This window comes from Micropterus salmoides, unplaced genomic scaffold (assembly GCF_014851395.1).
Source record: "Micropterus salmoides isolate LMB-PRFRI ecotype aquatic unplaced genomic scaffold, ASM1485139v1 Ms_hic_scaffold_14, whole genome shotgun sequence".
NCBI classification, from domain to species: Eukaryota; Metazoa; Chordata; class Actinopteri; order Centrarchiformes; family Centrarchidae; genus Micropterus; species Micropterus salmoides.
Genome location: NW_024040485.1, coordinates 34,078,999 through 34,151,087, shown reverse-complemented (window position 1 = coordinate 34,151,087; position 72,089 = coordinate 34,078,999). Strand labels below are relative to the sequence as shown.

The 72,089-nt window shown below is 39.2% G+C and overlaps 3 protein-coding genes and 3 gene segments (V, D, J or C); all 6 read right to left on the bottom strand.

Moving 5' to 3' along the window:
• Positions 1-17,106: 17,106 nt before the first annotated feature.
• Positions 17,107-22,520, bottom strand: LOC119901633. Its single transcript, XM_038717207.1, has 3 exons — positions 22,361-22,520; positions 21,990-22,243; positions 17,107-17,661 (listed from the first exon to the last, which is right to left on the bottom strand). The coding sequence occupies exons 1-3, from the start codon at positions 22,476-22,478 to the stop codon at positions 17,371-17,373; spliced, it is 663 nt and encodes a 220-aa protein (XP_038573135.1). The 5' UTR covers positions 22,479-22,520; the 3' UTR covers positions 17,107-17,370.
• Positions 22,521-24,587: 2,067 nt separating this feature from the next.
• Positions 24,588-25,268, bottom strand: LOC119902811 (the record flags this gene model as incomplete). The annotated part of the segment is given in 2 exon segments: positions 24,588-24,892; positions 24,983-25,268. Coding segments are annotated over 2 exon segments (423 nt in total), but the record flags the coding sequence as incomplete, so codon positions are not given.
• Positions 25,269-29,785: 4,517 nt separating this feature from the next.
• On the bottom strand, positions 29,786-30,535 carry LOC119902810. The segment is given in 2 exon segments: positions 29,786-30,398; positions 30,487-30,535. Coding segments are annotated over 2 exon segments (432 nt in total).
• Positions 30,536-49,434: 18,899 nt separating this feature from the next.
• Positions 49,435-50,331, bottom strand: LOC119902809 (the record flags this gene model as incomplete). Its single annotated transcript, XM_038719185.1, has 1 exon — positions 49,435-50,331. A coding segment is annotated over one exon (897 nt), but the record flags the coding sequence as incomplete, so codon positions are not given.
• Positions 50,332-54,986: 4,655 nt separating this feature from the next.
• On the bottom strand, positions 54,987-62,234 carry LOC119901632. The segment is given in 3 exon segments: positions 54,987-54,999; positions 61,670-61,955; positions 62,179-62,234. Coding segments are annotated over 3 exon segments (339 nt in total).
• Positions 62,235-65,906: 3,672 nt separating this feature from the next.
• LOC119901631 lies at positions 65,907-71,649 on the bottom strand. Its single transcript, XM_038717206.1, has 4 exons — positions 71,283-71,649; positions 70,879-71,192; positions 66,318-66,467; positions 65,907-66,173 (listed from the first exon to the last, which is right to left on the bottom strand). Exons 1-4 carry the CDS (start codon positions 71,398-71,400, stop codon positions 65,907-65,909), a joined length of 849 nt encoding a protein of 282 aa, XP_038573134.1. The 5' UTR covers positions 71,401-71,649.
• Positions 71,650-72,089: the final 440 nt, after the last annotated feature.

Sequence of the window (72,089 nt, the reverse complement as noted above, 5' to 3'; positions counted from 1 at the left end):
TGGTCAGTGTGGCAGCGACCACACCGACCGGTGTGGCAGCAGTGTGGAGCCTCATCTCATGCCCACACGCACCAACACACACACAGCAGTCCACTACTTGCCCCTGATGTCTGTGATATTGCATCAAAGTTTGAGTTTCAATAGCGTGAAAAATGCCACCAAAGACTAATGCTCAATTTCGCCCTTTATGATAGGTATAATATTTAAGTGTTATTATTTTACGCACTGATGGCCGCCGGCACACAGTAGCAAGCATATTATCATATGTAGCGCTGTACTAATTGGAGGATGCATCAAAAAGCCAATAATGCTAAACAAATAAGCAGCAGTCAATACAGAGTCTGATTCTAGTTTCATGTTCACTGGTCTCAGCCTTAACCTGTTTGTTCAAAACTGTGAGCACGGTACTGGTTGATGGTGGAGAAGTGCAGCCATCCTGTCAGTCACGCGGTGCACAGGGTAAGGTAGTTTATTAGGAAAGTATGCTCATTTAAGTCTGTTTATCTTTTTAATGTAAATAACAAACAGATTTGTTCAAGTTAATTCTTAAGCCTGAGACAGTAGAAAATTGCTTTGATCCATTCCTCTATTAGACAAAAAAAAAATTTGTATCATCTGCCAGTTGAGATAATTTAAATGATCTAAGGTCACTTTAGGTCTACTTTGGAACCATAGCCTGTATAAAAACTTGAAACTGACCTTTTTTAATACAGCCACAGTTTGTGTGACAAGGAACAGAAAGGAGCCTTCCCTTAGAGACTGTGGCAGCAACCAGTGGTCTGTGTGGCAGCGACCAGTATCTTTAGCGCCCCTAGTGGTAGCGACCAGTGGTCTGTGTGGCAGCGACCAGTATCTTTAGCGCCCCTAGTGGTAGCGACCAGTGGTCGGTGTGGCAGCCTGGCAGCAAGGCAGCAACTAGTGGTTCGTGGGGCAGCGACCAGTATCTTTAGCGCCCCTAGTGGTAGCGACCAGTGGTCGGTGTGGCAGCCTGGCAGCAAGGCAGCAACCAGTGGTCTGTGTGGCAGCCTGGCAGCAAGGCAGCAACCAGTGGTCTGTGTGGCAGCGACCAGTATCTTTAGCGCCCCTAGTGGTAGCAACCAGTGGTCTGTGTGGCAGCGACCAGTATCTTTAGCGCCCCTAGTGGTAGCGACCAGTGGTCGGTGTGGCAGCCTGGCAGCAAGGCAGCAACTAGTGGTTCGTGGGGCAGCGACCAGTATCTTTAGCGCCCCTAGTGGTAGCAACCAGTGGGTCGTGTGGCGGCGACCAGTATCTTTAGCGCCCCTAGTGGTAGCGACCAGTGGTCGGTGTGGCAGCCTGGCAGCAAGGCAGCAACCAGTGGTCTGTGTGGCAGCGACCAGTATCTTTAGTGCCCCTAGTGGTAGCGACCAGTGGTCTGTGTGGCAGCGACCAGTATCTTTAGCGCCCCTAGTGGTAGCGACCAGTGGTCGGTGTGGCAGCCTGGCAGCAAGGCAGCAACCAGTGGGTCATGTGGCAGCGACCAGTATCTTTAGCGCCCCTAGTGGTAGCAACCAGTGGGTCGTGTGGCAGCGACCAGTATCTTTAGCGCCCCTAGTGGTAGCGACCAGTGGTCTGTAAGGCAGCGACCAGTATCTTTAGCGCCCCTAGTGGTAGCGACCAGTGGTCTGTGTGGCAGCGACCAGTATCTTTAGCGCCCCTAGTGGTAGCAACCAGTGGTCTGTGTGGCAGCGACCAGTATCTTTAGCGCCCCTAGTGGTAGCGACCAGTGGTCTGTGAGGCAGCGACCAGACCACAGAATTGACTACAACCCCCTCTCCATAAAGGGATGGACATGGTCAGCAACAATACTCAGGGAGGCTGTCGTGTAAAAACGATGCTCAGTTGAAACTAAGGACCCCAAAGTGTGCCAAGAAAATATCCCCCACGCCATTACACCACCAGCAGCATCCTGAACCGGAACAAGGCAGGATGGATCCATGCTTTGATTTTGTTTACAACAAATTCTGACCCTTCTATCTGAAAGTCACAGCTGACGTCGTGACTCCTTCGGTCGGGGAACGTTTTTCCAATCATAATTATTCTAATTTTTGTGAGCCTGTGCTAATTGTAGCCTCAGCTTCCTGTTCTTAGCTGACAGAAGAGGCACCCGGTGTGGTCTTGGTTGGACGTGTTGTGCGTTCAGAGATGGTGTTCTGCACACCTTGGTTGTAACGAGTGGTTATTTGAGTTACTGTTGCCTTTCTGTCATCTGGAACCAGTCTGCCCATTGTCCTCTGACCTCTGACATCGACAAGGCATTTTGGTCCACACAAGTGCTGCTCACTTGATATTTTCTCTCTTGGTTTGAACTTCAGCAGGTTGTCTTGACCACGTCTACATGCCTAAATGCATTAAAGTTGCTGCCATGTGATTAGCTGATTAGCCATTTGTGTTAACAAGCAATTGAACAGGTGTACCTAATAAAGTGGCCGGTGAGTATATGTAAAGGATAGCATTTGATTGAAAGCTGATTCTTTTTCTCTTCTTGTTTCTGAAACACGACTCTTCTTCTTCAGTTGTCTTTTATTATGCAGTATAGTATTTTCTCAATGTAGGGGTTAGACAACTAAGATGGTATTTTTTAGCTTTCTCTTATACTTTGGGAATGATAAATGTTCTCTTAAGCATGATACTCCTAGCATTTAATAATAGTAAAGTAATTTCAGACAAGTAAAAAAGGGTTAAAATGTGGTGAGATTTCAAACTGTGCAGATTTCAGCACAAATCACAGATTATTATTACATGTTTAAATGTGGCATGAACAGTTAATTAGTGACTACCATAATCACAACTACAGTTTAATGTGGACAGTTGTTAGCTCAATTATTGAAAACATTTTCAAAAGCTAGAGAGAGACAGGGACCAAGAAAGGAAGGGGGCCCACAGAGACTGCTTATGTACAGGGTACAGAATTTTGTGCAACACCCGTGTTTATCTGACAATGCTGAGTCAGAAACTTGACATCATGTGTTTTTACAGAATGGATATTTGAATCATTTACTCCGGAAGGATCAAACAGCAGTGAAGAGATAGCTGGTAGACTGCTGATAGTCTCTCTTTATATAAACACCTAATTTTATCCAGCTACCATCACACAATATTTAATTATCATCCTATGTCTGAATTGAGTTAAAATAACATTTTAGAACTTGTAACATCTTCCACAAGCTGCTGCATTGTTTTGTTTTGTTTAATCACCAGTACAACAAATCCAGACTTCATCATCACACTGAAGTTTAACAGTGTGTGACTCCCTCTAGTGGACGTTGTGGAGTATTCTGTTGTCTTTGCTCCAAAGGTTTTTGTACAGAGTTTTGGTGTTTCCTGTCACTGTGGGCTGCAGAGCACAGTAGTACACAGCAGAGTCTGTCACTGCAGCAGAGGAGATCTGCAGATCCATTTGGGTTTTATCATCACTCACTTTAGCAGACCATCTAGAGTTTGTTGCATTTTGTGTTCCAAAGTGAAAGATGAGGAACTCTGGTGGTTTTCCTGGATATTGTAGATACCAGAAGAAATAATCAGTGCCATCAGCTTTTTTAGAGTATGTGTAGGACAGAGTAACAGAGCTGCCTTCTAAAGTGAACTCTTCATTCCTGACTGCAGTGAGTTCTTCACAGCTGACACCTGAAGGAAGAGATAACTCTGTTATTTCATGTTGTAAAAGACTCAACAAATGAATCCCATCCAGAAAAGTTAGTAATGAAACTTTCTCAGCAGGATCTCACATACCTGTTAGAATGGATAGTAACAGTAGAGAAAGTACATAATAGTCCAATGACAGCATGTTGAATAAAGGGAATGTTTCTGCTTTGTGTATTGAACTCTGCTGAATATGGAAGTTCCTCTCTCTTCTATAGTTCACTAACAGCTTAGCTCCTCCCTCAATCTCTCCGTCTCCTCGCAGCTCTGTAGGTTATAGTGGCTTCTAGTGGTAAGGGATGTGAATTGCAACCTGATATTAACCAATGGCACACTGGCTGCTCACCCCTTGCTTTGTAAATCCATAGGAGAAGCTACGGTGTCCGACACGTTCTGTTGGTTCTTGTGCTACATAATACTTGTTGTCCTCCATTTGTCCAAATTCTCCTTCTCTTCTTACTTCTGACAAGCCAGACAACGACTACTTCTTCTTCTTCTTCTTCCTACGTGTTCAACGTAGTGACGAAATGCACTCTGTAGAGCAGTTTGTCAATTTTTGCTATTGTCCGTAATCGTGGCAAGTGGCTGGTGGGCTGGCCAGGGTTGGTTCTGGGCAGATTATGTTTGTCATTGTCATGAACAAGATCTCAAGGCGCAGCGGGGAAGAAGAGTGTTGCTTCTCTGCTGGAAAACGGTGGATTGCTCTCTCCGTTGGGAGTGAGTTGTTGCTGCAAGTGACAGATCAAGTATCTCTGGGTCTTGTTCACCAGTGAGGGTAAAATTGACGTGAGATCAACAGGCAGATTGTTGTGGCATCAGCAGTCATGCAGGCGTTGCACCAGACCTCCATGGTGAAGAGGGAGCTGAGCCTGAAGGCAAACCTTGTGGATGGAATTGTTTCATATTATAGGGTCTGTGGTCGTAACAGCGTTGGCATGCTGTTCAGAGTGCAAACTTAAGGATAATATGGAGAATTCAACTGAAATTTATTTCATTTGGAGATGTTTTTGTTGTTGTTGGAGCAGCTTATAACAGCTCAGAATTGAAAGTGTGACAGTTGCTTTAGTGAATTCTTCACCATCTCTCTGATGTGGATTTGCTGCTCCTGTGAATCCTCCCCCAGTGTTTCATTAGCAGCTGTAACCACAGTGACTCTGATAAAACAGGAATTAGCAGAATCCATCTGATATGAAGCTGTGGTTTGAATACCACTTCCCTCCTCTTTGAAGAGTAGTCAGATATCTGGGTTCAGGTTTTTGTACAGCCTCTTCTACACTTTGTATCACTGTGTTTCTAGAGCACAGTAGTAGAGAGCTGTGTCTGCCAGGGTTAGATCTCTGATGGTCAGTGTAGTTGATGTTGCTGATGTTTCAGATCCATATCTTCTATCAGGAATATGTTCGTCACCACTGCGTGATTTTGCTCCTTTCCAGAGTATAAACTGAGGTGCCTGAAGGTCAGAATGATGTTTGTACCAGTGAAGGTCAATATAGGTGTCACTTGTCTGATAGTTGCATGTGAGTGTGACAGATTGTCCTTCTCTTCCACTGACTTCCTCTCGTACAGGAGAGATTGTGTCTCCAGCTGTTAGTCCTGGAAAAAGTAGAGCAAATGAAGCCATTAGACTAACATTGTTCATGAGGCTGAGAGGAGAAGACAGTGGAAAATGGCAGCTGTACAGTGTTACTCTGTGGACACAAACACTTCAACACTCACCTATGAAGTGAGAGCAAAGTAAAAAGAGGTAAAGCAACATGTCTTTGGAGTTGTTAAAGCCAGACAGACAGCAGATGAGCAATGTTCTTCCACTGCAGTAGAATGAAGAAACTAAACAGCCTCTCTGCTGCACAGCCCTTCTCCTCAACATCAAGCTGATTGTGCTTTTAGTTCCTCAAACATTTCTGCTCTGGAGACGCAAAGAATCTCATTGGTTGAGTTGGACTTCAGTGGGCGGGGCCAGAGAATCCCCTTTTTAGAGATTGGCTGTCTACCAAAGTTCAGTTCAGCCAGTGAGATTATTTGTGCATCCAGAGCAGCTCTGCCTCAGAGAAATGTTTCCTGAATGTCCACTTTCAGTTCTTCACACCATTGTGAGACCGAGGCAGGTCCCACTAGAAGGAAGCCTACCTGAAGACCTGCTCTCTATTCTGGGAACATGGAGGACATTTCATTAGGGACGTCCTGATCAGGTTCTTTTGTCCCCTACAGGTGCTTTGCTCAGTCTTTTAATATGACGTATCTGTCCACACAGAGTCCTGATCTGATACCTGTATGCTTGACAGTTGAATAATAGCTGTCATCTCATCTGATAAAACACATCATAGGTGGTCACAGGCCTTGTTGTAAAGCTCTAGTAGGACAGTGTCTGAAATATCCAGAGGGTAGGGCGCACCGTGACTCCAAAAGACTGTATAAACCTGTAATTCTCTACCACAGCTTTGAATTTAATCTTGGTAATCCTTTTGGCCTTGTCCCTGTCTGAAGGAAATGTCTCTCTCCTTTATAGTATCGTCAGTCTTTGTTGCTTTGGTGCAGCCTTTGCTGAGTTACCTGAGTTCACTCACTGTATTCTGTTAGCTGCCGTATCAAAGTGGTATTTTTTATTTAATTTAACAGGGACAGTTCACATTAATCAACACCGTAGTTAGACTTCAATGTAAATGTACATCAGAACAATGTTTCAACAAGTACTGCAAGAAAAATACATTAAAAGTATCATGCATAACTACATTACAAAAGTGATTAAAGTGCGTGTCATGGGGCTACCCATGCCTTCATTTAAGCCAGCGGTAGCATTGGTCTTAGCATGCTGAGCTAACCTTAGCTGAACATTAGCATAGGACTTTTAGCATTAGCATTACCTTTAGCATATGGGCTAGCATCAATGGACACATGGCTTGTCATTTCATGTCATTTCAGTCAGTTCATTTAAGTACTAGTCAGAAGAGTTGAAATCATGATTGGATAAATACAACACATACACAGTTCATTTCAAGTCATTTATTTTAGCTTACTGGATTTACCCAAGGTCATCCAAATGTTTGTATGTTTCATTCACCTGTTCTCATCCTCAAGCAGGGATCTGGGTTCAAGTTTTTTGCATTTCTCTTTAATGACTGTTTTAGCTTCAGATTTACTTGCAGAACTTGTATATCAACTGACTTTGATTTAAGTGCTTGTTTTGCCAGAATATCAGCGTCTTCATTTCCTTCTACCCCTACATGGGCAGGAACCCAAACAAAGCAGACAGTCCAGCCCTTATGATATAATCTACATAGAGAGCTATGAATACTAAATACCAGATCCAGCCTACAGGACTTAACAGATTTAATACAGGTGAGCGCTGCCCAGCTATCTGATGCAATGACCACCTTGCTTTCCTTATTTTCTTCTATCCACTGTAATGCCATCAAAATGGCCATAAGCTCAACTGTATATGCTGACAGATGATCTCTTTTTAATGCCTAGTTTGTATGCTGGGATGTATATGGCAGCTCCTGTCCGTCCGGTCTCTGGATCTTTAGAGCCATCAGTAAAGACCATGTGGTTATCTCTATAGTGCTGCTCTATGTAACTTTCTGCTATTCTTCCCGTGTGTGTTTGCTTGGGTTTCTTTTTGATTATTTGCTGTATATGCAGGTCAATGGATGGATTTACAAAAAACCACGGAGGAGGATCTGGATATGGGACTACTGGGATATATTTTATACTGCACAGGCCAAGACTTTCTGCTTTCGCATTTCCCACCCATCCAAAACTGAAACAGCTACTTTTATTGTGTTCCCAACATTCTTCTAGGCTGGCTTTAGCGCGGGGTGAGAGCTACAGTGTCCCTGAAGATTAGCCCAGTATGTTAGCATAATTCTTGTTCTTCTTATTCTTAGTGGCTGTTCCCCCATTCCACTTGCATGGCAGCCACTGGAGAGGTCTTAAATGCTCCACTGCATGTCCTTAACGCTTGTGCCTGTTCCACATCTAGTTTTTTAAGATGCCATTCTGCTGCTGATATATGCTGTACATCCATAATCTAGTGTAGATCTCATCAAGGTCTGATATATTTTAAGCAATGATGTTGTAGTGGCCCCCCAGTCCCTTCCTGACAGACATCTTATAAAAGGTTATTGATTTTTTTGCATTTGTCTTTGACCTTATCGGTGTGCTGTTTCCAGGTCAACTTTTCATCAAACAACACTCCAAACAGTCTGATAACTTTTACTTGTTCGAGGGTTTGATCATATAATTTTAAGGACACTTCTTTATGTCTCCTGGAAAAACATATCACTTGTGTCTTTGCACCCGACACCTTAAAACCCCAGTTATTTGCCCACTGTCCACCTCCACAATTGCTGCCTGTAATTTTTTCTGAATAAATTTCAAATTCCGTCCTCTTATCATAGGGTGCCATCGTCTGCATACAAGGACTTCCCAATACTTCTTTCCACTTTTTCAAAAATATCATTGATCATGATGTTAAATAGTACTGGACTACACACTCCCTTGTGGAGCACCATTTTCAACTTTATAGAGTCTTGAACATTCTATGCCCACCCTGACCTCTATTGCCCTGCCAAATAAAAAGTCCGACACCCAGTTGTATAGTCTACCACCTACACCTAATTTATTTAATTTGATAAGTAACCCTTCCTTCCATAACCTATCGTATGCTTTTTCAATATCAAAAAAGACAGCTACCACAACCTCCCCATTTGTCTGAGCTTTTTTGATTTCAGATTCCAAACATAAAATAGAGTCCATTGTATTTCTCCCTTTGCGAAACCCACTTTGATCTGGTGAGTACAGATCTCTGCTTTCTATAGAGAATGTTAATCTGTCTGTTATCATATGTTCCATGGTTTTCCCCAACTGTGACGTGAGTGCTATTGGTCTATAACTTGAGGGGTCTGATGGATCTTTCCCAGCTTTTACTATTGTACTATGATTGATTGTTTCCATGCTATTGGTATTTTGCCTGTTTCCCAAATCTGGTTAAATAATCTTAAAACTACAGGAAGTGCACTATCTTCCAAGTGAGCTAACATGCTATAACAGATGTTGTCCTTCCCTGGAGATGATTGTCTTGTCTTTGAGATAGCCCTCCTTAACTCAAATAAGCTAAATGGTACATCTAAATCATCAGTTGTTGTGCTCTTCTGTATATTGACACCTGGGTTCATCTCTGCACTTTCTGGCTTCGACTAATAAATTATCTGAAATGCCTGCTACTCCCTGATATACTAATGTTAAGTCAATTGCACTTTCTGTATTTTGAACACTGTTGTATCTGATGCCACTTCCATCATTCATGCAAACTAATCCCTTATCCACAATTAATTCCTCTATGATTAATCCATTAGTATCTGTCTTTTTACTTCCCCACAGTGTACTATGTGCATTAAAATCACCGCACCAGACCACTTTATCCCGTGTTTGCCCACCCACAGTATTCAATGTGTCTATATTTAATCTATTGCAAGGGTTATAATAATTAATTATTGTTAGTTCAGCTTTTGACTACTATTGCTTCATGCTCTTTCCTACACTCATCAAACTAAACCTTGTCCCATTTAGCACAAACGTTGCTACCCCACCACCTTTTCCATTCACCCTATCATTCCTAATTGCTGTGTAACCCTGAATTACAAAGTCCCATTGTGGTTTTAGCCATGTTTCCTGTATGCATGTAATATTGGGTTTATCTTGGAGGTTTGAGATAAAATGCTTAAATTCCTGTCCATTAGCAATTAGACTTCTTGCATTCCATTGCAGTATAGTTAGGATCATGAAGATCCACCACCCCATGACAGTGCTTGTGAGTCTGGTGTTCCTCCACTTAATTGTTCCTCAACCTCCTCCCACACTAACCCCTTGATTCCCAAGTACTTTTCTGCTGCTTCAACTATTATTTAGATTTTTTCTGTTTTCTTCTGTTTGCACAGAGCAATTTACCACTTCGACCATAAACAAAACAAACTCATTTTTTCCCCACCAACATAGTGTCTTCCTTGATTTTGTCACATCCCTCACATGTTCTTGACTTTTTACATTCTGCACTAGCTTGTTTATTGTTTGGTCCGTCTGGTTGCCAACCTACTCTGTTGGATGCTTCAGCGTATGTTGTCCCTTCTGATGTTTTAATTCTCTGTATTTCTACAGCTCTCTTACTAGCCTCGCATCCCCTGTAGGCCGAGCTGTGTTCTCCTCCACAGTTACAGCATTTTAGCTTAGCTCCATTTACGCATTTCCCGTACTCATGTTCACCACCGCATCTTCCACACCTTGGTTTGCCCTTACATACAGCTGCTACATGTCCATATTTTTGACACTTAAAGCACCTCAGAGGTGGGGGAACATAATGTTTGACATGTAGCACATATAACCTATATATACTTTAGATGGTAGACTTTCCTCATCAAAAACAATCATAACAGACAAGCTGTCACATCTTTCACCATTACGTGTTGTTTTCAAGCGTTTTGCCTCGGCTACCCGTGCTCCTTCCACATTTTCCTTCACTTGTTCTACTGACTCGTATTCCGAAATGACTCCTCAACCTTCATATATCGCACTCGCTCTTCAATTTTGTTAAGCAGAACAGCCTTCCTTTGCTGATCAGTGTCCCTGCAAAAAACCATCAGTGCTCCATTTCTCATTACTCGTGCACTTTTCACATTGCCAACCAACTTGTTTATAGCTTTTGTTAAATGAACCGGGTTCCACTCGTCGAATGAGGCTCCCTCCTGAATCATTTTAATCATTACTTTTTTTTAATTTATTACAAGAATTATATAGTTACAGTTCACGTTTTTATAAGGAAGAAAAAACAAAGACAGTGAAAAAAACATAAATAACAAAAAACAAACAACAAAATAAATAAATTATAAAACAAAAATAAAGTATACAGCCAGAGTGTCAAACAATAAATATCAGTTAAATTAATTATAAAGTTAATTAGATAAATGTTGTAAACATTTTGATGCTGATTTACTCTTCAGTCCAGAAATACAGACTATATCATTTTTTAAGTCAAATTTAAAAACATTGAAAAGAGGTTTGTTCTTCATAAATTTTGATTTATGAATAAAGAATTTTCCAAGCAAGATTAATAGATTGACTATGTATTGTACAGAGGAGTTTGAATCAGAGAAATAAAATAAAATGTCAAAATTGGATATTTTTACGTTTGAGCCAAAGTGTCCATTAATGAAGCCTTGTATATCATTCCACAGAGAAGAGCTGTATGAACAGCTATAGAATAAATGGTCCAACGTTTCTGTTTCCAGAGAGCAGAAGGAGCATTTTTCGTCTACAGTAGGGATAAATTTCGAGATAATCTCGTTACAGGGGTAACAATGGTGAAGAATTTTAAATGATATTTCTTTAACTTTGTTTGTAATTAAAAATTTTGTGGGTTACTCCATGCTCTATTCCAATTAATATTTTCATACCGGGGGGTCCATTTGTGCCTGCATGCAGGGATAGATTTTGCACATAAAAGGTTCTTAATTACTTTGTTGTTGACTTTTTTGTCTAGAAAAGATAGACCATTTATTAAAACACTGCTGGACAAAAATACATTCATTTGATCCAGATCTTTCTCACCTCTAAGTAAGGTTAATGATCCCATTGGGAATAGCTCTGGTTACAACGTCAAATTATTTTCTTGGAGGATGAAAGTTAAATTTATGAGTGAAGTCTTCATATGTTAAAATTTGATTTGAGTTATTTAACAGTTGGGCTACCAGTACAATGTCATGTTTAAACCAGTTTTGTATAAAGAGAGTCTTGTTTCTATATATGATGTTCCTGTTGTTCCAGATAAAACATTTGTGAGGGGAGAAATTGTGTTTGTATAAAAGTGACCAACAAGTTAGAGCCTGTTTATGGAAGTTTGACAGTTTGACTGGCAGTCTGTTGATGGAGTATGGGCACTGAAGCAAGAATGTGATTTTACCAAGTTTTTCAAAAATAAAGTTTGGAACAATGTTCCACAAACTGTTTGGATTTTTCAAAAATCTTTTAAACCAGTTCATTTTTAATAATTCATTGAAAAGCGAGAAGTCAATTACCGATAAACCCCCTTCCTCAATTTTATTGGTCAAGATGTTTTTCCTGATTTTATGGGGCTTCTTCCTCCATATAAAATTATATAGTAGTTTGTCTAGATTGGCACATTGTAATTTAGTTATTTCTATAGATGTAAATAAATATGCTGCTCGTGAGAGACCTTCTGCCATATGTAGATATATCTCTTGTAAGCCAAGAATCAAACTTTTTATTAATAGAGTCGTACAGTGAAGACAGATTACTCTCTGTCATTAACTTATGATTATGACTGATTTTTACTCCAAGATAGGTTACTAAATTCTTTATATTTATCCCACAAATTTGACCCGAGTGCTTATTTTTAAGAGAAAACAGCTCACATTTTGATAGATTTAGATTCAGTCCTGAGCTTTCAGAGAATTTATTCACAACCTTTGGTGCAATTCCTATTTGGGATTCATTTTTTAGAAACAGGGTTGTGTCGTCAGCCAGCTGTGATATTTTTATTTCTCTTTCGTTTAATGTAATTCCTTTGATTGAACTCTTGTGAATTAGGACACAAAGGATTTGGGCTACAATCAAAAATAAAAGAGGCGATGTGGGGCAGCCTTGGCGGATCCCTTTCTTTATGTAAAATCTAAGTGAGGTTCCATTCGCCAATTTAACACAACTGTTTCCTCCCATGTACAGAGTTTTCACAGCATTAATAAAATTCTGATCAAAATTAAAACATTTTAAAGTGTCAATAATAAATTTGTGGCTTACCGTGTCAAAAGCTTTTTGAAAGTCTAAGAATAGGATAAGGTGTTCATCATCTAGAAAGTCTTTGTATTCCATCAGATCCAGAACTAAGCGAATGTTATTGGCTATGTGACGGTCTTTCATGAAACCAGATTGGCATTCATCAATTAAAGTGTGTAATTTAGATTGAGACGTTTTGCAAAGATAGATGCTAGAATCTTATAGTCATTATTTAGCAATGTAATGGGTCGCCAATTTTCAATTAGTAGAGAGTCTTTGTGAGGTTTTGGAATAAGTGTTATGACGCCTTGCCTCAGAGAGGGAGGGAGTTCCCCTCTGTCCAGAGATTCTTTGAAGACAGCTAGGAGAAATTTACCTAATGACTCAGAGAAACATTTATACATCTCAGAAGTGAGGCCATCACAGCCTGGTGATTTATTGTTCTTTAACTGAGTTATTCCCCAATTAATCTCCTCAATAGTTATGTCCTGACAACAGATTTTATTATATTCTTCATCCACACAGTTAGGTGAGTCAATAAGGTTAAAGATTTCATTTGGATCTTTGAGATTATTATCTTTTGAGTAAAGTTGTTCGTAGAAAGCACATATATAGTTTGATATTTATTTACTGTCCTCACTAATTTTTCCCCAATATTAAGTTTTCTTATAGTATTGATTTCTTGTCTTCTTTTTTCCATGGTAAAGAAATATCTGCTGTTTTTCTCTCCCTGTTCCATCCAATCCTACGTGACCTTATAAAAGCTCCTTTTGCTTTGTTCTCATATAAAACGTCTAGTTGATTTTGTAAGTCTAATAAGGCATTGTTATCTTCTTGGCTCAGCTGCTTTTTTTCAGTAAGTATGTTTATATTGTTGATTAGCGTGTATGTTATGTTCTTCTTTTTGTGTGCCATTATCTTGCCATAACCCGAGCAGACGCCTCTAATTTTGTATTTGAGAAGTTCCCATGATGTCCCAAAATGATTCCCTTTTCTTGCAGCTCCCATTGTTCTGAGATAAGGAGTTCTATTTTCATTTTTAGTTCCTCATGAGATAATAGAGAATTATTTAATTTCCAGTAACCGCTGGAGAATCTCCCTCTTTGTTCCTTGCTGACCTGAATAGATAAAGAGATGGCCTTATGGTCTGTCAGAACAGCAGGAGAGACAGTGCATGACTCAACGGAGGGCTCTAACTCAGCCGAGATCAACCAGAAATCTCTTCTGGACTGTAGCGTATGGTTTCTGTTGCTCCACGTGTATGTTTTCAACAATGTATTTTTTTCCCTCCATATATCAATGAGATCCAGTCTTTTTGTAAAGTCAATTAGTTTTTTTGAGTTTGGAGCTAGTTTTGGCGGGCACCTGTCTAATTGGTTATCCATAACCATATTAAAGTCACCGCCCAAAATAACCTTAGCTACAGGATATTTAGACATCAGCTCATTTAAAACCGAGTCCAGCTCCTCCAAAAGTTTCGAATTATGAGAGAGTGAGCAGTGCCCATAGACGTTGCCTAAAATAAAAAATGCATCTTCCAAACAGGTAATAGTAATAATCCAGTGACCATTGGTATCCCTAACGGTATTAACAACCTTTCCTTTAAATTTATGAGTGAGAGTAGCAACCCCTGCTGAGTGGTTGGATCCATGAGTCAACCAGATGTCCTCTCCCCATTGACTCTTCCATAACTTTTCGACCTCTTTACATGAGTGAGTCTCTTGGATGAAAATAATATCAGCATCGTAGTCCTTACAAAAAATGAAGATGGCTTTTCTTTTAACAATGTTTCGTAGTCCTCTGGCATTTGTAGAAAGTAGTTTCATCAACCTCTAAAGAACAGTTCTCTTTACGAGAGAAAAACAACCTAAGCAATAACAGCTTCTGCCTCTTAAAAGTGGATTTGGAACATTTTAAAGTAATTACAGAGTGCTTGTGTTATTCATAAATGACTGATTGGGTTAATATAAAGTATAATATGTATTTATATATGTATGTATATTATTATTAGTTATTATTAATATATAATAAAACCCTGCGAGAGGATGGAATTCAGCCCTCTGAATAGATATAGCGTTAGCCAACATAGGTATTAGAACAGTTACCTGAACAGATGTTCTTACCCCTTAAAACAGCCACAGAAAGATAGGGCACAGGTTCAGAGTTTACAACAACGTCCTAGTGTAGCTCATTAGGAACCCTCTTAAAGGATCTCCACATCCTCTATGAAGGCTCGGGTTCCTCTGAAAAAAGCTCGCTTTCCTTGTTTCCTCGCTTCTTCGATGCGGGGCCACAGCCTCTCTCGGGTCTTCTTGTCAGCCTGAGTGAGATCCTCGCCAAAGCGGAGCCTCTTCTCCCTCAGGAAAGTGTGGTTTCGTGCATTTTTCCAGATGTCGTCCCTCGCTGTGCGGAAGGCGAAGAGGATGATCACGGAGCGAGGATGCGTGTTGCCAGCGTCCCTCCTTCCAATTCGGTGTACGACATCAATGGCTTGATTCATATTTTGGTTAGGAGCAATCTGCTGACAAATGTCTATCACCTTTCTTTTTACATTTTCCTCCTTTTCCTCTGGTAGCCCATACAGCCTTAGAGACCATCTCCGCCTGTATCTTTCAGTCTCAGTGAGCCGAATTTCCATGAGTTTTATAGTTTTTTCATTACTGTTGCAGAGCTCAGATAACTTTTTGTTGTCATTTTTCAAAGCTTCGATTTCAGCGAAGGCAAAATTCATGGAGGTTTTCAGCTCTTCGATGCCTGACTTGTTGTCTCTTACCATCAGTTCCAGGTTATCAGCTCTCTGGTTAACTGCAGCTAGAATGTTAGCCTGAAGATCCTCCAGGGACAAGTCGCTCTTTTCTTTCTTTTTACTTTGAAGGCAGGGCTGGAAGAGGGGCTACCAACCGGTGTAGCAGCCTCCGAGTCCGTTGAAAAGTCGTCGTCCATTTTCCCGCCGTTGTTTTCTTTTTGGCTAGCAAGGTAGTTGTTATCCGTTAGCTTCAGCACTTGAGCTCTGTCTTTGCATTTCTGTTTCCTATTTTGCTTTTGTTCGGACATACTATGGCGAAAGAACGTTTCCGACTGCAATAATGTAGTTCCACCGTCGTTAACAGCAAAGTTGGGAGGACAGAAAACTGTTATTAAGCAAACCGCTCTGTGGATGCGACTGAGCGCTGCTCCGCCATCACGGGAAGTCGTTTAATCATTACTTTGTACTCTTCGTTTCTACCTTCTGTTGAAGCTAGATGTTGCTCATTATCGGTTTCCTCTGAGTGAGAACTCTCATTTTGCTTACTCTTTTTCCCCCGTTTTCGTTTGCTATTTCCCTTTTCCACAATTTTCCATTTTCCATTTCTGCCGCCGCCATTTTCCAATAATTTAGTTATATATTATTGAACACATCTTTGTTACTGCCATCTGGTTAATGCTTGCATTTCAGATATTATACTGTATTGTTGGTTTGGACATCAGGGCTCAGTGGATTGACATTTAATGCAATTGTAGCCTATTGGAATATAAGATTATTCCCTTCAGCTGAAGGGGAAAAATAAGTCAAATTTATAGACTCACTCAGTTGTAGGAAGGTCTGGAACACCAGAACTTCACATGAATTAAACCAGCTGCCATGATTGCTGGATTTTATGATGGGATCTATAATCCAATATTGTCTGCAAAATAATGGAACCTGATGTTGTGTATTAAAAATAATTTGATCTGAGAGGACCTAGGATTGAACCCTGTGGTACACCACAAGAAATCACATCCTGACAGAAAAACTGAGAAACTTCTTTTATAAAGATGAGAACAAAAGCAATGAAAACCTGAGTCTGATGCCAACCAGTTTATAGACATGCTTCATTCAAACTGTGAACATGCTTTTCTCCAATACTGGAGTACAACAGTACATACAGTATATTGACAGTAATACATAAATTTGTTCAAGTTGAAATAAATCCAGACTTCATCATCACACTGAAGTTTAACAGTGTGTGACTCCCTCTAGTGGACGTTGTGGAGTATTCTGTTGTCTTTGCTCCAAAGGTTTTTGTACAGAGTTTTGGTGTTTCCTGTCACTGTGGGCTGCAGAGCACAGTAGTACACAGCAGAGTCAGTCAGCTGAAGCTTCTGGATCTTCAGAGGAACTGATGTCTTGTTGATAGTGGCATCAACTCTCTCTTTCTCTAAAGGGGTATCCTGTGTTCCAGAGTACCGTTGCAGCATAAACTTTGGGTAATCATTTTCTTCTTGTTTGTACCAGAACAAATAGGAAGATGTAGCTGTTGTCTCAAAAGTACAGCCAAGTGTAACTGTGTCTCCTTCAGCAGCAATGACATCTCCTGCTGGCTGGGTCACTCTGTCTTCTCCTTTACACTCTGAGGAAGAAGACAACATGCAGAGGAAGAGATGGATCAATAAAGATGATTGATTAAAGGAGAACAATCAGTAGGTTTAAAGAGTTACCTAGCCAGAGAGTCAGAATCAGGATGTTTCTCAGCCAGTGGTTCATGTCTGCAGTGAGAGGGGAGGAGAGAGAGGAAGAACATTGATACTCTGATGGATCAGGGCCTTCACATCATTGGCCCTTCCTCTTCATCATCTGTTGAGGAACTCTCAACATTTACATCTCATTTACATCTCAGCTCATCCAGAGCAGCTCATAATGAGGAGCTTTAACATGTGAACTTTCTGTTACAACAAAGTCTCTTTAACCACTTTTCAACCTGGTAGAATGATGAAATCATCACCAGTCTGGAATTTGTATTTGTCTCATCATCAGTGATAGTAAAATGAACTGTGTAGAAGAAGTCTTCCTTGTTGAGTGTCTCGCTGTAAATAGATAGCTGTTGTGTTTTATTAATAACAGGAGTAACATTGTAATGTGTCTTTAGATTGTGTTGTCAGTGTCCACTTGGTGGCGCTGCTGTTCAGTTAAAGGAGGAGCTGAAGTGAGTAAATCTTCAGAGGAGCTGTCAGGTTTTTGAACAGAGTTTTGGTGTTTCCTGTCACTGTGGGCTTCACAGCACAGTAGTACACAGCAGAGTCTGTCACTGCAGCAGAGGAGATCTGCAGATCCAGATGGGTTTTATCATCACTCACTTTAACAGACAGTCCAGGGATTGGATCATTTCCTACTGCTCCTGAAGCAGAGTGTGAGATGAGGAGCCCTGGTGGTTTTCCTGGATATTGTCGATACCAGAAGAAATAATCTCCAACATTTGCTTTTTTAGAGTATGTGTAGGACAGAGTAACAGATCTGTCTTCTAACGTGAACTCTTCATTCCTGACTGGAGTGAGTTCTTCACAGCTGACACCTGAAGGAAAAGATAACTCTGTAACTTTACAATCTAAAGGTTTCTATAATTGAAACTCTCTTAATGTTGATGATCTCACCTACCTCTTATTGTGAGCAGAAACAAAGTCACAAACAGACTGAAGTTCACTGACAGCATCTTCAAGAGAAAGAGAATCTGTCTGGTTTCCCTCCTTCCTCTCACAACTCTGACAAATAGTGAGTTTATCTCTGCTGTGGTGCTGTTATTCACTAAATGACATCATTTCCATCAGGTAACAAGTAGCTGATAAGGTAACACTGATTGACTCTTGACAGAACGTGTGAAGGTCCTGACTGAGGTCAATCTTTACGCAGACGATATGCTACTATTCAATCAACATGACAGCCACATTAACTACTTATTCAGTACTTTACTTGAATAATATTATTCACATTATTACATCTGTGTCACATTTGAGGACAAATCAAATCATGAGAGGAAAATAAATCCCCATTTTCAGCTCAGATTGTTTGCATCTGTCATATTCTCCCCTTTTGGAGTTTTTAAGATGGTGGCGTTAAGGGCGGAGGTAGTGTAACCAGCTCCCATACAAAACCCTAACTTGTCCCCTATCTTGAGTTTCTTAATTACAGAAATGACCCCAGCTTCATACTAATAGAAACCAACGCGGTTCAGCTAAAAATGCCCCCCAAAAGAGCTGAAGCGGCAACAATGGTGGAAAGCCCACTCTATCAGCCTTGGCTAACGCTAGCTCACCCGAGGGAAACACAGAGAAGCCGCTGACCTGGTTTCACAAAGAAATGGAAAAAGGGTTCGAGAAAATTCAATCCATGCTGGACCATAAACTGAACCTCTAGGCGTCTCTGTGGAAACTCTTACCAGTGAAAGAAATTAGCAGTCTTAAAGACAAGCTAGATGATCTGGAGAACAGAGCCAGACAGCAGAATCTAAGGCTGGTTCGATTCCCGGAAGGTGTGGAAGGGATAAACGCCATCCTTCAATAATACTAATACTTCACTAATACTTGACCAAGAGACCGACACTCTGCTCAAAATCAAGCGAGCTCACTTTACACTCCAGTGGCGACCCGATGAAGGTAGCCTCCCCCGGGCTCTAGTTATCCGCCCATAGACGTGATGAAAATCCTCGATGCAGCATGGAAGAAAAGATCGCTCAAGTACGGTAACTCAGACATCATGATATTCAGGGAATGTCCACGGCTCTCTATAAGAAAAAGAAAGCCTTCATGCTGCTGGGGGAAAAAAGCTACATGACAGCAGCATCTCCTTCAGGCTTCTCCACCCCACTAATCTGGTCCTGGACCTCCTGGAGGGACGGTGCACCATCACATCCCCCGTGTTGGCGGGACACTACTTGGGGAAATATCATCCAGACGTACTGGCATGAACCCGTGACTATCATGGTCTCTGGTTTAAGTGACTGCAGTTAGGCACATACAGGACGAATTATGGCCTGGAAGTGTTCTTGTTTATTGTTTGAGTGGACTATAACCTGTTACATGTGAGATAACCCAAGCCTAGATATGTTCTATTTATCTTCTTTCTTCTGCAACTAGTCACAGGATGGATAAATTAAGGCCTGGCAGTATCCTCATTTCACCTTATTCTTATTTCCCCTACCAGACTACCTGTTTATTTGAGTGCAAATTTTCACATACCCTCTGTTCTATATGTAATTTGTAATGCTGTCAGCGACAAATAGTGTCATCTGAACGAACTTTCAGGACTTCTCAAGACTTACTTGAGAGACTGTGGACACCTGCTCGGAGTTATTCTTCTGAATTTACAGAAGCAGAGTTCCCCTTCCACTAGATTATATAAGTGAATTCTGGAGGTGTTTCATAATGGAGTTGTGGCCATTCAACTTTGTACTCCTTGACCTTACTTGGGTGGCTAGCTCATCGTCGGAGGAGACTTTAACCTGGTTCTGGAGCCAGCTAAGGACAGATCCTCTCCAACTTCTAAATCTTTATCCTCAGCAGCTAAGGCCCTTAAAAAAGAACTAGAAAATCTCAATTTAATCGATGTGTGGAGAGTCAGACACAAATCTCTTTGTGAATACTCTTTCTATTCACACGTACATAACAGTTACTCCCGGATGACATTTGTTATGCACGCAGGGAAGGAGCATCTCGTTACCTCGTGCAAATATTTGGCTAAAATACACTCAGATGATGCTCCTCTCCTGCTCCACGTGACCAAGCAGAACCAAAACAAAAAACCCAAACGTTGGAGGTTCCCCATTCATTTGGTTAGTGATGAGGACTTCATCAAATCAAAAAAGTGAGATAACTGTTGTTGTGATTTGGCGCTATATAAATAAAATTGAATTGAATTGAAATCAAATGAACTAATGAACAGATTTCTTTCTCACCACAAATGCAGGTAGGGAATCCTTAATGGCTTATATCAGGGGCTCTACAATTAGCCTCTCTTCTTGGAAAAAGAAACAATGTCAATCTAAAATGAGGACACAAACACCTGTCTGAAACATCCAATCTGCAAACTGTACACAACTTCTGTTGGAGCCCGAAACCTGGTTAAACGTACAGACCCTCACTACCCATAATGCTCCTGTGAATCCTCCCCCAGTGTTTCATTAGCAGCTGGAACCACAGTGACTCTGATAAAACAGGAATTAGCAGAATCCATCTGATATGAAGCTGTGGTTTGAATACCACTTCCCTCCTCTTTGAAGAGTAGTCAGATATCTGGGTTCAGGTTTTTGTACAGCCTCTTCTACACTTTGTATCACTGTGTTACTAGAGCACAGTAGTAGAGAGCTGTGTCTGCCAGGGTTAGATCTCTGATGGTCAGTGTAGTTGATGTTGCTGATGTTTCAGATTCATATCTTCTATCAGGAATATACTTCTGATTACTCCATGATTTTGCTCCTTTCCTGAGTATAAACTGAGGTGCCTGAAGGTCAGAATGATGTCTGTACCAGTGTAGATCTACACCACCTGCTGTTGTCTGATAGTTGCATGTGAGTGTGACAGATTGTCCTTCTCTTTCACTGACTTCCTCTCGTACAGGAGAGATTGTGTCTCCAGCTATTAGTCCTGGAAAAAGTAGAGCAAATGAAGCCATTAGACTAACATTGTTCATGAGGCTGAGAGGAGAAGACAGTGGAAAATGGCAGCTGTACAGTGTTACTCTGTGGACACAAACAGCTCAGCTGTTTCCATAAATCTTTAGAAAAGAATAAAAAGATGTTGTGCTTTCTATCTTACCAAAGAAAAGAGCAGCAAGAATAATCCCCAGCCAATGTTCCATCTCTACAACAAGGTTTAAATCAACAGGAGAAACTAGCTGATGTTCAACATTCAGTCTGAGAATTGTTCTCTTCACAGCAGCAGTTATTATTGACAGAATGGTTGAACACAGTGCAGAAGTAGTGCACCGCCTACTTGATAATGTGGCTCAGCTTGGATTAACAGCAGCTACAGTGTCATCTAGTGGCCAATCAGAATCAGACCACAGAAGAAGAAAAGACGCCACTGAAACTTCAAACTAGTCCAGCAGCATAATCCAGTTGTCAGCTGATGATCTGTTTGTTCAGCATTTTCCAAACTCAACATAGTTAAAGACTCTACTTCTGTGCTGCGTTATCACCTCCCCACATCTCTGAAGTTGTGGATTTACAGCAGCAATTAACAAAGTGATGCTACAAACTGTTGAGTCACCTTTCAAGCTTACAGGTGGAGAGGATTTGATAGTGAAACGAGACATTTTCACTGGAATATTCCTTCAGACTAACAAAACCCACATCTGGATGCTGAGATCAGGTCTAGTTTCTGAGTACAGTCCAGTATCACATACAGAGTCTCACTGGGTTTTACATCCAGCAGCATCAGTGAAGACTCCCCATACTGTCCTGCCTTAACATGGAGGAAAACTGATGGAAACCTCACGACAGGAAGTTCAGGGAGACCAAGATGTCGGTGTGTTAAGATCATCAGGAATTTAAACAATATCTTATCTACATAAATAAAATCACTCTCCTTATTGTCAGTATGTCAGAGCTACAAACACTCTCCTTTTATTGTCAATGCCTCATTTTTCTTCTAGTTTTCATCATCAGTGCAATGAATCCAGACTGTATGATAAACTGAAGTTTAACAGTGTGTGACTCCCTCTAGTGGACGTTGTGGAGTATTCTGTTGTCTTTGCTCCAAAGGTTTTTGTACAGAGTTTTGGTGTTTCCTGTCACTGTGGGCTGCAGAGCACAGTAGTACACAGCAGAGTCTGTCACTGCAGCAGAGGAGATCTGCAGATGAAACTCCTTTGCTGTTTTGTCATGTTTAAAAGAAAAACCTGGTTTCTTTGAATATTCTGCGAGGAAAAACTGTGGAGATGAACTGGACTTCTGTTGATACCAGTAGAGGTTTTGTACAGAGCCTGAATAGTTGCAGGAGAGAGTCACAGAGTCTCCTTCCAAAGCCAGCATTACATCTTTAAATGGTTTCACTAAATCCTCAGAGGATCCTGAAAAAGACAAAGATAGATTTCACTCTGACATTTGTCTATTTTAGCAGAAAATGTTAAAACATTCAAAATTTATTTTCATGTCTACATCTCCTGCTACATCTTTTGATTTCTTACCAGTGTGAAACATGAAGATGATCATCCAAACTAAGCAGAGCTGCATCATTTCCACTTGTACTGAATGAACAATAGAGAGAACACAGCAGCTCTTCACTTCCAACATGAAGCCTTTCATATTCAGTTGTGGAGCTCCTCCTCTTGCTGTGCTCTGTTTCCATTCAGGCTTTAGAAATGACAGTGATGCTGCAGTCATCATCATGGAACTCAATGTTGTCTTTAAAAATAGTGATTTAAGATGTAAATTTATATGAGAGGCTCTAGGATTGAACCTTGTGGGACACCACAAGAAATCACACCCTGAGAGAACAACAGAGAAACTTCTGTTCTAAAGATAAGAACAAAAGTAATGAAGACCTCAGTCTGTGATGCCAACCAGTTTATGGACATACTTCATTCAAACTGCGTAAATGTTTTTCTCCCATACTGAAGTATAACAGTACATACAGTATATTGACAGTGTTACATACATTTGTGCAAGGCAAGGTAAGTTTATTTGTATAGCACATTTCAACAAGGCAATTCAAAGTGCTTTCCATAAAACATAAAAGCAACAGGGAAATATAAAAAAGTTTAAAAGCAACATAAAATATAAAAGTTACAGTGCAGTGTACAATCAGGGTTAAAATAGTTAAATGGAAAATAAAAACAGGCTGAGGGGTTGAGCAAATAATTGAGTTACAATTATTTTGAAACGAGAATAAACGGAGAAGTACACTTAGTCTACTCTCTCTAGCTAGTCTGTACTCGGGTCCATAGCAATCTTTGGGTCTACTGAAACTCCAAAAACCCTCGGACACTACAGAGAAACCAGGACATGTCTGTCCGCAGGCCGCTTTGATCCAGTTATACTCTGGACCCACCTGCGCGTTTACAGGTGGACAGAGATTCCTGCAGATCAAGAGATTTAAGACCACTTCCTTCACTCTGTTCAATCTCACTCTCATTATCTTTTCACTCAATTACCTACTCATTTCTCACTGTGTAAATATTTAATTAAAAGCAATGGTAAAAAGGAAAGTCTTCAGTCTTAATTTAAAAGAACTGTTTCAGCAGACCTGCAGTTATCTGGGAGTTTGTTCCAGATATATGGAGCATAATAACTGAACGCTGCTTCTCCTTGTTTAGTTTTGACTCTGTGGACAGAAAGCAGACCTGATCCCAGACGACCTGAGAGGTCTGGATGGTTCATAACGAAGCAGAAGATCAGAAATGTATTTTTTTTTTCTAAACCATTTAGTGCTTTTTAAACTAACAGCAGGATTTTGAAATCAATTCTTTGACATAAAGACCTCAGAACTGGAGTGATGTGATCCACCTTTTTGGTCTTAGTGAGGACTCGAGCAGCAGCGTTCTGAATCAGCTGCAGCTGTCTGATGGATTTCTTAGGGAGCCCTGTAAGGACACTGTTACAGTAGTCGAGTCGACTGAAGATAAATGCATGGATAAGTTTTTCCAGGTCCTGCTGAGACATAAGTCCTTTAATCCTTGATATATTCTTCAGGTGATAGTATGCTGACTTTGTAATTGTCTTAATATGGCTCCTCAAATTCCGGTCTGACGCCATGACTACACCAAGATTTCTGGCTTGATTTGTGGTTCTTAACATTACAGATTGAAGTCGAGCACTGATTTTCAATTGTTCCTCCCTGGCTCCAAAAACAATAACTTCAGTTTTATCCTTTAATTATTAAAAGGAAATTCTGGCACATCCAATCGTTGACCTGCTCAATACAGTTATTCAGCACTTGTATGGGATCATAGTCCCCTGGTGAAATGGTTATGTAAATCTGTGTGTCATCTGCATAATTATGGTAACATATTTTGTTGTTTTTCATAATCTGAGCCAGTGGAAGCATGTAAATGTTAAACAAAAGAGGTCCCAAAATGGAGCCTTGGGGAACTCCACGTCATTTTTGTCAGCTTAGATGTGTGATTACCTATAGACACAAAGTAGTCCCTGTCCTTTAAGTAGGATTCAAACCAGTTTAGTACTGTGCCAGAAAGTCCAACCCAGTTTTCAAGTCTGTCTAGTAATATGTTGTGGTCGACTGTGTTGAATGCAGCACTGAGATCCAATAATACTAAGACTGATCTTCTGCAAGTTGAAACAAATCCAGACAATAACAGTGTGTGACTCCCTCTAGTGGATGTTGTGGAGTATTCTGTTGTCTTTGCTCCAAAGGTTTTTGCACAGAGTTTTGGTGTTTCCTGTCACTGTGGGCCGCAGAGCACAGTAGTACACAGCAGAGTCAGACAGCTGAAGCTTCTGGATCTTCAGAGGAACTGATCTTGAGGTGGAATCCAGTGTGGATGAAAATCTCTCCTTGTACTCGTCCTCTGTTTTCCCCTCACCGATCTTAAAGCTGCTCAGTATGAATTCAGGGCTGTTGTTTCCATCCTGTTTGTACCAGAAGAGATTATGATTTGATGAACTGCTGTTATATAGACAGCCAAGTGTTACTGTCTCTCCTTCAGCAGCAGTCACGTCTCCTTCTGGTTGCAGCACGTTGTCTTTTTGTGCTCTGCATTCTGTAAAACAGCAACAAACAGTATCAGTGTGCTGTTAAAGAATCATGTCAATGTTGGATTGATATCAGAGAACCAGAGTTGTGTTCATACCAAGGCACACAGCAGCCAGCAACACTGAGATGAACAGAGGCGTCATATCTGCAGTGTTGAGGAACTGTGAGCTCCAGCAAGTATAAAGAAGGCTGTGATCTCTCTGTTTAGTCTTCATCAACACTAAGTTGGTGGATTAGAAGGAGGAGCCTGATCACAGTGACGGGGCTCATTCACAGCCCTGTGTTATTCCCCGACTGACAACTTTACACTCAACACATTTTCCTCACTCTCTCCTTTCCTAGTGTGACAATTAGGATCAATTAGTGAATGTTTTTAATATGGTATCAGCATCATTAAAGGCCTGTCAGTTTGCCAGCCTGTCCACAGCTTCTCCAGATAAAGGGCTAAAATATGAAGCCTGTTCAGAACACATAAGGATCTCCAAAACCAGCTCGGTGGTGTCGACCATTTCAAACAGGATGTTCCACTGAGAGCGAATGGTTAAGAGCTGCTACCACCAGTTTACCACAGTGAAAGCAGAGGCTTCAGCAAACACTCCCTCACTCCCACAATGGGGCAGTCACGTCCTTTCTAGACTCTTCCAAGGGCTGATTTAGGTGCTTCCATCTCTGGAGCTGCCGCATTACTGACAGTGAAAGCAGAGATGTTTGTGTTAATTATGGTTGGACATCTCCCCCTCTAACAAATGAAGGCAGTCTGTGCAAACATGGAGCTTATTCTGTCTCCAAACACTGGTGTGAAACTGGTCATGACTCAGGCTTTGGAGTGAAACATTAAGGTGTTTGTCCATCCTTGTCTGGATGTGAAAGTGCAGTGGGACTCTGGCCGACGTTACATACCAGCTTATTATTACAAGGCATCAAACTTACAGTCCATAATTTATTGTCAGATGTATTTGAACTTTTTCTTTAGTGAGTCTTCTGGAATAAAGAATCGAGTCAAGATGTCTAAGAATTTTATTCTTTACAAAGGCTCAAACAAACATACAGAGTGCAACCAGTAAAGTATTTCCTTTCCCTCAGTTCTGGTTTATATAGCATAGAGCATATCTGCCCTAAATGGTAGGTTTTGTCTCTTTTATTCAATTTAGCAGGAAACATATTTCAACCCATTTATCAAATTGTCCCATAGATGTTTTATCTTTCTCAGTCGTAAATTTTATAACTGGCAGAAGGATTTTAAGAGCTGTTTCCCACTCAGTTCTCACTTTACTCCAACATATCCCTTATTTGTTTCTCTACGTACCTGTACCTTCATCTCTGGAAATGACACTTATGCTGCCGTTCAGTGGTGGACAGTAATTACGTACATTTACTCAAGTACTGTACTTATGTACAAATGCGTATATTCTGTTCATGCCAGTTTTTGTGTCTCCACCAAACTCAGACTGAGAGATTGTTCTTTTTTCTTCACTACAACAGCTTTTGTTACTTTACAAAGTAAGCATTGTACTACATATGAAGAGTTTATAAAATATAATGTTTTGTAATTAATTTAATTACCCAACAGTTTATTCAAGCACAGCTGAAACAATTAGTCGGTTGAAAAAATTTTTTATTGGCAGCTGTTTTGATCATTTGTCATTTTTCATGTCAAAACATTTCATCGTTCCAGCTTCACAAATTAATTATTTAAAAATTTTTGATGTAGTGTTAATAATATTGAGGTTTGGATTGACATGAACAATTTTAGGCCAATCTCTCCCTGTTCTTTCAAAAATCTTGAAATCATTAGTTGCTATCCAATCATATTGAGACTCGCAGAACATTTGAAATTAAATACAATCCGGTTTCAGTTCAGTGCATAGTACAGTAACCACCACTTTAAAAGCTATGGATGACTTCAACGAGCTATAGATAACAAATTTAGCTGTGTATCAATGTTCAGAGAACTTAGGGAGGCCTTCGGTACTGTGGACCATCCATCACTTGTTAATACCCTGCTGAGAGCAGGCATTGGATGCAAAGCGGCTAAATGGTTCCACAGTTACCTGACCAATCATTCACAAATGGATAAACATGGCAACGACATGTCAGATCCAGTCCTTGTTAGGAAAAGTGTTCCTCAAGGCTCAGTTTTGGGACCCCTGCTTTTCCTAGTTTACATTAATAATATTTGATGTTTAAATTCTGTAAGGATCATCTGTATGCAGATGACACAGTTCTGTACTCCTGTGCCCCCACAGCAGAGTTTGCCTTTTCAAATGTGCAGGCAGATTTTTATACCCTGCAATATGCTCTGTCAGATTTGAAGTTGCTTTTAAATTCCCACAAAACTAAAGTTATGATTTTTGCCACTGGGCGAACAAAGGTACCACCCCTCTCCATCACGACCCTGTATGGAGTCTGTATCCAGTCTGTTGATAATTACAAATATCTGGGTATCTGGTTTTACAAAAAAACTAAATTTTAAATACCATGTTGATTATCACGTTGACTTTTCTGTATAGGTGAAAGTCCTGCTTTTCCATGGCTTTAGAAAAACACTTAGTTGCTGGCCTTTTTCTGCCACAGATTGATTATAGGGACACTACCTACAGGTTTGCCTCTCTGTCCACCTTGTCCAAGCTTGACCCCCTTTATCACTCAGCTCTCAGATATACATTATTGTATATTGGACAGACTGGAAGGATGGTCATCCCTTCACTTGCAAAGATATGTTAGGTAGACTTCCAAATTATTTAAACAGGACATTTTTAACTTTACAAAGCATACATAATCTCAGGTCACATAATGGGCTACAGTTCAAAGTGCCTGCTATCAGAACCAGGGCAGGTACTCAAAGTATAAAAGGGGCACATGGAACAAGGATTTAAATAGGGCTGTTCTCAAAATATTGATACAGAAATATATCGTTATGTATTCCTTGCTGATATGCGTATACTGATGCTTCTGTATTGATACATCAGCGAATGGTATGACACAGTTTTGAAAAAGAAACACAGGGAATACCCAGCTCTTGCTTTAAACACTGTGGGCTGTTGATGGTGTTGCTGGGGATGTTGCTGCTGATACTACTGGTGGTGATCTGTGACTATCGATATTATAACAAACTTAGGAGATATTAGCTGATTAAACAAATATGTGACCATGACAAGATGTAAAGATTGCTGACAGTATTTGGAACTGGCTCACAGTGACTGACCTGCTGTAGTGCTGCAGCCGCTGCCAAGGCTGACTGCTACGATAAAATAAGAGGGAGATGGTCACAGAGACTGCTGCACACCAAAAGCTGCAGGTAGAGGAAATAAGATACCAGGTTCAAAACTGTGTGGGAAATAATCTGAGAAGGATACAGTACTGGGAGAAAGGACGAGGTCGGCCAAGGCAGGGTTAAGAGTGATACAAATCTATAGACAGGTGTGTGCGTGTGTCTATAGGCAATATTTTGATAATGATATATTTCACTGTGACATTTGGAATTCTTTATTACATTTATTTAATCTTGCTTTACCATATAAAAAGCATTCAAAATATATTTTCATGTCTGCCATCTCCTTTTACATGTTGCTACATCCCGAACCCCATTACCCATAAACGTGAAATAAAAACAAATAAAAAAAACAAATAAAGGAACAATTAATAAAAATAACTGACAATGAAAATAATAATAATTTGAAAACCTTTCAAAACAATTATTATATTTGATTCTATTCTGTTCGTGGCATCCAGCTATCTCTCTCTTCACTATCTCTCTTTCACTATCTCTGTCTTTCACTATCTGTCTTTCACTGTCTATTTTGCTATCTCTCTTTTAGTATCTCTGTCTTTCACTGTCTATCTTTCACTCTCTTTCACGGTCTATTTTTCACTCTCTTTGTCTTTCACTATCTCTCTATTTCACTATCTCTTTCACTATCTCTTTCACTGGCTCTGTCTTTCACTATGTATATCTTTCACTATCTCTGTCTTTCATTATCTCTTCAGTATCTCTTTCACTATCTCTTTCAATATGTATCTTTTCCATATCTCTTCACTATCTCTGACTTTCACCATCTCTTCAGTATCTCTTTCACTATCTTGGTCTCTTCCGTATCTCTTCACTATCTCTTTCGGTACCTCTATCTTTAATTATGTCTTTCACTCTCTTTTTCACGGTTTCTGTCTTTCACCATGTCTATCTTTCACTATCTCTGTCTTTCATTATCTCTTTAGTATCTCTTTCACTTGCTCTTTCTTTCACTATGTCTATCTTTAACTATATCTGTCTTTCACCATCTCTTCAGTATCTCTTTCACTGTTTCTGTCTTTCACTCTCTCTTTCACTATCTCTGTCTTTCACTGTCTTTTTCACTGGCTCTGTCTTTCACTATCTCTCTTTCACTCTTTCACTATTTCTTTCCCTGTCTGTGTCTTTCACTATCTCTTGTTCATTATCTTTCACTGGCTCTGTCTTTCACTAGGTCTATGTTTCACTATCTCTTTCACTATTTCTCTTTCACTGGCTCTATATTTCACTATCTCTCACCCAGAGCCTTAAAGCCAACCAACCCCGTGACATTGCAGGTTATCGTACTGCACAATGGTGGCACCCTTTCCGTTAAAGATATGACAGTTCTTCTTTTCTTTTGTCTTTTATACGTTTACATTTGTCATGTTTCTTGTATAATTGTTGATCGTAGTGGAAATCCATTGTGTAAATGATGTAAACTTGATTGACTGCTTCATTTCCCTTTAAGGTCTCAATGCCATCATTGTTCCAAACAAGTACACTTTTACTTGTGCTGTCCTGCTTTCGAGCAGGGACTTGTAGGTGGGAATTAAACGGACATTATGGTGAGAGGTGCAAATGGGGGTTTAGTATTACAGTCTACATGTTGCTTCAAACCAGGCAGCACAGCTTAAAGCTTGCAATGGTGACAGTCACCAAGCATTTCTATTGTCTGTGAAAACAATCTGCTGGAGTACTATTGGAGATACTTTGAAAATACTATGAACATATTCAAGTTCTGTTATTTCTTTATTGTGTTTTATCTGTAGCGCTTCATTTAATGTTGCTTCTATCACCACTAAAACAAATCCTGACTATATCATAAAGCACTGAAGTTTAACAGTGTGTGACTCCCTCTAGTGGACGTTGTGGAGTATTCTGTTGTCTTTGCTCCAAAGGTTTTTGTACAGAGTTTTGGTGTTTCCTGTCACTGTGGGCCGCAGAGCACAGTAGTACACAGCAGAGTCAGACAGCTGAAGCTTCTGGATCTTCAGAGGAACTGATTTGGAGGTGGAATCCAGTGTGGATGAAAATCTTTCTTTAAACTCTTCCTCTGTTTTCCCATCATCCTGTTGAACGCGGCTCAGTATGAATTTGGGGCTGTTGTCTCCATCCTGTTTGTACCAGAACAAAGTTGGACCTGAGTAACTCGTCTCAAAAGTACAGCCAAGTGTAACTGTGTCTCCTTCAGCAGCAATGACATCTCCTGCTGGCTGGGTCACTCTGTCTTCTCCTTTACACTCTGGGGAAGAAGAGAACATGCAGAGGAAGAGATGGATCAATAAAGATGATTGATTAAAGGAGAACAATCAGTAGGTTTAAAGAGTTACCTAGCCAGAGAGTCAGAATCAGGATGTTTCTCAGCCAGTGGTTCATGTCTGCAGTGAGAGGGGAGGAGAGAGAGGAAGAACATTGATACTCTGATGGATCTGGGCCTTCACATCATTGGCCCTTCCTCTTCATCATCTGTTGAGGAACTCTCAACATTTACATCTCATTTACATCTCAGCTGTTTAGCTGATGCTCTTATCCAGAGCAGCTCATAATGAGGAGCTTTAACATGTGAACTTTCTGTTACAACAAAGTCTCTTTAACCACTTTTCACCCTGGTAGAATTATGAAATCGTCAAACAAACTGTGTAGAATAAGTCTTCCTTGTACAGAAATAGCTTCAATTAAACACCATGATCTGGATAAGATGTGTTTTATCGCTAACAGGAGTAATATTGTAATTTGTCATTAGATTGTGTTGTCAGTGTCCACTTGGTGGCGCTGCTGTTCAGTAAAAGGAGGAGCTGAAGTGAGTAAATCTTGAGAGGAGCTGTCAGGTTTTTGTACAGAGTTTTGGTGTTTCCTGTCACTGTGGGCTTCACAGCACAGTAGTACACAGCAGAGTCTGTCACTGCAGCAGAGGAGATCTGCAGATTTATCTCTTTTTGCTCCACTTGAATCTTTAGTCCAGGTTTTTGATTATTTCCTACTTTTCCTGAAGCAGAGTGGGAGATGAGGAACTCTGGTGGTTTTCCTGGATATTGTTGATACCAGAAGAAATAATCACTAGTTAACAGTTTAGAGTATGTGTAGGACAGAGTAACAGAGCTGCCTTCTAAAGTGAACTCTTCATTCCTGACTGCAGTGAGTTCTTCACAGCTGACACCTGAAGGAAGAGATAACTCTGTTATTTCATGTTGTAAAAGACTCAACAAATGAATCCCATCCAGAAAAGTTAGTAATGAAACTTTCTCAGCAGGATCTCACATACCTGTTAGAATGGATAGTAACAGTAGAGAAAGTACATAATAGTCCAATGACAGCATGTTGAATAAAGGGAATGTTTCTGCTTTGTGTATTGAACTCTGCTGAATATGGAAGTTCCTCTCTCTTCTATAGTTCACTAACAGCTTAGCTCCTCCCTCAATCTCTCCGTCTCCTCGCAGCTCTGGATTTTCACTTCTCTCTGTTCCACTTCCTACCTTACCAGTAAATTCCACAGGATGTGAAAGTTTTAGCTTTATTTTCTGTAAATGAGACGTAGGTAACACTTTATTTTAAGGTGCTTGTAATAGGCAGTAATTAACAGTTAATAAGACACTTATAAGACCTTATAGGATGCTTATAGACAACAATAGAAGTGTTAATTAAAGCCTAATAAACTATTAATTGATTAATTATTGCTTATAAGACAATTATAGGCCTTTATTAGAGCTATAAGTTATATATACCTCATGAATGCGAGATTGGACATCACATTGTAATTTGCACTCCTAATACAGCTACCCTTTATACTTCAGTACATTTCTTATTTTCTTAGACAACTAAGATGGTTTGTGAAGGTTTTATCTTGTTCCTGTCGACTTTAAATGTGTATTTTATGACGATAAAATGACAGTTAATTTGAATAGAGTCTGGTGGGTTTGGCGATTTCAGGGATGTTTCATGTTAAAACAAAACGGATCTTACTCTTTAACAAAAGCTTGACCTCAGCTGGGATCCTTTCCATAATGTTGTCAGACACCAAGAATAATTATCTGAGCGTGTCAGTGGCAAAAGCACGTTATGGATGGAAACTGAAGGTGTGCAGCGGCATATTAATGTTACATTGTAGCTTGTTTCACGCTGCCACTGCAGCCATCTCTTGGACCAATTTCTAATGTCCAGTTGAGAGAAAACACTCTAAGACATTATTCAAGCTGCTCTAAAAATCCAAGTGCTGAAGTTAGCTTAACTACTCGTCTTATTTTATAGCTGCATGCTAATGTTAGCTTAAACTACATGCCTTATTTTAAACTACATGCCTTATTTTAAACTACATGCTTTATTTTATATCTGCATGCTAATGTTAGCTTAAACTACATGCCTTATTTTATAGCTGCATGCTAATGTTAGCGTAAAGTACATGCCTTATTTTATGGCTGCATGCTAACGTTACCTTAAACTACATGTCTTATTTTATGGCTGCATGCTAAAGTTAGATTAAACTACATGCCTTATTTTATAGCTGAATGGTAACGTTAGCTTACAACTCGTCTTATTTTATATCTGCATGGTAACGTTAGCTTAAACAACTCGCCTTATTTTATAGCTGCATGCTAAAGTTAGCTTAAACTATATGCCTTATTTTATAGCTGCATGGTAACGTTAGCTTAAACAACTCGCCTTATTTTATAGCTGCATGCTAAAGTTAGCTTAAACTATATGCCTTATTTTAGAGCTGCATGCTAAAGTTAGCTTAAAATCCATGCCTTATTTTATATCTGCATGCTAATGTTAGCTTAAACTACATGCCTTAAACGACATGTCTTATTTTATAGCTGCATGCTAAAGTTAGCTTAAACAACTCGCCTTATTTTATAGCTGCATGCTAATGTTCGCTTAAACAACATGCCTTATTTTATAGCTGCATGCTAAAGTTAGCTTAAACTACATACCTTATTTTAAACTACATGCCTTATTTTATAGCTGCATGCTAATGTTAGCTTAAACTACATGCCTTATTTTACACTACATACCTTATTTTAAACTACATGCCTTATTTTATAGCTGCATGCTAATGTTAGCTTAAACTACATGCCTCATTTTAAACTACATACCTTATTTTAAACTACATGCCTTATTTTATATCTGCATGCTAAAGTTAGCTTAAACTACATGCCTTCTTTTAAACTACATGCCTTATTTTATAGCTGCATGCTAAGTTAGCTTAAACTACATGCCTTACTTTATGGCTGCATGCTAAAGTTAGATTAAACTACATGCCTTATTTTAAACTACGTGCCTTATTTTATAGCTGCATGCTAAAGTTAGCTTAAACTACATGCCTTATTTATAGCTGCATGCTAAAGTTAGATTAAACTACATGCCTTATTTTATATCTGCATGCTAATGTTAGCTTAAACTACATGCCTTAAACGACATGTCTTATTTTATAGCTGCATGCTAAAGTTAGCTTAAACAACTCGCCTTATTTTATAGCTGCATGCTAATGTTCGCTTAAACAACATGCCTTATTTTATAGCTGCATGCTAATGTTAGCTTAAACTACATACCTTATTTTAAACTACATGCCTTATTTTATAGCTGCATGCTAATGTTAGCTTAAACTACATGCCTTATTTTAAACTACATACCTTATTTTAAACTACATGCCTTATTTTATAGCTGCATGCTAATGTTAGCTTAAACTACATGCCTCATTTTAACTACATATCTTATTTTAAACTACATGCCTTATTTTATATCTGCATGCTAAAGTTAGCTTAAACTACATGCCTTCTTTTAAACTACATATCTTATTTTAAACTACATGCCTTATTTTATATCTGCATGCTAAAGTTAGCTTAAACTACATGCCTTATTTTAAACTACGTGCCTTATTTTATAGCTGCATGCTAAAGTTAGCTTAAACTACATGCCTTATTTTATAGCTGCATGCTAAAGTTAGATTAAACTACATGCCTTATTTTATAGCTGCATGCTAAAGTTAGCTTAAACTACATGCCTTATTTTATAGCTGCATGCTAACGTTAGCTTAAATGGCATGCCTTATTGTAAACTACATACCTTATTTTAAACTACATGCCTTATTTCATAGCTGCATGCTAAAGTTAGCTTAAACTACATACCTTATTTTAAACTACATGCCTTATTTATAGCTGCATGCTAATGTTAGCTTAAACTACATGCCTTATTTTAAACTACATGCCTTATTTTAAACAACTCGCCTTATTTTATGGCTACATGCTAAAGTTAGCTTAAACTACGTGCCTTATTTATAGCTGCATGCTAAAGTTAGCTTAAACTACATGCCTTATTTTAGAGCTGCATGCTAAAGTTAGCTTAAAATCCATGCCTTATTTTATAGCTGCATGCTAAAGTTAGCTTAAACAACTCGCCTTATTTTATAGCTACATGCTAAAGTTAGCTTAAACAACTCGCCTTATTTTAAACTGCATGCCTTATTTTATAGCTGCATGCTAAAGTTAGCTTAAACTACATGACTTATTTTAGAGCTGCATGCTAAAGTTAGCTGATAATCCATGCCTTATTTTAGAGCTGCATGCTAAAGTTAGCTTAACAACTCGCCTTATTTTATAGCTGCATGCTAAAGTTAGATTAACTACATGCCTTATTTTATAGCTGCATGGTAACGTTAGCTTAAACAACTCGTCTTATTTTATAGCTGCATGCTAAAGTTAGCTTAAACTACATGCCTTATTTTATGGCTGCATGCTAACGTTAGCTTAAACTACATGCCTTATTTATAGCTGCATGGTAACGTTAGCTTAAACACTCGCCTTATTTTATAGCTGCATGCTAAAGTTAGCTTAAACTACATGCCTTCTTTTAACTACATGCCTTATTTTATAGCAGCATGCTAATGTTAGCTTAAACTACATGCCTTATTTTAAACTACATGCCTTATTTTAATCTACATGCCTTATTTTATAGCTGCATGCTAATGTTAGCTTAAACTACATGCCTTATTTTAAACTACATACCTTATTTTAAACTACATGCCTTATTTTATAGCTGCATGCTAAAGTTAGCTTAAACAACTTGTCTTATTTTATAGCTACATGCTAAAGTTAGCTTAAACTACATGCCTTCTTTTAAACTACATGCCTTATTTTATAGCAGCATGCTAATGTTAGCTTAAACTACATGCCTTATTTTAAACTACATGCCTTATTTTAATCTACATGCCTTATTTATAGCTGCATGCTAATGTTAGCTTAAACTACATGCCTTATTTTAAACTACATACCTTATTTTAAACTACATGCCTTATTTTAAACTACATACCTTATTTTATAGCTGCATGCTAAGTTAAGTGTCAACGTTAATAAAAATGTATTTCATAAGCTGCCTATAAATATTAAGATTTTTTAACCCTACCCACTACAAGTGTCTTACAAGGAAATAACAATTCTGTTAATTTATCAATAACCAGCCCTTATAAAATGTTAATAAACAGCTTAATAATGTTTATGACAGGTAAATAAACATCAACAAGTTCCTAATAAGGGCCTATAAGTATCTTATCAATAATAAATGAGTTAATTGTGCTTTAGTTACACTTATTTGTGTTATAAACATCTTTATAAAGTGTTTGATTATTTTTTAATTACTGCTTATTAACTGTTAATTACTGCTTATTACAAGCACCTTCAAATAAAGTGTTACCGAGACATATTTATATTTACTGGTGTTTTTAATTCTCTGCAATTATGCTTTTCTTTCTTTCTGATTTTCTTTAAGTCAGCCAAAGTGAAAGCACTTGTGATTAACTTAAAGAAAATAGAGCTCACAGCCGGATGCTGAGTTCATCAGTCAGTTATCGTCTATTCCATAAACCAATCACAATTACGCTTTTTGCGTTCCGCGTTCCGTCGGCATTACGTTGTCAACTGGCATTTGGGTCGGGGTCTTCTGCGTTTGCATCGCAGTGCATCTGGGAGTCTTTGTTTTTTATTGTTTTATTTTGATTTGATTTATTCTTTTTCTTTCTCCCACCCCTATTGGCTACTGGGGTTCTTGCCTGCCTGTTACAGTCGTGGCGTCCCACTCTCACTAACAACTACATTCTTTAACAGGCTTATGCGCACACACATGTACACACACACACATACAGACACATTCACCCACACGCACACAGACACAAACAAACTTAGGTTGTCCCTGGTAGAATTATTCCTGATGCTTTTCTTTCAGTTACTTATTTAAATTAATTATTATTCCAGCTCTCGTGGCTGTGCTGTGTTGCTTATTTAGAGTGTGTGACTGTTTCTTGTTTTCATTGTTCTCTTAGTTGTCTTACTATGTCAGCTGTTTATTGCTGCTGTTCGGCTGGTTGTCTTTTACTATTATTATTATTTTTATTGTTTTTTATTTTATAGTTGCATGCTAAAGTTAGCTTAAACTACATCCCTTATTTTAAACTGCATGCCTTATTTTATAGCTGCATGCTAAAGTTAGCTTAAACTACATGCCTTATTTTATGGCTGCATGCTAACGCTACCTTAAACTACATGTCTTATTTTATGGCTGCATGCTAAAGTTAGATTAAACTACATGCCTTATTTTATAGCTGCATGCTAAAGTTAGCTTAAACTACCTGCCTTATTTTATAGCTGCATGCTAATGTTAGCTTAAACAACATGTCTTATTTTATATCTGCATGCTAACGTTAGCTTAAACTACTTGCCTTATTTTATAGCTGCATGCTAAAGTTAGCTTAAACTACCTGCCTTATTTTATAGCTGCATGCTAATGTTAGCTTAAACAACATGCCTTATTTTATAGCTGCATGCTAACGTTAGCTTAAACTACATACCTTATTTTAAACTACATGCCTTATTTTATAGCTGCATGCTAATGTTAGCTTAAACTACATACCTTATTTTAAACTACATGCCTTATTTTATAGCTGCATGCTAATGTTAGCTTAAACTACATGCCTTATTTTAAACTACATACCTTATTTAAACTACATGCCTTATTTTATAGCTGCATGCTAATATTAGCTTAAACTACATGCCTCATTTTAAACTACATACCTTATTTTAAACTACATGCCTTATTTTATATCTGCATGCTAATGTTAGCTTAAAGTACATGCCTTCTTTTAAACTACATGCCTTATTTTATAGCTGCATGCTAATGTTAGCTTAAACTACATGCCTTATTTTAAACTACATACCTTATTTTAAACTACATGCCTTATTTTATAGCTGCATGCTAATATTAGCTTAATCAACATGCCTTATTTTATATCTGCATGCTTATGTTAGCTTAAACTACATGCCTTATTTTATAGCTTCATGCTAATGTTAGCTTAAACGACATGCCTTATTTTATAGCTGCATGCTAAAGTTAGCTTACACGACATGCCTTATTTTAAACTACATGCCTTATTTTATAGCTGCATGCTAACGTTAGCTTAAACTACATGCCTTATTTTATAGCTGCATGCTAAAGTTAGCTTAAACTACATGCCTTATTTTAAACTACATGCCTTATTTTATAGCTGCATGCTAAAGTTAGCTTAAACGACATGTCTTGTTTTATAGCTGCATGCTAACGTTAGCTTAAACTACATGCCTTATTTATAGCTGCATGCTAAAGTTAGCTTAAACGACATGCCTTATTTTATAGCTGCATGCTAACGTTAGCTTAAACTACTCGACTTATTTTATAGCTGCATGCTAACGTTAGCTTAAACTACTCGCCTTATTTTATAGCTGCATAATAATAATACAATAATAAATGAGTTAATTGTGCTTTAGTTAACACTTATTTGTGTTATAAACATCTTTATAAAGTGTTTGATTATTTTTTAATTGCTGCTTATTAACTGTTAATTACTGCTTATTACAAGCACCTTCAAATAAAGTGTTACCGAGACATATTTATATTTACTGGTGTTCTTAATTCTCTGCAATTATGCTTTTCTTTCTTTCTGATTTTCTTTTTTATAAGTCAGCCAAAGTGAAAGCACTTGTGATTAACTTAAAGAAAATAGAGCTCACATGCTGAGTTCATCAGTCAGTTATCGTCTATTCCATAAACCAATCACAATGTGTTTTAAGACTCCATATTATTGACATGGTGTCATGGTTTTGGGTTTTGATGTTGTTATTTTCTATTTTATGTTGTATCTCCTGTGTCTTGTCTTACTTTATTTCCTGCCCTCGTGTTTTCCCGCCCGTTTGATTGGCTGCCCTGTCCTAATTAGTTTCACCTGTGTCTACTTAATCTCCCCTCACTTGTGTGTTTAGTCTGTGCGCCTGCCTTGTCTTTGTCTATATGTCAGCTTTCTAGCCATTTCCCAGTGTTTTCCTGTGTTTTGGATTTTGGCCTGATGTATTAGACCGTTTAGATTTGGTTTATTGCTGCTTCCTTGGATGTGTTTCCTATGTGTCTGCCTGTGTGGACCTTGGCCTGCCTCAGCTTGCTGTAAGTCAGTGTACTCTTTTATTTTGAAAACCATAAAACTGAACCTGCCTCTGGTTCTGGGTCTGGTCCACTCCCTCGTGTTCCTCGTTGCCCACTTGAACTTACTGTGACACAAAGATATTATCTCTGTATGTTCCCTTTGCCTATAGGTTTAAAAATCATGATTGAAAAACCCTCGAGGAAGATCATTCAGAGACATCCCCTCCTAATGAAAGGCTTCCTGCTAAGTGTTGTTAAAATGTTTTATACCTATAAGATATTACAAATATTTCATTGATTCATGTATATATAGAATATGGGAATATATGTAGAATATAAGTAATTTAAGACTTCATCATCACTCTGCAGTTTAACAGTGTGTGACTCCCTCTAGTGGACGTTGTGGAGTATTCTGTTGTCTTTGCTCCAAAGGTTTTTGTACAGAGTTTTGGTGTTTCCTGTCACTGTGGGCTGCAGAGCACAGTAGTACACAGCAGAGTCTGTCACTTTAGCCGAGATGATCTGCAGATTCACACGCTTGTCTGTTTTGTTAATGTGAGCTGAGAAAACTGAACCAGGTGAATGAATCGTTCCTCCCTCTGTGATGTAGAGCAGGAACTGAAGTGGTATTGTCGGTACCACTGGATATTGTTGATGAGACCCTCATATTTACAGGTCAGGTTGATGTTTCCTCCCTCTGAAACATGTTCTTCAGGACTTTCTGGCGTTATGCTGTTCATGGAACCCAGGGCTGCAAAATGAGTCATTCATGTCAGTTAGTCTACAAGAGATTCTAACATCAAGAGACTCAACGGAGGTTCTTGACTTTCTGGATTCATTCAATAAACCAAATGTCTGTTTCTATCATGGAAGTTGTTCCCTTCCACAGAGAAACCTCTAGTTCTGAAATGTAGACCAAATATCTGGTTAATCCAGCAGGTTAATGAGCCTTTCATCTGTGTTCCAACACTCACCTATGAAGTGAGAGCAAAGTAAAAAGAGGTAAAGCAACATGTCTTTGGAGTTGTTAAAGCCAGACAGACAGCAGATGAGCAATGTTCTTCCACTGCAGTAGAATGAAGAAACTAAACAGCCTCTCTGCTGCACAGCCCTTCTCCTCAACATCAAGCTGATTGTGCTTTTAGTTCCTCAAACATTTCTGCTCTGGAGACGCAAAGAATCTCATTGGTTGAGTTGGACTTCAGTGGGCGGGGCCAGAGAATCCCCTTTTTAGAGATTGGCTGTCTACCAAAGTTCAGTTCAGCCAGTGAGATTATTTGTGCATCCAGAGCAGCTCTGCCTCAGAGAAATGTTTCCTTTCAGTTCTTCACACCACTGTGAGACCGAGGCAGGTCCCACTAGAAGGAAGCCTACCTGAAGACCTGCTCTCTATTCTGGGAACATGGAGGACATTTCATTAGGGACGTCCTGATCAGGTTCTTCTGTCCCCTACAGGTGCTTTGCTCAGTCTTTTAATATGACGTATCTGTCCACACAGAGTCCTGATCTGATACCTGTATGCTTGACAGTTGAATAATAGCTGTCATCTCATCTGATAAAACACATCATAGGTGGTCACAGGCCTTGTTGTAAAGCTCTAGTAGGACAGTGTCTGAAATATCCAGAGGGTAGGGCGCACCGTGACTCCAAAAGACTGTATAAACCTGTAATTCTCTACCACAGCTTTGAATTTAATCTTGGTAATCCTTTTGGCCTTGTCCCTGTCTGAAGGAAATGTCTCTCTCCTTTATAGTATCGTCAGTCTTTGTTGCTTTGGTGCAGCCTTTGCTGAGTTACCTGAGTTCACTCACTGTATTCGTTAGCTGCCGTATCAAAGTGGTATTTTTTATTTAATTTAACAGGGACAGTTCACATTAATCAACACCGTAGTTAGACTTCAATGTAAATGTACATCAGAACAATGTTTCAACAAGTACTGCAAGAAAAATACATTAAAAGTATCATGCATAACTACATTACAAAAGTGATTAAAGTACGTGTCATGGGGCTACCCCATGCCTTCATTTAAGCCAGCGGTAGCATTGGTCTTAGCATGCTGAGCTAACCTTAGCTGAACATTAGCATAGGACTTTTAGCATTAGCATTACCTTTAGCATATGGGCTAGCATCAATGGTCACATGGCTTGTGATTTCATGTCATTTCAAGTCAGTTCATTTAAGTACTAGTCAGAAGAGTTGAAATCATGATTGGATAAATACAACACATACACAGTTCATTTCAAGTCATTTATTTTAGCTTACTGGATTTACCCAAGGTCATCCAAATGTTTGTATGTTTCATTCACCTGTTCTCATCCTCAAGCAGGGATCTGGGTTGAAGGGGCAAACAGGAAGTGATGGAGTGTGGAGTAATTTACAGTGTGAGCCAGTACAGAGGTACTGGAGTACCTTAAGTTGCTGTTTTGAGAAGCTTTGTTCAGCATGTAACATTTCATTTCTGGTTTTATAGTTGATATATTGTGTATTGATGTAGCCAGAAATATTCTGGACTGTTGAGGTAACATATTGGTGTTTAATAGATTTCCAATTAACTTTGGTTTGTCTTGTAGGAGGGGCTTCTGGTATAAAGGAAGGAGGCAGAGGCTCCTCCTCCTTTATACCAGCAGCAGAGGACCTGGTATAAGTTTTTTGTGTTGTTTAATATCAGTTTGTAATGATAATTTGAATAGTTTATACTTAGTTTCCTCGTTTTTTTTTGTTTTTTTTTTGATCTATTTTTGCAATAATTCACCCTTGCACTACTGCACTTTCCACGTGTCTGGTGAAGAAATAAATTGAAGCACCAGGTGAAGAACTCCTGAGTCCATGTCTCCTCCTTCCAGCATGGGGCTAAACATTACAGTACGTATAAAAACAACAATTTAGTTCCAAATATCATCAGTATAGTGCCTTATCAAGTACTGCAAGAAGATAAAATACAAGATAGTACATAGATACATGACAAAAGTGACAGTACAGAATGTAAAAAATGTTAAGATTATGTAAATTCTTGAAGCTATATGCTTGAAGTCTGTTGTGCCTTAAGCCATGTCTGAAGTAGTAGTTTAAAAATGAAATAGTTGTTGCATTCACTCAATTTAATTCAACATATTTAGCTGATGCTTTTTATCCAAAGCGACCAGAGTGTGAATTATACAGTGACAACCGGGGGGGTCAACAATTTTTCCAGGTCCAAAAGAAAACCCAGTACAGCACAGACGCGGGCTTCAGTGAACCAAAATCTTCCAATGCTTACAATATCCTTGCCTATTTAACTAATGTCATCAGTCTGTAGATGATGATAAACCAAATTCATCACACCAGTTCACGGGTGCCCCATACCACACGACAACTTTTGTAGTCACAGGTCACCAAGAAGTCAAGAGCAAAACTGCCAGCAAGTCAGACAACAGCCGACCATCATGACCGCTCAAAACAAACCCACACATAAAATACAGTCTGCATTATTATCTCTAATTCCTAAGGTTTTATCGTTCTCATCAAGTTTAAAGTTTCAACTTACTCTTTTTTAGCAAATATCTCCTTTCCTCTTGTTCATGTTGTGAATGATGTCATCTGCGTCCAATAAGCAGTAGTCTGACAAACACTGTTGTTGGGGAAAACAAATGCCATTTTATTGTGAAAGGACTCACAAAACACTTCAAATGAAATAAAAAAACTCTATATTGATGTAAAAAGGTATCTCTACAATAACTAATCCCCATTTTCACTGCTCATGCCTAAACACCAGTGTGAAATTACATAGTGACAATGAAATGATAGGGTGGACTCTCAGCTAGCTAACATCAGATGGCTCATTTTAAGTAAAAGAAATGCTAAGAACACGATCCTGTCCTGAGCTTGTCTGAATTATATTATTTTGGCCGTGCCTTCTCTGTGCTTTGATTTTGGTTCCTCTGTGTCTGGGTTTCAGTCCTGGCTGTGTGTCTTGTTGGGGAGTCTGGGTTTTTATTCCATGTCTTTGTTCCTAGTCCTGTGCTTTAGTTCATGTCGTAGTATTTGCTTCTAGTTCTTTCTCTGCATCATTTTGGTTTAGTCTGCTCTGTGTTCTAGTTCTGTCTTCTCATTTAGGTTTTGTCTGCTATGATCCCTGTGTTATAGTTGGTCGGTGTGTGTCTGTTTACATGGGTTTCTGTTATTGTCTGAAATTAGATTCTTGTCTGGTAATTTGTAACGTGTTCTGTCTGTGTTGGTTATTAATTTTGCCCCATGTCTGCCTGTCAGGTGAGCCTCTCTGTTTCCCTGCTGTCTCTCTGCCTGCCTCGTTAACCTGATCCTGGTCACCTGTGTTGCTCCCTCCCAGCTCGTTAACCCATGTGTGTGTGTGTGTGTGTGTGTGTGTGTGTGTGTGTATATACTTGTTTGTTTCCTCAGTCTGTGTCCGGTCATTGTAGTGTGTAGACGTTCTGTCTCGTGTTGTATTGTTTTACCTGCCCTGCTCGTCGTGTCACCCTGTTTCTGTGGATTTGGATTTCTGTTGGATCACCTGTTTATTTGGACTTTTGGATTCTGGATTCAAGTGTGCTCGGTTTTAATTAAACCTTCTTTGAACTGCACTCGCTTGCTCTGTGTCCTGCATTTGGGTCCACCAACCTGCCCCACCATCAATCGTGACATTAATGCTTGTATTTCAGATACTGTATTGTTGGTTTGGACATCACTGCTGGGTGGATTGACATTTAATGCAATTGTAGCCAATTGGAATATAAGATTATTCCCTTCAGCTGAAGGGGCAAAAATAATCGTCAAATTTCTAGACTCACTCAGTTGTAGGAAGGTCTGGAACACCAGAACTTCACATGAATAAAACCAGCTGCCATGATTGCTGGATTTTAATGGGAACTATAATCCAATATTGTTGGCAAAACAATGGAAACTGATGTGTTTTAAAAATAATTTGATCTGAAGGCAACATGTAGATAGAAAATGAGAAGCCCCAGGATTGAACTTTGTGGTACACCACAAGAAATCACAGCCTGAGAGAACAACAGAGAAACTTTTATAATGACGAGAATAAAAGCAATGAGAACTTGAGTCTGTGATGCCAACCAGTTTATAGACATGTTTCATTCAAACTGTGTAAATGTTTTTCTCCAATACTGAAGTATAACAGTACATACAGTATATTGACAGTATTGCATACATTTGTTCAAGTTGAAACAAATCCAGACTTCATCATCACACTGAAGTTTAACAGTGTGTGACTCCCTCTAGTGGACGTTGTGGAGTATTCTGTTGTCTTTGCTCCAAAGGTTTTTGTACAGAGTTTTGGTGTTTCCTGTCACTGTGGGCTGCAGAGCACAGTAGTACACAGCAGAGTCAGACAGCTGAAGCTTCTGGATCTTCAGAGGAACTGACTTATCCTTGATTGTAGCATTAAATCTGTCTTTCGTGAACTCTGCAGCAAATCTGTTGTTTTTGAGTAACTTTTCAGCATGTACTTAGGAGACTCATTTACTTCTTGTTTGTACCAGAACAAAGTTGGACTTCTGTCACTGGTCTCAAAAGTACAGCCAAGTGTAACTGTGTCTCCTTCAGCAGCAATGACATCTCCTGCTGGCTGGGTCACTCTGTCTTCTCCTTTACACTCTGGGGAAGAAGAGAACATGCAGAGGAAGAGATGGATCAATAAAGATGATTGATTAAAGGAGAACAATCAGTAGGTTTAAAGAGTTACCTAGCCAGAGAGTCAGAATCAGGATGTTTCTCAGCCAGTGGTTCATGTCTGCAGTGAGAGGGGAGGAGAGAGAGGAAGAACATTGATACTCTGATGGATCTGGGCCTTCACATCATTGGCCCTTCCTCTTCATCATCTGTTGTCTTTTCTGACCTTGAGTCTCAGTTTTGCTCCTCCCTTAATCCCTCCCTCCTTCCTCTCACAACTCTGACAAATAGTGAGTTTGTCTCTGCTGTGGTTCTGTAATTCACTACATGACATCATTTCCATCAGTTAACAAGAACCTGATAAGGTAAAACTGGTTGACTCTTGACAGAACATGTGAAGGTCCTGACTGAGGTCAATCTTTAGACAGACGATATACAACTATTCAATTACACATGACAGCCACATTAATTACTTATTCAATACATTACTCAAACAGTACTATTCACATTATTACATTTGTGTCACATTTTCGGACAAATCATATCATGAGACGTCTTTACAAAAATAAATTGAGTAAACTAGATGTTAAGCTCCAGACAGGAAGATTGTTTGCATATGTAAAATTTTCCTTCTATTGTTTCATGCTTGATCATTACTTGGTCATCCATGAATTCTGTTCTGTTCTGTAAACAATTTAATTGACCATCATTGGTTTACAAATGTTTTAATCTCCAGATTGGATCCTGTATATTTGACCAAGGCCATCGTAGTGGGGGGTGAAAGCATTTAGCAATTATAGTCATTGCATAGAAGTAAATGTTGAAAAAAGGTTGAAATGTGTTGACATTTCGGATGACGTGTGTTGGAGGGGGGTTTTGGGGGGTGGGGGCAGTGGGTAATGGGGGTGGGGCACAGGGACTGCTTACAGAATTTGTGCAACGACCCGGTATATCTGACAGATGCTGAGTCAGAGCCTTGACATCATGTGTTTTTACAGAATGGACATTTTAATTATTTACTTCTTAAGGATCAAACAGCAGTGGAGAGAAAGGACTTCCTTGGTTGAGAACTCTCAGCTATTAGGCTGCTGATAGTCTCTCTTTATATAAACACCATCCAACATCATTATCATCCTTTGTCAGAATTTATTTAAAATAACATTTCAGAACTTGTAGTATCTTCCACATGCTGCTGCTGCATTGTTTTGTTTTGTTTAATCACCAGCACCACAAGTTCAGATCATAAACCACTGAAGTTTAACAGTGTGTGACTCCCTCTAGTGGACGTTGTGGAGTATTCTGTTGTCTTTGTTCTAAAGGTTTTTGTACAGAGTTTTGGTGTTTCCTGTCACTGTGGGCCTCACAGCACAGTAGTACACAGCAGAGTCTGTCACTGCAGCAGAGGAGATCTGCAGATGAAACTCCTTTGCTGTTTTCTCATGTGCAAAAGAAAAACCTGGTTTCTCTAAATATTCTTTGATGAGAAACTGTGGAGATGAACTGGTCTTCTGTTGATACCAGCAGAGGTAGTTTACAGATCCTGAATAGTTGCAGGAGAGAGTCACAGAGTCTCCTTCCAAAGCCAGCATTACATCTTTAAATGGTTTCACTAAATCCTCAGAGGATCCTGAAAAAGACAAAGATAGATTTCACTCTGACATTTATATTTCTTTAAAGTGAGAGAGAAACACTTGAGAATATGCACAACTTTTCTGAATCATGTTTAAAATCTGCTGTTAATTTTCACTCACCAGTGTGAAACATGAAGATGATCATCCAAACTAAGCAGAGCTGCATCATTTCCACTTGTACTGAATGAACAATAGAGAGAACACAGCAGCTCTTCACTTCTAACATGAAGCCTTTCATATTCAGTTGTGGAGCTCCTCCTCTTGCTGTGCTCTGTTTCCATTCAGGCTGATGGAAGCTTTAGAAATGACAGTGATGCTGCAGTCATCATCATCCAAGAAGGTCAGACTGAAGGAGGAATCTGCAGGAAATTCACCTGAAGGAATCTGGACACAAACACCTGGCTGAAACCTCCAATCTGCAAACTGTACACAACTTCTGTTGGAGCCCGAAACCTGGTTAAACTTAAAGATCCCCACTACCCATAATGCTCCTGTGAATCCTCCCCCAGTGTTTCATTAGCAGCTGGAACCACAGTGACTCTGATAAAACAGGAATTAGCAGAATCCATCTGATATGAAGCTGTGGTTTGAATACCACTTCCCTCCTCTTTGAAGAGTAGTCAGATATCTGGGTTCAGGTTTTTGTACAGCCTCTTCTACACTTTGTATCACTGTGTTTCTAGAGCACAGTAGTAGAGAGCTGTGTCTGCCAGGGTTAGATCTCTGATGGTCAGTGTAGTTGATGTTGCTGATGTTTCAGATTCATATCTTCTATCAGGAATATGTTCACTACCACTCCATGATTTTGCTCCTTTCCAGAGTATAAACTGAGGTGCCTGAAGGTCAGAATGATGTTTGTACCAGTAAAGGCGAATATAGTCTTCATCTGTCTGATAGTTGCATGTGAGTGTGACAGATTGTCCTTCTCTTTCACTGACTTCCTCTCGTTCAGGAGAGATTGTGTCTCCAGCTATTAGTCCTGGAAAAAGTAGAGCAAATGAAGCCATTAGACTAACATTGTTCATGAGGCTGAGAGGAGAAGACAGTGGAAAATGGCAGCTGTACAGTGTTACTCTGTGGACACAAACACTCCAACACTCACCTATGAAGTGAGAGCAAAGTAAAAAGAGGTAAAGCAACATGTCTTTGGAGTTGTTAAAGCCAGACAGACAGCAGATGAGCAATGTTCTTCCACTGCAGTAGAGTGAAGAAACTAAACAGCCTCTCTGCTGCACAGCCCTTCTCCTCAACATCAAGCTGATTGTGCTTTTAGTTCCTCAAACATTTCTGCTCTGGAGACGCAAAGAATCTCATTGGTTGAGTTGGACTTCAGTGGGCGGGGCCAGAGAATCCCCTTTTTAGAGATTGGCTGTCTACCAAAGTTCAGTTCAGCCAGTGAGATTATTTGTGCATCCAGAGCAGCTCTGCCTCAGAGAAATGTTTCCTGAATGTCCACTTTCAGTTCTTCACACCACTGTGAGACCGAGGCAGGTCCCACTAGAAGGAAGCCTACCTGAAGACCTGCTCTCTATTCTGGGAACATGGAGGACATTTCATTAGGGACGTCCTGATCAGGTTCTTTTGTCCCCTACAGGTGCTTTGCTCAGTCTTTTAATATGACGTATCTGTCCACACAGAGTCCTGATCTGATACCTGTATGCTTGACAGTTGAATAATAGCTGTCATCTCATCTGATAAAACACATCATAGGTGGTCACAGGCCTTGTTGTAAAGCTCTAGTAGGACAGTGTCTGAAATATCCAGAGGGTAGGGCGCACCGTGACTCCAAAAGACTGTATAAACCTGTAATTCTCTACCACAGCTTTGAATTTAATCTTGGTAATCCTTTTGGCCTTGTCCCTGTCTGAAGGAAATGTCTCTCTCCTTTATAGTATCGTCAGTCTTTGTTGCTTTGGTGCAGCCTTTGCTGAGTTACCTGAGTTCACTCACTGTATTCTGTTAGCTGCCGTATCAAAGTGGTATTTTTATTTAATTTAACAGGGACAGTTCACATTAATCAACACCGTAGTTAGACTTCAATGTAAATGTACATCAGAACAATGTTTCAACAAGTACTGCAAGAAAAATACATTAAAAGTATCATGCATAACTACATTACAAAAGTGATTAAAGTACGTGTCATGGGGCTACCCCATGCCTTCATTTAAGCCGGCGGTAGCATTGGTCTTAGCATGCTGAGCTAACCTTAGCTGAACATTAGCATAGGACTTTTAGCATTAGCATTACCTTTAGCATATGGGCTAGCATCAATGGACACATGGCTTGTGATTTCATGTCATTTCAAGTCAGTTCATTTAAGTACTAGTCAGAAGAGTTGAAATCATGATTGGATAAATACAACACATACACAGTTCATTTCAAGTCATTTATTTTAGCTTACTGGATTTACCCAAGGTCATCCAAATGTTTGTATGTTTCATTCACCTGTTCTCATCCTCAAGCAGGGATCTGGGTTCAAGTTTTTTGCATTTTCTCTTTAATGACTGTTTTAGCTTCAGATTTACTTGCAGAACTTGTATATCAACTGACTTTGATTTAAGTGCTTGTTTTGCCAGAATATCAGCGTCTTCATTTCCTTCTACCCCTACATGGGCAGGAACCCAAACAAAGCAGACAGTCCAGCCCTTATGATATAATCTACATAGAGAGCTATGAATACTAAATACCAGATCCAGCCTACAGGACTTAACAGATTTAATACTGGTGAGCGCTGCCCAGCTATCTGCAATGACCACCTTGCTTTCCTTATTTTCTTCTATCCACTGTAATGCCATCAAAATGGCCATAAGCTCAACTGTATATACTGACAGATGATCTGGTTCTCTTTTTTAATGCCTAGTTTGTATGCTGGGATGTATATGGCAGCTCCTGTCCGTCCGGTCTCTGGATCTTTAGAGCCATCAGTAAAGACCATGTGGTTATCTCTATAGTGCTGCTCTATGTAACTTTCTGATATTCTTCCCGTGTGTGCTTGCTTGGGTTTCTTTTTGATTATTTGCTGTACATGCAGGTCAATGGATGGATTTACAAAAAACCACGGAGGAGGATCTGGATATGGGACTACTGGGATATATTTTATACTGCACAGGCCAAGACTTTCTGCTTTCGCATTTCCCACCCATCCAAAACTGAAACAGCTACTTTTATTGTGTTCCCAACATTCTTCTAGGCTGGCTTTAGCGCGGGGTGAGAGCTACAGTGTCCCTGAAGATTAGCCCAGTATGTTAGCATAATTCTTGTTCTTCTTATTCTTAGTGGCTGTTCCCCCAATTCCACTTGCATGGCAGCCACTGGAGAGGTCTTAAATGCTCCACTGCATGTCCTTAACGCTTGTGCCTGTTCCACATCTAGTTTTTCTAAGATGCCATTCTTCAATTCAATTAAATTTTATTTATATAGCGCCAAATCACAACAACAGTTATCTCACAGCGCTTTTCATAAAAGAGTTGCATACAGAGGGAGAGAAAGTAGAGGAGAGAGGAGCTCAGTGCATCATGGGAAATCCCCCGGCAGTCTAGGCCTATAGCAGCATAACTAAGGGATGGTTCAGGACTACCTGAGCCAGCCCTAACTATAAGCTTTATCAAAGAGGAAAGTCTTAAGCCTACTCTTAAATGTGGAGATGGTGTCTGCCTCCTGAACCCAAACTGGAACCTGGTTCCACAGGAGAGGAGCTTGATAGCTGAACGCTCTGGCTCCTAGTCTACTTTTGGAGACTCTAGGAACCACAAGTAACCCTGCATTCTGGGAGCGCACTGCTCTGGTGGGGTAGTAAGGTACTATGAGCTCTTTAAGATAAGATGGTGCCTGACCATTAAGAGCTTTGTAGGTAAGAAGAATGATTTTAAATTCTATTCTGGATTTTACTGGAAGCCAATGCAGAGAAGCTAAAACAGGAGAAATGGGATCTCTTTTCCTGGTTCCTGTCAGAACACGTGCTGCAGCATTCTGGATCAGCTGAAGAGTCTTAATGGACTTTTTCGAGCAGCCTGATAATAAGGAATTGCAGTAATCCAGCCTAGAAGTAACAAATGCATGGACTAGTTTTTCTGCATCATTTTTAGACAGGATGTTCCTGATTTTCGCAATATTACGTAGGTGAAAAAAGGCGGTCCTTGAAATTTGCTTAATGTGAGACTTAAACGACATGTCCTGATCAAAGATAACTCCAAGATTCCTCACAGTGGTGCTGGAGGCCAGGGCGATGCCATCCAGGGAAACTATATCTTTAGATAATGCGTCACGGAGGTGCTTAGGCCCCAGAGCAATAACTTCAGTTTTATCTGAGTTTAACATAAGAAAATTACAGGTCATCCAGGTTTTAACATCCTGAAGGCACATTTGAAGTTTAGCTAACTGATGAGTTTCATCTGGCTTGATCGATAGATATAACTGAGTATCATCTGCATAACAATGAAAGTTTATGGAATGTTTCCTGGTAATATTGCCTAAAGGAAGCATATATAAAGTGAAGAGGATTGGTCCGAGGACAGATCCTTGAGGAACTCCATGAGTAACTTTGGCGTGCATGGAGGACTCATTGTTAACATGTACAAACTGAAATCGATCTGATAAATAGGACTTAAACCAGCTTAGAGCGGTTCCTTTAATGCCAATGAAATATTCCAGTCTCTGCAATAGGATCTGATGGTCAATGGTATCAAATGCAGCACTAAGATCTAATAAAACCAGTACAGAGACAAGTCCTTTGTCTGATGCAATAAGGAGGTCATTAGTAATTTTCACCAGTGCTGTCTCTGTGCTATGATGAGCTCTAAATCCTGACTGAAAATCCTCAAATAAACTATTGCTCTGTAGAAAGTCACACAGCTGTTTAGCAACTGCTTTCTCCAGAACCTTATAGAGAAATGGAAGGTTAGATATAGGTCTATAGTTGGCTAAAACATCAGAAGAGGTTTAATTACAGCTACTTTAAAGTACTGTGGTACATAGCCTGTTGATAAAGATAGATTGATCATATCTAGTATAGAGGTGCTGACTAAGGGTAAACATCTTTAAGCAGCCTAGTCGGGATGGGGTCTAAGAGGCAGGTTGATGGTTTAGATGAAGAAATTATTGAAGTTAGTTGGTAAAGATTGAGGGAAGCAAAAAAGTCTAAACATGTATCTGGTTCTACAGATGTTTCTAAGGTTCCTGAGTTTAGAGATAAATCGGTGCCAGTTGAGGGCAGGTCTTGGTGAATTTTGTTTCTAATAGCTAGAATTTTATCATTAAAGAAGCTCATGAAATCGTAACTACTGAGAGCTATGGGAAAATCGTTTGCTGGACACCACCTCGACAACCAGCAGCGGAATGACGACATGCGGCTATACATGTCATCACTGGTCAGATTTGGCAGGGGTCCAGAGAAAACTACGGTGTCCGACATTGTTTTTGCATATGTACACACCGACTCAACATTAATCTTAGTGACCTCCGATTGGCGTAACCGGGAGTCATTACCGCCGACGTGAATAACAATCTTACTGTATTTATGTTTATCCTTAGCCAGCAGTTTCAAATAAGACTCAATGTCGCCCGCTCTGGCCCCAGGGATGCACTTAACTATGGCCGCTGGCTTCGCTAACTTCACGTTTCTCAAAATGGAGCTGCCAATGATCAGAGTTGGTTTCTCAGCGGGGTGTGTCGCTGAGTGGGGAAAATCTGTTAGAAACGTGAACAGGTTGATGGTGCCCCGTGGACTTTGAATGCTTACGACTATTCCTCCTTCGGACAGTCACCCAGCCCCCCCCCCCCTTTCCTGGCTGCACAGGGGATGCCGGGGGACTGCTACCACAGGCTAACTCAGGCCGTTCCGCACCAACTACCGATAGACTGGCTAGCTACAGTAGCTAAAGACTGATCTACCAAGGTGCGGAGCCGGACTTCTAAATCACTGAGCCTCGCCTCCATGTCTATAAATAAACTACACTTATTACACGTACCATTACCGCTAAAGGAGGCAGAGGAGTAACTAAACATCTAACACACCGAGCAGGAGAAAGTAGGAGAGCGAGAGGGAGAAGGAGAAGCCATCGCTAGCTGCTAAGCTAAAGTCGCTAACGGCTAAGCTAAAGTACTGTAGCGTGAGCTACCAAAACTTTAGAACAACTATGAGATTGAACAGCAGTCACTAAAAGATGGAAAGAACTGTGAGTGCTTAGGCAAAATTACTGTAAAGAATAAGTGTTTAGCGAACAGTTGGCCGCTGTAATCAAACCAATCAAATGTAACTGTTATTTAGCGAGAGCAGCACAACACGGGACCAACACACAAGCACCGGAAACGGAAATGAGTCGACACGCTTACCGCAGTACGTCAGCAGAATCCTCCCTCATTCTGCTGCTGACATATATGCTATACATCCATAATCTAGTGTAGATCTCATCAAGGTTTGATATATTTTAAGCAATGATGTTGTAGTGGCCCCCCAGTCCCTTCCTGACAGACAACTTAAAAGGTTATTGATTTTTTTGCATTTGTCCTTGACCTTATCGGTGTGCTGTTTCCAGGTCAACTTTTCATCAAACATCACTCCTAACAGTCTGATAACTTTTACTTCTTCGAGGGTTTGATCATATAATTTTAAGGACACTTCTTTATGTCTCCTGGAAAAACATATCACTTGTGTCTTTGCACCAGACACCTTAAAACCCCAGTTATTTGCCCACTGTCCACCTCCACAATTGCTGCCTGTAATTTTTTCTGAATAAATTTCAAATTCCGTCCTCTTATCCATAGGGTGCCATCGTCTGCATACAAGGACTTCCCAATACTTGTGTCCACTTTTTCAAAAATATCATTGATCATGATGTTAAATAGTACTGGACTACACACACTGCCTTGTGGAGTACCATTTTCAACTTTATAGTGTCTTGAATATTCTCCCTCCAGTATGCACGTTTTGTTGCTCTTTTAGTCTTCCGGACTATGGCCTGTGATCTTTTGTAATTAATTAATGTTTACCACTTCAACCATAAAGAAAACAAACTCATTTTTCCCCCACCATCATAGTGTCTTCCTTGATTTTGTCACATCCCTCACATGTTCTTGACTTTTTACATTCTGCACTAGCTTGTTTATTGTTTGGTCTGTCTGGTTGCCAACCTACTCTCTTGGTTGCTTCAGCGTATGTTATCCCTTCTGATGTTTTAATTCTCTGTATTTCTACAGCTCTCTTACTAGCCTCGCATCCCCTGTAGGCCGAGCTGTGTTCTCCTCCACAGTTACAGCATTTTAGCTTAGCTCCATTTACGCATTTCCTGTACTCATGTTCACCACCGCATCTTCCACACCTTGGTTTGTCCTTACATACAGCTGCTACATGTCCATATTTTTGACACTTAAAGCACCTCAGAGGTGGGGGAACATAATGTTTGACATTGTAGCACATATAACCTATATATACTTTAGATGGTAGACTTTCCTCATCAAAAACAATCATAACAGACAAGCTGTCACATCTTTCACCATTACGTGTTGTTTTCAAGCGTTTTGCCTCGGCTACCCGTGCTCCTTACACATTTTCCTTGACTTGTTCTACTGACAAGTAACCCTTCATTCCATAACATATCGCACTATCTTCAATTTTGTTAAGCAGAACAGCCTTCCTTTGCTGATCAGTGTCCCTGCAAAAAACCATCAGTGCTCCATTTCTCATTACTCGTGCACTTTTCACATTGCCAACCAACTTGTTTACAGCTTTTGTTAAATGAACCGGGTTCCACTCGTCGAATGAGGCTCCCTCCTGAATCATTTTAATCATTACTTTGTACTCTTTGTTTCTACCTTCTGTTGAAGCTAGATGTTGCTCATTATCGGTTTCCTCTGAGTGAGAACTCTCATTTTGCTTACTCTTTTTCCCCCGTTTTCGTTTTCGTTTGCTATTTCCCTTTTCCAAAATTTTCCCTTTTCCATTTCTGCCGCCGCCTGTTTCCATTCCTAATTCACTTCCTGATCCGTCACTTCCCTCTGCCATCTTCTGTCCATTCACAGTCCGGTCGTCCAAACAGGAAGTGATGGAGTTTGGCGTAATTTACAGTGTGAGCCAGTACAGAGGTACTGGAGTACCTTAAGTTGCTGTTTTGAGAAGCTTTGTTCAGCATATAACATTTCATTTCTGGTTTTATAGTTGATATATTGTGTATTGATGTAGCCAGAAATATTCTGGACTGTTGAGGTAACATATTGGTGTTTAATAGATTTCCAATTAACTTTGGTTTGTCTTGTAGGAGGGGCTTCTGGTATAAAGGAAGGAGGCAGAGGCTCCTCTCGGCAGAACAGCTTTGGCCTGGAAGGGCACATGAGCTAGAGCAAAATAGTCAGGGCCTGAAAAAGGTTTTATTTGTGTGTTGTGTAATAGCAGTTTGTAATGATAATTTGAATAGTTTGTACTTAGTTTCCTCGTTGTTTTTGTTATTTAATTTTTGATATATTTTTGCAATAATTCACCCTTGCACTACTGCACTTTCCACGTGTCTGTCGAAGAAATAAATTAAAGCACCAGATGAAGAACTCCTGAGTCCATGTCTCCTCCTTCCAGCATGGGGCTAAACATTACAGTACGTATAAAAAACAACAATTTAGGGGTGTCTGAAATCGTATTTCAAGATTCTTGAATATAAGGCATACCCTCTGCTATCCTTCTGCTTTATGAATTGTTAAGTCGGGGAGGGGCTAGCCCATGTAACACCTTAAAGACAAGGCAAGCATCTACAAATTCTTTAAAGCTATCCAAACTGAATAATTTAGTTATATATATTATTGAACACATCTTTGTTACTGCCATCTGGTTAATGCTTGCATTTCAGATATTATACTGTATTGTTGGTTTGGACATCAGGGCTCAGTGGATTGACATTTAATGCAATTGAAGCCTATTGGAATATAAGATTATTCCCTTCAGCTGAAGGGGCAAAAATAATCATCAAATGTCTAGACTCACTCAGTTGTAGGAAGGTCTGGAACACCAGAACTTCATATGTTTAAACCAGCTGCCATGATTGCTGGATTTTATGATGGGATCTATAATCTAATTTTGTTGGCAAAACAATGGAACCTGATGTTGTGTATTAAAAAATTTGATCTGAAGGCAACATGTAGATAGAAAATGAGAGGACCTAGGATTGAACCCTGTGGTACACAACAAGAAATCACAGCCTGAGAGAAAAACTGAGAAAATACTTTTGGATTTTCACTTCTCTCTGTCCCCTTCCTACCTTACGAGTAAATTCTTCTTTATTTTAAGGTGCTTGTAATAGGCAGTAATTAACAGTTAATAAGACACTTATAAGACCTTATAGGATGCTTATAAACAACAATAGAAGTGTTAATTAAAGCCTAATAAACTATTAATTGATTAATTATTGCTTATAAGACAATTATAGGCCTTTATTAGAGCTATAAGTTATATATACCTCATGAATGCGAGATTGGACATCACATTGTAATTTGTGCATGCCTTATTTTATAGCTGCATGCTAAAGTTAGCTTAAACTACACGCCTTATTTCATAGCTTCATGCTAACAGTAGCTTAAACTACATGCCTTATTTTATAGCTGCATGCTAAAGTTAGCTTAAACTACATACCTTATTTTATAGCTGCATGCTAAAGTTAGCTTAAACTACATGCCTTATTTTATAGCTGCATGCTAAAGTTAGCTTAAACTACATGCCTTATTTTATTGCTGCATGCTAACATTAGCTTAAACTACATGCCTTATTTTATATCTGCATGCTAATGTTAGCTTAAACTACACGCCTTATTTCATAGCTTCATGCTAACAGTAGCTTAAACTACATGCCTTATTTTATAGCTGCATGCTAAAGTTAGCTTAAACTACATGCCTTATTTTATTGCTGCATGCTAACATTAGCTTAAACTACATGCCTTATTTTATATCTGCATGCTAATGTTAGCTTAAACTACACGCCTTATTTCATAGCTTCATGCTAACAGTAGCTTAAACTACATGCCTTATTTTATTGCTGCATGCTAACATTAGCTTAAACTACATGCCTTATTTTATAGCTGCATGCTAAAGTTAGCTTAAACTACATGCCTTATTTTATTGCTGCATGCTAACATTAGCTTAAACTACATGCCTTATTTTATATCTGCATGCTAATGTTAGCTTAAAGTACATGCCTTCTTTTAAACTACATGCCTTATTTTATTGCTGCATGCTAACATTAGCTTAAACTACATGCCTTATTTTATAGCTGCATGCTAAAGTTAGCTTAAACTACATGCCTTATTTTATTGCTGCATGCTAACATTAGCTTAAACTACATGCCTTATTTTATATCTGCATGCTAATGTTAGCTTAAAGTACATGCCTTCTTTTAAACTACATGCCTTATTTTATAGCTGCATGCTAATGTTAGCTTAAACAACATGCCTTATTTTAAACTACAAACCTTATTTTAAACTACATGCCTTATTTTATAGCTGCATGCAAATGTTAGCTTAAACTACATGCCTCATTTTAAACTACATGCCTTATTTTATAGCTGCATGCTAATGTTAGCTTAAACTACATGCCTTATTTTAAACTACATACCTTATTTTAATCTACATGCCTTATTTCATAGCTACATGCAAATGTTATCTTAAACTACATGCCTTCTTTTAAACTACGTGCCTTATTTTATAGCTGCATGCTAATGTTAGCTTAAACTACATGCCTTATTTTAAACTACATACCTCATTTTATAGCTGCATGCTAATGTTAGCTTAACTACATGCCTTATTTTAATCTACATGCCTTATTTTAAACTACATGCCTTATTTGATAGCTGCATGCTAATGTTAGCTTAAACTACATGCCTTATTTTAAACTACAAACCTTATTTTAAACTACATGCCTTATTTTATATCTGCATGCAAATGTTAGCTTAAACTACATGCCTTCTTTTAAACTACATGCCTTATTTTATAGCTGCATGCTAATGTTAGCTTAAACTACATGCCTTATTTTAAACTACATACCTTATTTTAATCTACATGCCTTATTTTATAGCTGCATGCTAATGTTAGCTTAAACTACATGCCTTCTTTTAAACTACGTGCCTTATTTTATAGCTGCATGCTAAAGTTAGCTTAAACTACATGCCTTATTTTAAACAATTCGCCTTATTTTATAGCTGCATGCTAAAGTTAGCTTAAGCTACCTGCCTTATTTTAAACTACATGCCTTATTTTATAACTGCATGCTAATGTTAGCTTAAACTACATGCCTTATTTTAAACTACATACCTTATTTTAAACTACATGCCTTATTTTATAGCTGCATGCTAATGTTAGCTTAAACTACATGCCTCATTTTAAACTACATACCTTATTTTAAACTACATGCCTTATTTTATGGCTGCATGCTAACGTTACAATTAAACTACATGCCTTATTTTATAGCTGCATGCTAAAGTTTGCTTAAACGACATGCCTTATTTAATAGCTGCATGCTAGTGTTAGCTTAAATGGCATGCCTTGTTTTATATCTTAATGCTAATGTTAGCTTAAAGTACATGCCTTATTTTAAACTACATACCTTATTTTAGAGCTGCATGCTAAAGTTAGCTTATAATCCATGCCTTATTTTATGGCTGCATGCTAAAGTTAGATTACGTTAGACGTTAGCTTAAACTACATACCTTATTTTAAACTACATGCCTTATTTTATAGCTGCATGCTAATGTTAGCTTAAACTACATGCCTTATTTTAAACTACATGCCTTATTTTATAGCTGCATGCTAATGTTAGCTTAAACTACATGCCTCATACCTTATTTTAAACTACATGCCTTATTTTATATCTGCATGCTAATGTTAGCTTAAAGTACATGCCTTCTTTTAAACTACATGCCTTTTTTTTATAGCTGCATGCTAATGTTAGCTTAAACTACATGCCTTATTTTGAACTACAAACCTTATTTTAAACTACATGCCTTATTTTATAGCTGCATGCAAATGTTAGCTTAAACTACATGCCTTCTTTTAAACTACATGCCTTATTTTATAGCTGCATGCTAATGTTAGCTTAAACTACATGCCTTATTTTAAACTACATACCTTATTTTAAACTACATGCCTTATTTTATGGCTGCATGCTAAAGTTAGATTAAACTACAAGCCTTATTTTATAGCTGCATGCTAAAGTTAGCTTAAACTACATGCCTTATTTTATGGCTGCATGCTAACGTTACAATTAAACTACATGCCTTATTTTATAGCTGCATGCTAAAGTTAGCTTAAACGACATGCCTTATTTTAAACTACATACCTTATTTTAAACTACATGCCTTATTTTATGGCTGCATGCTAAAGTTAGATTAAACTACACGCCTTATTTTATAGCTGCATGGTAACGTTAGCTTAAACAACTCGTCTTATTTTATAGCTGCATGCTAAAGTTAGCTTAAACTACATGCCTTATTTTATGGCTGCATGCTAACGTTACAATTAAACTACATGCCTTATTTTATAGCTGCATGCTAAAGTTAGCTTAAACGACATGCCTTATTTTAAACTACATACCTTATTTTAAACTACATGCCTTATTTTATGGCTGCATGCTAAAGTTAGATTAAACTACACGCCTTATTTTATAGCTGCATGCTAACGTTAGCTTAAACTACATACCTTATTTTAATCGACATGCCTTATTTCATAGCTGCATGCAAATGTTAGCTTAAACTACATGCATTCTTTTAAACTACATACCTTATTTTATAGCTGCATGGTAACGTTAGCTTAAACAACTCATCTTATTTTATAGCTGCATGCTAAAGTTAGCTTAAACTACATGCCTTCTTTTATGGCTGCATGCTAAAGTTAGATTAAACTACATGCCTTATTTTATAGCTGCATGGTAACGTTAGCTTAAACAACTCGTCTTATTTTATATCTGCATGGTAACGTTAGCTTAAACAACTCGTTTTATTTTATAGCTGCATGCTAAAGTTAGCTTAAACTACCTGCCTTATTTTATAGCTGCATGCTAACGTTAGCTTAAACTACAAACCTTATTTTAAACTACATGCCTTATTTTATAGCTGCATGCTAATGTTAGCTTAAACTACATGCCTTATTTTAAACTACATACCTTATTTTAAACTACATGCCTTATTTTATAGCTGCATGGTAACATTAGCTTAAACAACTCGTCTTATTTTATATCTGCATGGTAACGTTAGCTTAAACAACTCGTCTTATTCTATAGCTGCATGCTAATGTTAGCTTAAACTACATGCCTTATTTTAATCTACATGCCTTATTTTAATCTACATGCCTTATTTCATAGCTGCATGCTAATGTTAGCTTAAACTACATGCCTTATTTTAATCTACATGCCTTATTTTAAACTACATACCTTATTTTATAGCTGCATGCTAATGTTAGCTTAAACTACATGCCTCATTTTAAACTACATACCTTATTTTAAACTACATGCCTTATTTTAATCTACGTGCCTTATTTTATAGCTGCATGCTAAAGTTAGCTTAAACTACATGCCTTATTTTAAACTACGTGCCTTATTTTATAGCTGCATGCTAATGTTAGCTTAAACTACATGCCTCATTTTAAACTACATACCTTATTTTAAACTACATGCCTTATTTTATAGCTGCATGCTAATGTTAGCTTAAACTACATGCCTTATTTTAAACTACATACCTTATTTTAAACTACATGCCTTATTTTAATCTACGTGCCTTATTTTATAGCTGCATGCTAAAGTTAGCTTAAACTACATGCCTTATTTTAAACTACGTGCCTTATTTTATAGCTGCATGCTAAAGTTAGCTTAAACTACATGCCTCATTTTAAACTACATACCTTATTTTAAACTACATGCCTTATTTTAAACTAAATACCTTATTTTAAACTACATGCCTTATTTTATAGCTGCATGCTAATGTTAGCTTAAACTACATGCCTCATTTTAAACTACATACCTTATTTTAAACTACATACCTTATTTTATAGCTGCATGCCCAATGTTAGCTTAAACTACATGCCTTATTTTAAACTACATGCCTTATTTTAAACTACATGCCTTATTTCATAGCTGCATGCTAAAGTTAGCTTAAACTACATGCCTTATTTTATGGCTGCATGCTAACGTTACAATTAAACTACATGCCTTATTTTATAGCTGCATGCTAAAGTTAGCTTAAACGACATGCCTTATTTTATAGCTGCATGCTAAAGTTAGCTTAAACAACTCGCCTTATTTTATAGCTACATGCTAAAGTTAGCTTAAACAACTCGCCTTATTTTATAGCTACATGCTAAAGTTAGCTTAAACTACGTGCCTTATTTTATAGCTGCATGCTAAAGTTAGCTTAAACTACATGCCTTATTTTATGGCTGCATGCTAATGTTAGCTTAAACTACATGCCTTATTTTATGGCTGCATGCTAATGTTAGCTTAAACAACTCGCCTTATTTTATAGCTGCATGCTAAAGTTAAGTGTCAATGTTAATAAAAATGTATTTCATAAGCTGCCTATAAATATTAAGATTTTTTAACCCTAACCCACTACAAGTGTCTTACAAGGAAATAACAATTCTGTTAATTTATCAATAACCAGCCCTTATAAAATGTTAATAAACAGCTTAATAATGTTTATGACAGGTAAATAAACATCAACAAGTTCCTAATAAGGGCCTATATGTGTCTTATCAATAATAAATGAGTTAATTGTGCTTTAGTTAACACTTATTTGTGTTATAAACATCTTTATAAAGTGTTTTCTTTATTACTGCTTATTACAAGCACCTTCAAATAAAGTGTTACCGAGACATATTTATATATACTGGTGTTCTTAATTCTCTGCAATTATGCTTTTCTTTCTTTCTGATTTTCTTTTCTATAAGTCAGCCAAAGTGAAAGCACTTGTGATTAACTTAAAGAAAATAGAGCTCACAGCCGGATGCTGAGTTCATCAGTCAGTTATCGTCTATTCCATAAACCAATCACAATGTGTTTTAAGACTTCATATTATTGACATGGTGTCATGGTTTTGGGTTTTGATGTTGTTATTTTCTATTTTATGTTGTATCTCCTGTGTCTTGTCTTACTTTATTTCCTGCCCTCGTGTTTTCCCGCCCGTTTGATTGGCTGCCCTGTCCTAATTAGTTTCACCTGTGTCTCCTTAATCTCCCCTCACTTGTGTGTTTAGTCTGTGCGCCTGCCTTGTCTTTGTCTATATGTCAAGCTTTCTAGCCATTTCCCAGTGTTTTCCTGTGTTTTGGATTTTTGGCCTGATGTATTAGACCGTTTAGATTTGGTTTATTGCTGCTTCCTTTGGATGTGTTTGCTATGTGTCTGCCTGTGTGGACCTTGGCCTGCCTCAGCTTGCTGTAAGTCAGTGTACTCTTTCATCTTGAAAACCATAAAACTGAACCTGCCATGCCTCTGGTTCTGGGTCTGGTCCACTCCCTCGTGTTCCTCTTTGCCCAATTGAACTTACTGTGACACAAAGATATTATCTCTGTATGTTCCCTTTGCCTATAGGTTTAAAAATCATGATTGAAAAACCCTCGAGGAAGATCATTCAGAGACATCCCCTCCTAATGAAAGGCTTCCTGCTAAGTGTTGTTAAAATGTTTTATACCTATAAGATATTACAAATATTTCATTGATTCATGTAGAATATAAGTAATTTAAGACTTCATCATCACACTGAAGTTTAACAGTGTGTGACTCCCTCTAGTGGACGTTGTGGAGTATTCTGTTGTCTTTGCTCCAAAGGTTTTTGTACAGAGTTTTGGTGTTTCCTGTCACTGTGGGCTGCAGAGCACAGTAGTACACAGCAGAGTCTGTCACTTTAGCTGAGATGATCTCCAGATTCACACGCTTGTCTGTTTTGTTAATGTGAGCTGAGAAAACAGAACCAGGTGAATGAATCGTTCCTCCCTCTGTGATGTAGAGCAGGAACTCTGGTCTGGATCTCTGGTATTGTCGGTACCACTGGATATTGGTGATGAGACCCTCATATTTACAGGTCAGGTTGATGTTTCCTCCCTCTGCAACATGTTCTTCAGGACTTTCTGGCGTTATGCTGTTCATGGAACCCAGGGCTGCAAAATGAGTCATTCATGTCAGTTAGTCTGCAAGAGATTCTAAAATCAAGAGACTCAACGGAGGTTCTTGACTTTCTGGATTCATTCAATAAACCAAATGTCTGTTTCTATCATGGAAGTTGTTCCCTTCCACAGAGAAACCTCTAGTTCTGAAATGTAGACCAAATATCTGGTTAATCCAGCAGGTTAATGAGCCTTTCATCTGTGTTCCAACACTCACCTATGAAGTGAGAGCAAAGTAAAAAGAGGTAAAGCAACATGTCTTTGGAGTTGTTAAAGCCAGACAGACAGCAGATGAGCAATGTTCTTCCACTGCAGTAGAATGAAGAAACTAAACAGCCTCTCTGCTGCACAGCCCTTCTCCTCAACATCAAGCTGATTGTGCTTTTAGTTCCTCAAACATTTCTGCTCTGGAGACGCAAAGAATCTCATTGGTTGAGTTGGACTTCAGTGGGCGGGGCCAGAGAATCCCCTTTTTAGAGATTGGCTGTCTACCAAAGTTCAGTTCAGCCAGTGAGATTATTTGTGCATCCAGAGCAGCTCTGCCTCAGAGAAATGTTTCCTGAATGTCCACTTTCAGTTCTTCACACCACTGTGAGACTGATGAAGCTGGATTACCTGAAAATTTGGTCTTTACTTGGGAACATGGAGCAATTTTTACTCTTCTTTGTTACTGTGGAGAAATCGTGATATCAATATTTTATATATTAAATCAGCCCTAGCAGGGATCAGAAGCCATCATGTCTTAGGGTGTACTCACACTATGTGATCCATACTGGGCCCGAGCACGTTTAACCCCTGACCTGTGCCGGTGCCCCCCTGAAGAGATGGACTCAGGCAGGGTAAAGGTTGGACACAGGACACATCTAATGTGATCGCTAACTGTCCTCGAGCTCTGAACTCAGACATAAACCCCATTGTGCTGTGTGAGAGGGAGCACTTTTATTCAAAACAGTAGTCGTATGTAGTGATGACTTAAACATGCGCAGGCCAGAGGGGGGGGGGGGACGTTTGTACTCAGGTAAGGGACAAGACAACTGGACCTTGTGTGAACACTCTCTTGATCTCCTACCTTGTCTTCGTTGGATGACTTGTGGTCAGTGACTTGGACCCTTTCCCAGTCAATGCTGTGACTGATTTTTATCTGGTGTTCTCAGACAGTTGATGTCTGTTTCTGCCACAGGTGGCATTTACACTGGGGACACTGGGGACACTGGGGACATGTCCCCATCAGTTTTTGAATTCAAAAAAACATCTGGAAAAAGAGCTTGCACAAAGAAATATTAAATAACTAAACACTTTGAGAAAGGTTTATTTGCACAATAAGAAAACATGCAATGCAATTCAAATATAGAAGAAACAAATGTGCTTTGTCCAAAAAAGACAAGTTTCCTTTAACATGAATAAATACATTTCCACTATAAATTGGTGCAGAAACCAGAATGCAGGAGGAGTTTAATGCTGGAGGATAACACACAGCAGCTCTGCTTTAATCTTGAGAAGCTGCAGAGCTGCAGTCTCTATTCATTCAACTTACATTGTAAATTTCCAGCTAAACTGAGGCTTATTGAAGATCTCAATTCAATTCAAATTAGCTTTATTTTCATGAATGTGTAACAACAATATTGCCAAAGCATCATACATACAACATAAGAACAATCAACCCCATACATTTCATTAAGCAAGTAATTAAAGCGTATGTGTTTGTGTTAAAAAAGATATATAAAAAAATAAAATAAATAATAATACAGTAAGCGTGTGTGTGTGTGTGTGTGTGTGTGTGTGTGTGTGTGTTAAAAAATAAAAATATATTAAAAAATAAATACAATACATAAATACAATTACTAAAATATCAAACGATCAAAATAATAATTTGAAAATCTGTACAATTATTTATCAGTCTGAGGTTCCACTGGTTGTCCTCACTTCATGGCATGAGGAGACATATTTTGCAGCAATTATTTCACATTTGGGCATTTCTCCCAGTAAATAGGGGAGTTTCTGTGCGTCTGATATGAATTCGAATTCGGGGTATATTTGGGAAATGTTTGCAAAGTGTTTTTGTCTTAGTGTTTTATATTTGGGGCATGAGGTTAGAAAGTGCAGCTCTGTCTCTACCTGTCCTCTGTCTCTACCTGTCCTCTGTCACACTGGCAGCAGAGTCTCTCCTCTTGTGGTAGCCAGCTCTGTCTGTGTCGACCCTTTTCTATGGCCAGGCTGTGTTCACTCAGTCTGGATGTTGTCAACATTTCTCTTAGTATGGGACATTTTATTGTGCTCAGGTAATTTGCCAGTGTGAATTCTCTTTTTAGGGTCAGATAACATTGTAATTTACTTTCTGTTTTGGTCGTTTCTTTCCAGTATTCAATATATTTTTCTTTCTGCTTGCTGATAATTTGGTTTGGTCTGCTTGAGTTGGCGTTGCTGTCCTGAGGCTGTTGGGGACTTGTTACTGCAGAGAGCCTCAGAACCAGCTGGCTGAGGGGACTCTTCTCTGGTTTCAGCTCCTGGTATGTTAGGGCTTTGTGATGATATGTCGGGGGGGTTAACTGATTTTAAGTGATTGTAAAATTTAAGTGATCTTTCCTGTATTTTTATTGGCCGAGCTCTGCTCTGCACAGGTTATTTGGTGTCTTTCTCTGCACCTGCAGGATGCTCTTACAGAACTCAGTATGGAAAGATTATATGATTGTTTTGTCCCATTTGTCAAATTCATTATTAAGTTTTGGCCCCCAGATGTCGCTACCTAATTATTGGTTCTAGTACAAACTGGAAAATTTTAAGCCAGATTTCAATTGGAATATAGATTTTAATGTTTCTTTTTATTGCATAGAAAGCTCTCCTTGCTTTGTCCCTCAGATCTTTCACGGCCATGTTGAAGTTCCCTGTGTATGTAATGTTGAGGCCATGGTAAGTGTAGTTTTTTGTGTGTTGTAATTTAGTTAGTTTTTTAAATTAGACAATGAAGCCAAATGATTAAATATTGAATTAATTCTCTTGAATTAACTCTGTACAGACCCAGCGTATGGCAGAGCTGTAGAAGCTGCATACCGCTTGTATTAGTCAGCTTGTCAAAGCTCTTTCTAGCAGGACATTCAGGGAGGGGGAAGCAGGTGCTTCCAGGTAAGTGTTTGTCTTCCTGGGTGTTCATAGTGTCAGCTCTTTACCCAGTTTGAGCGTTAAAGTCCCCACAGAGTAACACATTTCCCATGGTTTTATAATGGTTAACTTCCTCCTCAAGAATAGAGAAAGTATCTGGGTTGTAGTAGGGGATTCTGATGGAGGTATATAGATGGCACACATGTAGACATGTTGCTCAGCACAAATCATCTGTTTGTTCATTTTCATCCATATAGAAGATTCTTCTTTTTTAATAACTGTGATGGACTGGCTCAGTTCTGATTTACACCATATAATCAGGCCTCCTGAATCTCTGCCTTGGGTTATTGTGGGTTTTTTTGTTGATGGTATAATAATGTCAGTGTAGCTGTGAGGACGACCAGTGGAAACATCTTCTCTGCACCATGTCTCCTGTAAAACTATGATGTCAGAGTCTTTTAAGTCTCTATTAAAATCTGGATTTCTGCTCTTTAAATCAAAAGCTGAGGATCTCAGACCTCGAATGTTCCAACATGTTATTGTAAACGATTTCATCTCCAAGTGTAATCTGTTCAAAAATTAGACAAACACCTTAAAAAACTAATAATAGTAAACTAGATATTAAATAATACTAGTAACAAACGAAAAGAAAAAAAAGTGTAAAAAGAGGAAAATAGTGTTGTAGGTAAATGAATAAAATATTAAACTTTGAGTGACGTTTTAGAGTCTTTCATGTGTGAAATACTGTTAAGAATTATTGTGATGTCTCTAAGAGTCTCTGTTCTTCCACCATGTAGCTATATGAGGCCAGAGCAGAGCAGGTTCTGCATGTGTAATATGTCTTTGAGTTCACCAGAGGGGGGCGGGGCTGTGGCTCTTCTCACCGCTGCAGCGTAGTTCAGTCCAATAGGCTGCTGCTCCTGTAGTCCTGGTTCTTCCATTGGGATGAGGGGGGTATAGGACCTCCAGGCTGGGGGGCTCTGGCTGGGTATCAGTGGCCAGTGTTGTGTTGGCTGTGGGTTGTGATGTTGGTGATGCGGTGGGTTTGGTGGCCTGTCCGTCCTCTCTGACAGCCGGGGGTGGATGTATGGTGGAGGTCTGGATGGTCTTGGAGGTCTAGGAGGTCCTGGAGGTCTACGTGGGGTCTGCGTTGTGTGGTTACCCCTTGGAGTGGTAGTAGGGCTCCTTCCAAGAGCAACATCCTTCAGGTTCCTAGCAAGGGGGGGGACTGCATTTCTGTGCAGGTGTATGTTATCATACAGGCAATCCAGGTGCAGGGTCGGGTGGGGGGCCAAGAACACGTTGGGTTTGAGGGCACAGTCCCTGGAGAGTCCTGCTCTCCAGTCCTGTCCAGGGCCTCAGAGTGCTGGAGCAGGACAGGATCAGTGTCAGCATCTGCAGGCTGTCTGTCTGGAGCAGGGACAGAACAGGACGGTTGGAGAGATGCTTGCGAGGACCTCCTTCTCCTTCTCAGCTCTCAGTCTCGTAGCAGGAAAGTCGAGCTCAAACTGTCTCAGGTCTCCTTGTATCGTGGCAGTTCCATGTTTGAACAGGTTTACTGTTATTCTGCTGGTGTCAGAGTCATTTTCTTGCAGTGCACTTATTTTCCTTTTGATAGCTGGGGGGTAGTCGATGGTTTCAGAGTGTGGAGACATCATGAAACAGGTGTTGATCTTCGAGCTTCTGTGTTTAAAACAGCACTACTGCTGTTTGATGCTGTTGCTAGGTAACCACAGTCCAGTGTTAGCTTGTTAGCTATTAGCTTGAGTGTTTCAGTTGGGACTTGTTTTATGGTAATAAATATAAAAACTTACTGATTTCAGTGTCCAGTAGTTTGCTGTAACTTGTTTATTTTTGTTCTCTCCTTGTTTGTTTCTCTTCAGTTTGATGCTGTTTTCTGAGCTCCTTCTTCAAACTGTATCTCTTTTTCTTCTTTCTCCTCTTTTTCTCTCCTCTGGCGTATTGTGGTCACTTATTTTGCATTTTCCTCATAAAAAGTCGGTGTTTATCCAATTTTTGGACCAGAAACAAACATTTTTTTTTTAGCAGCAAGTCTCAAACATGACTTCTCAACAACAACAATCTCTCTCTCTCTCTCTCTCTCTCTCTCTCTCTCTCTCTCTCTCTCGCATGCTGTGCTGCCGACAACTGCATGCATGTAGTTGAGTATTTAACAGACTGAAGGGTGATACACTGTAAAAATATTTTTATGTGGGAATAAATATTTTATTATATCACCACTTTAACAAATCCTGACTGCATCATAAACCACTGGAGTTTAACAGTGTGTGACTCCCTCTAGTGGACGTTGTGGAGTATTCTGTTGTCTTTGCTCCAAAGGTTTTTGTACAGAGTTTTGGTGTTTCCTGTCACTGTGGGCCTCACAGCACAGTAGTACACAGCAGAGTCTGTCACTGCAGCAGAGGAGATCTGCAGATCCAGATGGGTTTTATCATCACTCACTTTAACAGACAGTCCAGGGACTGGATCATTTCCTACTGCTCCTGAAGCAGAGTGTGAGATGAGGAACTCTGGTGGTTTTTCTGGATGTTGCAGATACCAGAAGAAATAATCACTAGCAGTTGCTTGTTTGGAGTATTTGTAGGACAGAGTAACAGATCTGTCTTCTAAAGTGAACTCTTCATTCCTGACTGGAGTGAGTTCTTCACAGCTGACACCTGAAGGAAAAGATAACTCTGTAACTTTACAATCTAAAGGTTTCTATCAGTGAAGCTCTCTTAATGTTGATGATCTCACCTACCTCTTATTGTGAGCAGAAACAAAGTCACAAACAGACTGAAGTTCACTGACAGCATCTTAAAGAGAAAGAGAATCTGTCTGGTTTTGGATCAAACACCACTGTGAAAGTTTGTGTCTTTTCTCTCCTTGAGTCCCAGTTTTGCTCCTCCCTTAATCCCTCCTTCCTTCCTCTCACAACTCTGACAAATAGTGAGTTTGTCTCTGCTGTGGTGCTGTTATTCACTAAATGACATAATTTCCATCAGGTAACAAGTAGCTGATAAGATAACACTGATTGACACTTGACAGAACATGTGAAGGTCCTGACTGAGGTCAATCTTTACACAGACGATATGCTACTATTACTAGTATCTACTTCTGATTCTGTACCTGTCTGTTGCCTTATGATCTATTTCTATATCTGAAATAGATGCCAGATTTGCACATTACTTTTCTGACCTTCCATCTTTCGCTGTTTAAGTTATAATTGCTGGCAGTTTTAATATTCACACTGATGATTCAACAAACTCATTTAAACTCATTTAGGAAACACATTAGAGTCTTTCCCTTGGTCTGAGTATCAATTCTGTGGTTCTCTGATCACGTCTGACACTGTTACATGCTGCCCGAAAACAACATAGCAGAATTATCAGCACCTGTATCCTCAGTTAACATAGTGCCTTAATAATCTAAGTCAATCTACTTTAGACTCCACTGCTCCCATTAATCTCAGATCAAAGTTGCCTCTTAAACCATTTCTTGGATTGACGATAGTTTAAGGAGTCTTAAAAGATTGAACAGAAGAGCAGAATGGAGTTGGAGAAAGACTAAATTGCATGTCTGCTATTTGTATATGAAAGACCGTCTGACTTCTTACAACAAATGACAGACGACAGAGCCAACTGCCTTTCTAATCTAGTCACCGGGAACAAGCATGATCCTAGATTCCTGTTTAAAACCATTAGACAGACTTATCAACTCTGCTCCCCCTGCCTTACCACTCTCTTCAAATGCTGACTGTGAGTTGTTTTTATGATCTTTTTCTAAGCAAAAAGTCACTAACATTAGGTCTAACAGCTACTACCACTGTTGTTGCTGATATTTCTGATAACCCTGCCTGTCCTGAACTGCTCAGCCATTTTCAGCTAATTTCTCTTCCTGAGCTCATCGATACTGTCTCTCACATGCTTTCCTCTTCAAGCCCTCTTGACATCTTAACCACCTCAATCCTGTAAAACATTATTTTACATGTACATTTATTTGATGCTTTTATCCAAAGCGACTTACAATTGCTATATATGTCAGAGGTCGCACACCTCTGGAGCATCTAGGGGTTAAGTGTCTTGCTCAGGGATTCATAGGTGTTTCACAGCAGATTCTCTCACACCGAAGGCATGTGTCTTATCCACTGCACCATCACCACCTGCCATATGCGTGACATATGGGTTATGGGTGACATTGGCCCTAGCTTACTTCACATTATTAATTGTTCCATTACTTCCTGCCACATCCGCAATTATTTTAAGCAAGCCAGCATTCAGCCTCTAATAAAAAAAATATGCTTTCATATCCAAAGTTCTTGAAAAGGTGGTGCTAACTCAATTCTTAGCTGTGTTAGATGATAAGAGCATTTTTGATGGGCTTCACAAACAACACTTATTAGGGTTAAATACAAAAGACTGATGTGTGCTCATGCTGGGAACATTCTGTTTTACTGCTCCTGCTTCAGTGCTGAGTTTGACACTGTCAGTCAAATAGAGAATTTTCTGTCTTCATCTATAATTATGTTTCATCTTCCCTTCTGCAGATGTGCAGGGCGCCACAAGGATCTAGTCATTGTCCAGTGTTGTTTTCCCTTTGGATGCATCCATTAGGAAACATCATTATCATGTTTAAAGGTGAAGTGCTTAAGATTTAGTAGCATCTAGCAGTAAGGTTTCCAGATGTCTAGTCTACTATAGAAATAACTCATTCTAAAAAAACAGAACCGTTCATTAGGTCTTTATACACCACTGAGAACATAGTTAAGGATCTTTTATTGCATTTCTGTCAGTAGATCCTTAGAAATATCACACACTGGACCTTCAATCTTCTATCACTGCTATTCTGATAATACAGGGATCTACTTTTCTCTTTAGCTAATGTTGGCTGTCTGGGCAGTTTAATAAAGTGCTTGACTGCTGTTGTGGATGATTTATTACTTTCTGTAGCTAAACTCAGACAAGACAGAAGTAATAATCATTGGCCCTGATCACCTTACAACCATATTGGTCCACTGACAACCAATTTAAAATCTCCATCCAGAAATGTAGGTGTCACATTTGACCTTCAAACCACATGTCAATAATCTCAATAAATCCTGCTTCGTCCACCTAAGCAATCAAACCATTATTCGGTGTGACCACCCTTAGCCTTCAATACAGCTTCAACTCTTCTAGGTGCATCTCATTCTTGTACCACTCTCCAGCCCTTCGGTGCACAAACTGTGTTCTGCTGCAGCCAAATATTTCACATGTTGACATGTTTCTGCGTCTGTGATCCTCAGTGCTGCCTGTTTCTTTGTGCTTCTTCAGAAGACCTTGGACTGCACATCTGGAAACTGCTGTCTGCCATGAAACATCTGCCTGGTAGAGACCTTTCTGATGCAGTATAACTACCTTGTGTCTTGTTGCTGTGCTCAGTCTTGCCATGATGTCTGACTCTTCAAACTGTCTTCAGCAGCCTCACCTTGTTAGCTGAGTTTGGCTGTTCCTCACTCAGCTGGATTCCTCCTACACAGCTGTTTCTGTTTCACTTAATGATTGTGTTTCAAACTACATATTGAATTGCTGATCATTGGCACCTGTCTGGAATAATGATTTAATACACCTGATGACATGCCTACAAAATCCCTGACTTTGTGCAAGTGTACTTAGGAGAACTGCTGTTTGAAGGCAAAGGCTGGTCACACCACAACAAATCCAGACTGGATCATAAACCACTGAAGTTTAACAGTGTGTGACTCCCTCTAGTGGATGTTGTGGAGTATTCTGTTGTCTTTGCTCCAAAGGTTTTTGTACAGAGTTTTGGTGTTTCCTGTCACTGTGGGCTGCAGAGCACAGTAGTACACAGCAGAGTCAGACAGCTGAAGCTTCTGGATCTTCAGAGGAACTGATCTTGAGGTGGAATCCAGTGTGGATGAAAATCTCTCCTTGTACTTGTCTGCTGTTTTCCCTTCATCCCGTTGAAAGCGGCTCAGTATGAATTCAGGGCTGTTGTTTCCATCCTGTTTGTACCAGAAGAGATTTGGACTTTGAGAACTGGTGTTATATAGACAGCCAAGTGTTACTGGCTCTCCTTCAGCAGCAGTCACGTCTCCTTCTGGTTGCAGCACGTTGTCTTTTTGTGCTCTGCATTCTGTAAAACAGCAACAAACAGTATCAGTGTGCTGTTAAAGAATCATGTCAATGTTGGATTGATATCAGAGAACCAGAGTTGTGTTCATACCAAGGCACACAGCAGCCAGCAACACTGAGATGAACAGAGGCGTCATATCTGCAGTGTTGAGGAACTGTGAGCTCCAGCAAGTATAAAGAAGGCTGTGATCTCTCTGTTTAGTCTTCATCAACACTAAGTTGGTGGATTAGAAGGAGGAGCCTGATCACAGTGACGGGGCTCATTCACAGCCCTGTGTTATTCCCCGACTGACAACTTTACACTCAACACATTTTCCTCACTCTCTCCTTTCCTAGTGTGACAATTAGGATCAATTAGTGAATGTTTTTAATATGGTATCAGCATCATGTTAAAGGCCTGTCAGTTTGCCAGCCTGTCCACAGCTTCTCCAGATAAAGGGCTAAAATATGAAGCCTGTTCAGAACACATAAGGATCTCCAAAACCAGCTCGGTGGTGTCGACCATTTCAAACAGGATATTCCACTGAGAGCGAATGGTTAAGAGCTGCTACCACCAGTTTACCACATAGAGGCTTCAGCAAACACTCCCTCACTCCCACAATGGGTCAGTCACGTCCTTTCTAGACTCTTCCAAGGGCTGATTTAGGTGCTTCGATCTCTGGAGCTGCCGCATTACTGACAGTGAAAGCAGAGATGTTTGTGTTAATTATGGTTGGACATCTCCCCCTCTAACAAATGAAGGCAGTCTGTGCAAACATGGAGCTTATTCTGTCTCCAAACACTGGTGTGAAACTGGTCATGACTCAGGCTTTGGAGTGAAACATTAAGGTGTTTGTCCATCCTTGTCTGGATGTGAAAGTGCAGTGGGACTCTGGCCGACGTTACATACCAGCTTATT

What these genes read in the sequence shown, in the direction of transcription:
- LOC119901633 (XM_038717207.1), bottom strand. Translation starts at nt 22,478, where the DNA reads ATGAAAGGCTTCATGTTGGAAGTGAAGAGCTGCTGTGTTCTCTCTATT. An exon ending in CATCTTCATGTTTCACACTG is followed by an intron (nt 22,244 to 22,360) that starts GTAAGAAATCAA and finishes TGTCTTTTTCAG; the next exon opens with GATCCTCTGAGGATTTAGTG. An exon ending in TGACAGACTCTGCTGTGTAC is followed by an intron (nt 17,662 to 21,989) that starts TACTGTGCTCTG and finishes TACTCTAAAAAA; the next exon opens with GCAAATGTTGGAGATTATTT.
- LOC119901631 (XM_038717206.1), bottom strand. Translation starts at nt 71,400, where the DNA reads ATGAAGACTAAACAGAGAGATCACAGCCTTCTTTATACTTGCTGGAGC. An exon ending in GCTGGCTGCTGTGTGCCTTG is followed by an intron (nt 71,193 to 71,282) that starts GTATGAACACAA and finishes GCTGTTTTACAG; the next exon opens with AATGCAGAGCACAAAAAGAC. An exon ending in ACCCTGCACCTGGATTGCCT is followed by an intron (nt 66,174 to 66,317) that starts GTATGATAACAT and finishes AGGACCTCCTAG; the next exon opens with ACCTCCAAGACCATCCAGAC.